Source organism: Mercenaria mercenaria, chromosome 15 (assembly GCF_021730395.1).
Source record: "Mercenaria mercenaria strain notata chromosome 15, MADL_Memer_1, whole genome shotgun sequence".
Taxonomy (NCBI): Eukaryota; Metazoa; Mollusca; class Bivalvia; order Venerida; family Veneridae; genus Mercenaria; species Mercenaria mercenaria.
Window position 1 is genome coordinate 11,286,122 of NC_069375.1, and position 60,948 is coordinate 11,347,069.

The window sequence follows — 60,948 nt, forward strand, 5'->3', positions numbered from 1 at the left end:
TATACGGGATATAGCACATTCGCTTTTGATAACAAATTAAAGAAGAAACTTTTTATTGATTTCTTTTCTCAGCAATTTTAAAGGTGGTTAATCAGATTTTGGTCAACTTTCAGATTTTTTAAAACTTTACCAACTGATAATTTACACTTATTTGTGTTTATCAGTTCTTAATACACATCAGATTTTCACTGGAAGAATTTTTAAACTATGATTTTCCTATCCTGGTTGCCCAACCAACATACATTGCCTAAGGAATGTTATTGAATATAAGCACTACTGTATTAGAGTTGTAAAGATTTGCATTGACAAGAAATATCTTGCAAAATTCATTAGAAATGCAAGTTTATAAAATTATTATTACCTCCCTTTGTCTATCTTGGTTGCGCAACCCAGATAGATTTAAAATAAATCAATTCCAAGCTCACTTTGTTTCAAAACTTGCCTTTTGTTTCAGATAGTTGTAATATTCCAATATATATCAAATGCAAATGTAAAACTAGAAATTATATTGAAATTAAAAGAAATAATCCACGTTTTAAACACTTTTGTATTAAAGGGAGATAAATACAAAATTTCTTAAGAAGTAATAAATCATACATTTCCAATAGGTATCTAACTTTTGTAATGGGTCTTTTCGTTCCTTAAATAAATCTCTAACAGAATATATAAATACTGAAAAATGTCAGAAAATGTTCCTCAAAATTAATGTGATTGACTACCTTTAAGAACCGATGCGGTACGATCAGACAGTGATTTGTCACATGGCGCGAAAAAACATGACGTAATGCCATGACAATCTCGAGCAAAAATACCGCTTTGATCTCCACTTCAGATGTCAAGATACTGACACACTTCTTTTAGCTCTTTGAGGGGTGTAAATTGATCATGAAACAAGGTCAATTACTTAGTTATCAACTGAATAATTACCGATAATCTTAAACGTTATTCTTCATCTCTTTCAACACGGGTGGATGGACGATGGTTAATGTGTCCAAATTTTTTAGACACTTTTCAAAATAAATATTTTTCGGAAAATAATACTATTGTACATAATACCCTTTCATAAAAGTGACAGTATTAAAAGTGTCATTATTAGGGCGAGTGGCTGTTCACCAAGGCGAGTAGATATTACTGGCTATTAGTCCTGCAGGCGAGTGGTGTGAAAATTTTTTTTACACCCCTGAATTTAGTCTAAATTCTTATATAAGTGCTCTCTCAAATGGGCTTTTTCTGTTAATTCTAGGAAAAAAACTCTTGTTTTAATTAAAAGTGCGGGAAACGACGGGGAGGTAAGATGGGAGGGGGTGGGGGAGGGAATACATGCTGTACACCGGGTGTGTCCTTCAGGTCCCGCTGCTCCTACGCCTATTTACACTTTTTGCTTATCATTTTGATCATTCTATCATATTTTCTTCGATCGCGCGCCTCGTCACGTGCCAAATGTTACACGTGTGAGCACCGACCGAAAAGAAAAGAATTATCAATCTGTCTCCGTGGACCTTATTAACAAGACTTTGTGCCAGAGTCAATATTTAATCTGTGCTCGTTAAATCAGAAAAAAAACTGAAGTTACGTAACACTTGAGACGATTGCGCTCATACCTTTGAGGACTTTAAAAGCATACTCCAGACTGCAAATTCAACAGGAATATAGGATATATAAAAATAATGATTAGAAACAAAAAGAAAATATCAAACCTTTGTAAAAAAAAAACCCTGACTGGAGTAATGTAAGACTAAAGCAAAACTTTAACGGAAAGAAAACAAGTTTCAGCTCGCATTAGCGTTAATTATTCATGAATGATTGAAAATAGTTTGTAAATGTTTAAATCTGTTTTGGACATCGTAGCTCTGATGGACATAAAAGCTGATAAATGATAGTTCGGGGATATTTTTTTATAACTGAAATCGGCGGTATGTATAACAATATTTACGTTCTATGACTGCTCTCTGGACTTTTTACCAGTTATTTAAGTCAAATGTAAATCTGGCATAATAAAGATAATAATAATAATTTAATAAAAACAGAGAATGGGTTCACGATCCGATTTCGCTTTTAAAAAAGGAGATGCTTCCATATAAACAGCAACATTATAAAAAAAAATAAAACAGATAGGTTGACGAAATGATAAAGAATTAATCATTGTTTAAACACACCCTGGTACCGGCGCTCCCAAGTACAGGTGGCACTCACATATACAGCGCTTGATAAGCGATTTTGGAGGAGCGGTGGTGTAAGCATTTCTTATTGTATCTCCGGTAATTCAAATTTTTTTGTAAAATGAAAGATATCTGCGCCCTGGTGAATAATTGATGAGTATGTTCTGTGAGTGTCACAACATTTCATCTTGAAATAAACAAACTATGGCGAGTTAAACGTGAACGTTTGACTTAAAAATGTCAAATGTCAAAAAAACACGTAAAATACTCAGTAAATACACCAAATGTATTCATTTTTGATACAGTATCGTATAGTCATATCTTCCTACAATAACCAGTTCCAATTCCAAGACTTAATTTGTTATATTTAAAGAATTACTCGTGTTTAAAGATGGTAAGGGGTTTCAAAACGGCACTCACATGGCACAGATGTGTATTATTTTGACGCTCACCAAGTACAGCTAGAGAAAGGTCTTCAGAAATGTGGAGAAATCGTCAGCTCTAAGGCAACTACAACGGAAAAGAGATGAATCGGACTGGTTAGTTATGTGTGGTAGAGAATAACACCACCAAGAACAGTCTTATGCTGGATTAAACAGTAGTTAATAGAACTAGTCATCACGTCTCATGTCTGCTATTAAATCGGAATGACTCACATCAATTCATGAGAGAGCAAACAAGAACTCATTAATAAATTTTTTGAATTCATAAGATATTAAAATATGAGCGTCTTTTGAACCTAACAGACATTTTAACAAAATTCTTTAATGGCTGATATATCGGCCATTCCATCTTTCGCTAATTTTGGGCGCCGATTTATAACGTAAATATCGACTTTTCGCTCAGCGCCTCACTAATTATCATCTTTTCAATCCACGCTCCCGCCCTTTCTTATTCCAGTATTTTCTCTATGGAGAATCGCAGACCAAAAGTTTAGATTTAATATGTAAATCGTTGTGGGTAGTCGAGCGAAAACTGGCTGATCAGCGGGCTCCGAGCAAGGAGTTGAGGTTTGAAGGCATAACATTGGTGGGCACCCGGGCACCCAGCCGCGCTTTACATCTTGAATCTCACTCAACGCCTGGAACCCCCCCCCCCCCCCCCACCCCCATCCCCATAATCGTGTTTTCGCTCCGCACATGTTATCGAATTTTGCTCGCTAAACACTCCGCGTTTAACTTTTTTTAATTCTCGAGTTTTCGCTCGACGGGGTCGCGTGGCGAATTGATGAAAGGGTATAAATCAGCCACCGTAAAAATCTTCACATTTCTCTGTTATGAGTGTTTACTGAATCTAAATGTAATAATACAAGTAAAATATTGTTCGTAAGAAGTTCAACATTTATTATACATTCAATGTAGGCGTATGGTAAGTTGTTAAAATAAAGAAAAGAATAAAAAACTTGTCAGTCCGTTATAAATGAGTTTTACTAACTCTGTAATCAAACATTTATTCCACACCCCAACAAAAAGTATCGATATTTATAATATATATATATATTTATATATTCATACAGATGCTCATAGCATTATACTGGTACTCAAAAACGTTGAGATTGACTGAAATATTGTTTAGTAACGGCGTTTAACCAAACGCATACGCATGCACAAACGCACGCAAGCACACACATATCTTCTTGCAAACCTTACCGTCCACTGATCCCACTGAGAATGTTTTGAAGCACGTTTTTCATTTTTCAACGAAATCCTAGGACATATCAAATTTCAGCATTTATCAGTTTTCAACAAGCTTTTTCATAAACAATAAGTTAAAATATTGTCGCGTAAGTTTTAACATAAAAAGGTCGACTTCTAGAGTCAGTTTTTTAACGGTATAAAGATTTATGATCATATATACAGACACAACATGAGAGTAAACAACAACAAGTCTACATTTCTGAAGACTTTCTCTAGCTGTACTGTTGAGCGCCAAAAAAAAAAATAACACCTGTGCCATGTGAGTGCGTTTTGAAACCCCATATCATCTTTAAACACGAGTCATTCTTTAGATATAACAAATTAAGTCTTGAAATTTGAACTGGTTATTGTAGGAAGACATGACTATACGATACTGTATCAAAAATGAATACATTTGCGTATTTACTGAGTATTTTACGTGTTTTTTTTGACATTTGACATTTTTGAGTCAAACGTTCACGTTTACCTCGCCGTATTTTATTTATTTCAAGATGGAATGTTGTGACACTCACAAAACATAGTCACCAGTTATTCATCAGGGCGCAGATATCTTTCATTTTAAGAAAAGTTTTGAGTTACCGGAGATACAATAAGAAATACTTAAACCACCGCTCCTCCAAAATCGCTTATCGAGCGCTGTATGTGTGAGTGCCATCTGTACTTGGGAGCGCCGGTACCAGGGTGTGTTAAATAGATCTATAAATTTCAAAAAGTAAAATATGATTATAGCATGACACACGTCAAGATTTCTATGTTATATCAGCTGATTGTACACCTATGTAAATTTTCCCTTGTGCGCCTCATATAAATCTGCATAGTGCCAGCAATACTACGTCATTTATCTCACACGTCATAAGTTTCCTTCAAAGAAAGAGAAGCATACACAACCGGGACTCGATAGGGTGAATATTGTGTTCATTGTGAAAGAAATTGGATATGTGGCGGACTGTAAATACTTCATTAAGGATGCTAAAATATAGGTTATCTTTGAACCATGCGTTTGGAAATGATGTTAAATTGAACAAGTCATCGTTTCAAGGGCATGGTGCGATTGATGCCTGAATTTCATCGATGTGTAAAAGAGCTTGTTTGCTTACAACTGATTCATTGAAGATTGGATAGAGCTATTGAAGACTTGGAAGAATTTTGGAGTGTTTACAACTTTGATAGGTTAAAAGTGAGTCAATTTACATTTTTTCTAGATCTAAATAACATGTTTTTCAAACACAAAATTTCATTTCACTCATGCATTCACTTGTAGGGAATTGTGAACGAAATGAGTTTTGAGTCGCTCCCGATAAAATTCACGAGAATTTTCCCGCAATACTTCAAATTTAGAGAGCAAACTCCAATGGCGACAAGAAATTACAATGGGAGACTGCCGTTGAAAATATAAATTTGTCATTTATTTGGATATTTGGCAAAGCAGAAAAAAATCGTTAAATTTCTCGAGGGTGACTTTTTTTTAGTTTATCAAACCATGTTTACTTTGCCGGTAAGTGTCGTAGTTTTGTCATATGACTCCAAAGTTGGGGTAAACCTTTGGAATGGAACAGACTTTAGAATTTGAGTTGCATGATCTGAACTGTCATTAACAGGCACTGGAAGTGATATTACTTTGTATAATGATAGTGGCTTAGGATATGGAGATATTGGAAATTTTACAGAAATGTACAGTTTGTTTTCTTGCCTAGCAAAGATAGTTCTAGCATGACTGTAAATATCAGCTGAGTTTGAGTAAACTAAATGAAAATAGGACTGATTGTAGTTATATTTCCTCGTCCTCTGGGATCAAGGAGTCCATTCAATGTCTATGTTAATAGAGTTCCACTTATTAGCCGGTGCTATGGGGCGTGAGAGATGTTGCACATTCCGTTACCTCCCATGAACAGACTCAGTCAAACCGGGTCTGCTATTATTTTACTTGGTTGCTTTCTATGCTTGCAAAAGATTTTCCTACAGATTTATGAACTATCACAACACCATTTTTTCAGTGCAATGTTGCATTAATGCGGCTGTAAAAAGTTTCCCCGTGCATGGACTCTGTTATATTTTCTAATCGTTTGGCATCATGGAGTCCATTCAATGTTTATGTTAGCAGACAGAATTCCCCGTGGACTGGTGGTAGTGGGGAGGTGGGGCGGGGTGGTGGTAGTGGGGAGGTGCGGGGGGGGGGGGGGGGCGTGAGGGGTGTTTCACATTGTATTACCTTTCATGAACAGACTCATTCAAGCCGAGTCTGCTAAATATCATTTTACTTGGTTGTGTTCTATACTTCCAAAGGATCATCTCTACAAAATTAATGTTATATATATTAACAGGGTTTGTCCGTTAAATGTGATATAAGAAACACTCTTCAGAAAGTGTAATATTTATGATTTATATATGGATTTTTAAAAAGGCTTGAACGTGTTTATATATCAAAGAAATGAACAAAATGCAATAATCTCATTTGTTGACGTGACGTATGTAACATCGGAAAGGCTCTTTGTTGATTATGATTTTTATTACAGATCTTTATGTTACAGACTATATATTCAAGCACTTCCTGTTTCTCTATGTTCAAAAATATTTACTTCGATCATTTGAAATTGTTTTTTAATAAATGAACAGCTTTTTATTTAATGAATAAAACATAAAAAAAACCCAAAGAAAATAACAACATTTTTCTTGTTTGCTTAAATATGTCTATGAGCTATACCCAGAATTTCCAGTTTGAATTTTTTCTCAAGGAAGCCCTTCAAATGCAAGGATTAGTTATCTTCCTCCCACACCTTGCCTCTACATGCATACACGAGTTTTCTCCGGCAGCGCTCCTAAAAGTGGCACTGAGGACTAACGTATGAAAACATAACCCTTAATCACCGGCTACAAGATACATAATCTGGGGCTTCAGCGGCCGAGTGGCTGAAGTCGCGGACTTCACTAACCAATGTGACTCTCAACCATCGCGTGGATGTAGTTATTAGTCCCCTACTGGTTGAAAACCAGTTTTGGGGACTATAGGAATGCTCTTTTCCGTCATTCCGTCATTCCGTCTTTCCGTCATTCCGTCTTTCCGTCATTCCGTCATTCTGTCATTCCGTCATTCCGTCAGTCCGCAATTTCGTGTCCGGTCCATAACTCTGTCATCCATGAAGGGATTTTAATATTACTTGGCACAAATGTTCCCCATGATGAGACGACGTGTCATGCGCAAAACCCGGACCGCTAGCTCAAAGGTCAAGGTCACAATAGGAGGTCAAAGGTCAACAGGGCTTTTTTCCTGTCTGGTCCACAGCTCTCCCATCCTTGAAGGAATTTTAGTATTACTTGGCACAAATGTTCCCCATGATGAGATGATGTGTCATGCACAAATCCCGGACCCCTAGCTCAAAGGTCAAGGTCACAATTGGAGGTCAAAGGTCAACAGGGCTTTTTTCCTGTCCGGTCCATAACTCTCCCATCCATGAAGAGATTTTAATATTACTTGGCACAAATGTTCCCCATGAGGAGACGACGTGTCATGCGCAAAACCTGGACCCCTAGCTTAAAGGTCAAGGTCACAATTGGAGGTCAAAGGTCAACAAGGCTTTTTTCCTGTCCGGTCCATAACTCTCCCATCTGTGAAGGGATTTTAATATTACTTGGCACAAATGTACCTCATAATAAGACGATGTGTCATGCACAACTTTCAGACCCCTAGCTCAAAGGTCAAGGTCACACTTAGCAGTCAAATGTTAACATAGCATGAACAGGGTCTGTTTCGTGTCCGGTCCATAACTCTGACATTCATTAAGGGATTTTAATATCACTTAGCACAAGTGTTCCCCATGATGAGACGACGTGTCGTGCGCAAATCCTGGACCCCTAGCTCAAAGGTCAAGGTCACAATTGGGGGTCAAAGGTCAACAGAGTTTTTTTCCTGTCCCGTCCATAACTCTGCTATCCATGAAGGGATTTTAATATTACTTGGCACAAATGTTTCCCATGATGAGACGACATGTCATGCGCAACACCCAGTACCCTAGCTTAAAGGTCAAGGTCACACTTTGAGATCAAAGGTCAAGAGGATTTTTTTCCTGTCCGGTCTATAACTTTGTCATGCAAAGCAGGATTTAGATATCAGTTGGCACAAATATTCCCCTGGATGAGACAACATGTCATGCGCAAGAACCAGGTCCCTAGCTCTAAGGTCAAGGTCATATTTAGAGGTCAAAGGTCAAATTCAAGAATGACATTTTTATGGAACATTTCTTCTTCATGCATGGAGGGATTTTGATGTAACTTGGACCAAATGTTCAACACCATGAGGCACCCTTGTTTTTAGAATTACATCCCTTTGTTTTACTATAAATAGATTTTATTGTAACTTTTTTATTACTGGCGGTAGAGAAAAATCGAGACCACTTTTCTGTGGTACAGCATGCATGTTACATCCAATTTTAAGGTGTATTTTGACCTATCTCTACCTTGTAAAGAGTTTCTTGTGGACTTATATTATTATTATTATTTTTTTTTTATTTTTTTTTTTTTTTTTAAAGATTAATTTCCCTTTGTTGTTACTATAAATAACTTACATGCTAACATTTTTATAATCAGCCCAAAAAATTCAATATGAAAACAACTGTGGGTTTTATATATGCACATTTTAATCCAAGTGTGTTGTTATAATGTTATAACATATTGTATATGTAGTACAATATTGTTTATACATCATTGACAGATATCAGTTCATTATGTTATACTGCAGTAGAAAAAATTAGGTGCCTTCCAGTAGGGGACTTTGTATTGCATGGCAATACTTCATTCACTTGTTTTTTCATGCGAAAAAGCTCTTTATCTCAGGCAAACGGTCGATCGGCGGTTTTATTCAGGTGCCCAATAATCACACTGGCCATAGCTTTCGCAAAAGCGGTTGTTCCAACGCCGCGGCGGTGGAGGATTCGTCGCAGAAGCGGTGGAGAAATATGGCCGACTGACTACATTTATGCTGTCATCGGTACGTTTTCTAATGACCTTTTCACGTTTGACTGAAAACAACCAGTGAGACAGGAGCCCACATGTGTACTCTTCCAACCAGAAACACTTGTTCAGTGCAATTCTTTGTCATAAATGTAAACACTTCTGTACAGTTTGACGAGGGACTGTCGTTTTTGTAGAATTCCCATTAAAAATGGAAAAAATCTTGTACAAAACGGCCCCTGAGCACGTATGCAGCAAATCGTAAGTACGGCCCTGTAAAGCAAAAACTATATCTTCGTAATAGGTGAAGTTTCATTACAGGAATATGAAAAAAATCGACCAAAATCATTCCAACGCAGTGTGCGGTGGGTACAGTTGCAACGCATTACGGTGGATCTTGTTTCTTTAATGTTCGTTATGGACTTTTAACTTAAGTAAACAGCATTTTCCTGGGATTTTGAATGGGGTAGGCACATGAAATCACTTTGACATCAGACAGCAACAGAAACTTAATGTTTAGTAATAATATACTATTGACTTGCACTTCCGTTCTGTTGAATGCACACACGAAAAGCTTTATTTTAAACCATAATTATTTTTTCTAAATCAACGCCATGTTCTTTCGTATTAAATACACCCCGATTATGATTATTGATATTAAAGCATGAAAGTTTTCTTCATTTTCCTTTTCCCTCATTATATACAAAATATCAACTGACAATATCGATTGTTTGATTAAATGCTTACCACATGCGACTTTTACACTAGAACAGTCCAACTTTATCTATATAAAACTGACAGGGTTTTTGCTTGGTCCCTTATTTTTGTTTTGGCCTTTAATTCGAAGGGTTCGCATTGGGGGGGGGGGGGGGGGGGGGGGGGGGGTATTCTCCAACACACTGCACATGCTGCAACCATTTGTCATTTTTATAGTTTTTTTTTTTTAAATCATGTTTTAGCATATTTAAGTATGTTCCCAGCTGTAATTTCTCTTCAGTTGTTATAATAACAATAACTGAAATGAGTTGATTCGTTGCCGTCCTCTTGGCACTAGAACAAGGAGTTAAAGGTCTCTTAATATGTTTGATTGGCGCTGTGACAGTTTTCAGAGGAGAATGAAGTTTTTGTCTTTCATTTATTGTAACATTTCTTTCTGCTTGTCTGTTGTTTGTACTCTGTTTCTTCGTTTATCCTTCAATGTTAAACTCAGCCTTAGAATCGTCAAGATAAACATTACTGAAGATAAGGCCGTGAATGTGGCGTATGGCGTTAACAGGCTTTTCCTTTGATTTGACCTGGTGACCTAGTTTTTGACCCCACATGACAAAGTTTCGAACTTGACCTAGAGATTATTAAGATAAAAATTGCATGCACAGTGTGCCTAATCCCATGACCGCGCTACGTCATTTTGAGTTCGAAAGTGAAAGTAGAAAGGTAAACAAAAATTGAAAAGCAGGGCGTAAGTTTTTTAATCTATATATTGTGTTTATATCATGCATATGATTCGAAACCCATTTGAAAGTGCTGTCCCCGGTACTACGATTTCCCCACTAAAAGCTTTTCGTTTTAATGCTATTGTTGTTCAATTGACTTGCACATTGACTGCATACTGTCGAAAGTGGCTGAACAGGAATAGCGTTAAAACGAGAAGGTTTTGGCGGGACAATTGTAGTACCGGGGGTAGCACTTTCAAATAGGTTTCGAATGATGTATATGATATTAACAAACTATATAAAACTTACGCCCTGATTTATAATTTTTGTTTACGTTTCCACTTTCACTTTCGAGAGCTCAAAATGACGTAGCGCGATCATGTGATTGGGCACACATATGCAAGTTTGTATCAAATCAAAGCATAAATGAAACCTTATATGGCTGAGACGGCCAGAATAGAAAGTTTGCCCCTTTCCTTTCATGGGTATTATCTTTTGAACATATAATGGAATCTAGCTTGTTTTCAATAGGAACCGAGATCTTATTGTGACTTAATTTGTTTCTGTGTATAAGTGTGGTTAAAGTCGAAAGTAAAATGTCACTGCTATCATGTTCATAAGGTGAGCATTTTGGCTCCTTCAGGGATTAAAATCTGTTGAAAAATGAGGTCTCTATCGTGCTCAAAAGAAATTGTGGATGGACGACAGACGGACAGACGACTGACGGACGGATGGCGGACGAAGGGCAATCAAATAATCTCACCTTGTCACTAAGAATTTTTTTTATACTTTTTCCTTGACACTTTGAGATTCTGTGGTAAACGTCTAAAAATAAAAAGGATATTGTTGAAGAAGAGGTAAATTAGCCTACTTGTAAAAAGTCTTAACTCCAGTAACACAGCTGCTCAGTGGCATTTTGTTAAGGTATGCTACATATTAGTAATTGTATTGCACTTTAGTCAAGTTGGTTTATCATATGATGCAGAGGTCGCATGTGGTCAAATCAGAAAATTAATATTGTCACTTGATATTATGTATTTACGGATGTGCAAATCAATGTCATATTTATTCTAAACTTTCAGTTTCTGTTGCTATCTAATGTCAAAGTGATTTCACGGTCCTGCCCAATCAAAATTCTGGGAAAATGCTGTTTACTCCAATTTAAAGTCAATAGCGAACATTAAAGAAACAAGATCCACCGTAATGCGTTGCAACTGTACCCACCGCACACTGCGTTGGAATGATTTTTGGTCGATCATTTTGTATGCTTGCAATGAAAAATCACCGATTATGGAGAAAAAGTTTTCGCTTGACAGTGTCAGACTTACATTTTGATGTAAACGTTTGTTTTGGGTTTAACGCCGTTTTTCAACAGTATTTCAGTCATGTAACGGCGGGCAGTTAACCTAACCAGTGTTCCTGGATTCTGTACCAGTACAAACCTGTTCTCCACAAGTAACTGCCAACTTCCCCACATGAATCAAAGGTGGAGGACTAATGATTTCAGACACAATGTCGTTTATCAAATAGTCACGGAGAACATATGCCTCGCCCAGGGATCGAACTCGCGAACCCGAGATCCATAGACCAACGCCCTTACCTACTGAGCTAAGCGGGCGGGCTGATGTAAACGTGCTCAGGGGTCGTTTTGTACAAGATTTTACCATTTCTGATAGAAATTCTACAAAAACGGCAGTCCCTCGTCAGCCTGAATACACTGGAAGAACACACATGTGGGCTCCTGTCTCACTGGTTGTTTTCAGTCAAACGTGAAACACTGGTTAGAAAAAGTACTGATGAGAGCGTAAATATGGTCAGTCGGCCATATTTCTCCACCGCTTCTGTGACGAATCCTCCACCGCCGCGGCGTTGAAACCACCGCTTTTGCGAAAGCTATGGCCTGTGTGATGTTGTCAATATCGAAATAAACAAACAAACTTGTTTCTCTGTGATGTGATTTATATTTCTGAATATAGATGAACATAAACATCAGGCATATAAATGAAAACATGTGCAGACAATTGATCAATGCATTTTACCATGGATAAGGATTTGATTTATTTTGTACAAACAGCTTAAATGCACAATATGTCAATAATGAAATAGCAATGCGTTGTTTTAAGGGAGTAAAAACGAACTAAGTTCTATACTGATTCAAAGAGTTCACCCGCTTTCGCTGTTCAGTATCATATGAAGTGGAGTTACATCCGTTAACTGGTTATTATTTTTTCTAACTAACATTTAGTTGATGATATTGTTCAGTATTCATTTTTGCTTTAAGATATTTTTTGACAATGTCCGCAAAAATATATGTTAAATGTTAAGCGAATATAAAACTGTAAAAGTGCAATATATTAAAAATGGCGGGATCAGTATAATGATAAAGAACATTCTAAAGATATACTGTGTGAGGTTCTATGACTTTTTATGACGGATAAGACTGCAAGTAAGACACAGAATGATATCCACTTGAATGCGTTGTGTAGCAACCCACTCAAAACTGCGTTGCATGAGGATTTTGGCCGATTTTTCTGAAACAAGCCCGAATAATTCTATGAAAAAACTCATGCTTTGTTTTAAGAGGTAGCCATTTAGATAAGAAGTGTTTTAATAATTATTTGTTCCCAATAAGCACTATGAATGATGTGATATTGTTAAAAACTGACAAAAATTTCATCCTACAGAAGTGTTTGAATACACGGCACATATCTCAGGTAAATGGACACATGTGCTAAGAAACTGAGACATTTGCGCTCCAGGTGCACTCATTGTTTTCATTGAGTTAGTTATCTAAAGGTTACAAGTCCGAAAATTTATACAATCAGCCATATTTCTCCATCTGTTCTGCGTAAACTCCACCACTCCAACAACGTTGGAACCACTAAGTGATCTGATAGAGCTATGACCAGTGTGACAATTGCCTAATTTAATAATATGCGTTTGTAGGAGTTTTGTCAGAGACTAGAGTTTTGGGTCTTCTCTTCACATGCACAGTGAACAAAAAGGAATAATGAATAAAATCTGCAGCACATGAATGTTAGAACAACTTACCATTTGGTAAGTAAAGCAGTTAAGTCTCAGAAGAAATGTAGTGTTCACTTGCAAATTTCACTTTAAAAATTGAATAAGTTGGTTAATCAAACTCGATAAGGTATTTTAGTAACTTTAGTTCTATGTTCAATAACTGATATGAATAATAAGGTAATTAACAAGAGGACCATGATGGTCCTGAATCGCTCACCTCTTCCCACATGACCCAGTTTTGAGTATGACGTCGTTTTTTCTATTATTTGACATAGTGACCTAGTTTTTGAGCTCATGTGACCCAATTTTGAACTTGACCTAGATATTATCAAGATAAAAATTCTGACCAATTTTCATGAAGATCCATTGAAAAATATGGTCTCTAGAGAGGTCACAAGGTTTTTCTATTATTTGACCTATTGACCTAGTTTTCGAAGGCATGTGACCCTGTTTTGAACTTTAACTAGATATCATCAAGGTGAACATTCTCACTAATTTTCATGAAGATCTCATGAAAAATATGGCCTCTAGAGAGGTCACAAGGTTTTTCTATTTTTATACCTACTGGCCTAGTTTTTGACCGCACGTGACCCAGTTTCGAAACTGACCTAGATATCATGAAGGTGAACATTCAGATCAATTTTCATGAAGATCCATTGAAAAATATGGCCTCTAGAGAGGTCAAAAGATTTTAATAATTTTAGACCTACTGACCTAGTTTTTGACTGCAGTTGACCCAGTTTCAAACTTGACCTAGATATCATCAAGATGAACATTCAGACCAACTTTCATACAGATCCCATGAAAAGTATGGCCTCTAGAGAGGTCACAAGGTTTTTATATTATTTGCCCTACTGACCTAGTTTTTTAGGGCACGTGACCCAGTTTCAAACCTGACCTAGATATCATCAAGGTGAACATTCTGACCATTTTTTTGGAGATCCATTCACAAGTATGGCCTCTAGAGAGGTCACAAGGTTTTTCTATTTTTAGACCTACTGACCTAGTTTTTGACCGCACATGACCCTGTTTCAAACCTGACCTAGATATCAGCAAGATGAACATTCAGACCAACTTTCATACAGATCCCATGAAAAATATGGCCTTTAGAGAGGTCACAAGGTTTTTCTATTATTTGAACTACTGACCTAGTTTTTGATGGCACGTGACCCACTTTCGAATCTGACCTAGATATCATCAAGATGAACATTCAGACCAACTTTCATACAGATCCCATGAAAACAAGAGGACCATGATGGTCCTGAATCGCTCACCTGTCCAAACACAACCCAGTTCATTGTGGCTAAGTTTCATTGAAAACCACCAAGTAGTTTCAGAGTAGATGCCATAACAAAAATTGTTAACAGACTAAGGACAGACCATGGACATAAGGAGATTTGACAAGTCCACCATCTGTAGATGGTTGGCTAATAAAGAGTAACCTCTCGGGTAATTTTGTTGAACTTAAATTCACACTACTAAGGGCTAGGCCTTTTTTCAACCGTGCATTGTAATTTCAACAATCTCTGTACAAGGTTCATGTAAATATGGCCTTTAGGGTGTCAGTACTACTTTTGCTTTGGTTGAGCAAGTGGCAATATCAGTCCTAGGAAATAACAAGAAGAGTAACTGTTACAGTTCATAAATATATTTTTATTTAATTAGCATCACATTGCTGACATAAATCTTGTGAATAATGATATCCACAGAAATTATACATTATAATATTGTATTTGTAATACAAGCTGGCATTTTTTTATCTAAATAATATACACTTGGCTGTGTTAAAATAAGAGATACGTCTGCCCACAGTATGTGATATTAAACATGCTAGATTGTTTGATAGACATTACAATATAAACCTTGTGTATCAAAGGCAAATTATAATTTTTCATGTGGACAGCATATGATATGTTTCTGATTTAAAAAGTAACCGATATCTTTTTAGTTGTAGAGAGCTATTAGTACTGGATATTTTGCATTGCGATCTTAGTATGGATCACAGGCATATCTCCACATCCCTGAAAGATCCATACTATAGACAGAGAAATTCCCACTGATATGCCCGCATGTTGTAGAGCTTCATTATAGAAGCATTTGTTTTTACAAATAAATTCAACTTTATACGGCATATAGTGCCCCCAGTACAGTAATAACTAAAAAGCATATACAAAACAATCTCACAACATCCAACTTACATTCAATTAAACAGTTCCTCTTTAAAAACAATTATATCATATGCTGTCATTGTCTTCAAAGACAGTACTTGTCAATGATACATGTACTGATAACAATCGAACATGTTTCATATTTGCTGATAAAGGGTTTTGACAGCTAGGTCAAAGATGAAGATTTTTATTTCTATCCATGTTATATTGTCCATAATTATTCAACACAATAAAAATGTTGTTGCAGTTTGAACCTTTACTTTTGCATACATTATTGCATCGTTGATATTTTTAATCACATGTAGCCAAAGTTAAAGTCAGGTAAAATGAGGTAATTTAGCATTATTTAACTTTTGACTGGCAAAAACACTGTGTTGTAGATGTTAAATGCGAAATACAATGACAATATGTTGATAAAACACAAAATTGAAAACAGTATCTAACAGAAACAGATATTAACACAAGCAATGAACAAACACACTTTAAAAACTTTAACATGAAAGAGCTACAATGTGATTTGTGTAGATAGTAAATATGTAGATATATATATATATACATTAATTACATAGTATAATTCTTTTAACAATCCTATTAAATTTAAATCGGTTACTTATGTATATAAGTTTGAAGACACTAGGTCGATTGTTTTTCATTCTATATGCTCTGTAATGTTTGTTTTAATTACAGCTATTGGTGACCTTAACCATTGACTGAGAGACAACAGTAACTGTAAAAAGTTTTTGTAAGACACAAGTAGCAATTGTTTCTTATACAATAAAATGAAAATACATTTACAATACACACTGCATGCTTACAATTATTCAAAAATGACTGGTCTATTTGATGATAGCAATTGTTAAGACCTTTGAAACATAGAAAGTGTAACAACCAAATATTTGTTGCATACCACAATTGACCAAGTTGATAAATGTAAAGCATAATGATACATCAAGCTTGTTCATGCAATAAACAACTTAAACTATAAAAAGTGAACTGACCAATAAAAACTTTGCACGTCTGTTGAAAAATTGATTTGTAAAATGGCAATTTTCCACCGACTGCTTAAATTGAGAAAAAATAAAAGAACAGTCAATGATGAATATGTGTGTATAGAACAAATTTAACAAGAGATCCAAGAGGGATTTGATGCCCACCATTGAATGATTTTTATGAAAAGGTTTCCATGTAATATTTCTGTCTACATGCATACATCTGGAGGTCAGGTCAGGTCAGGAATTTTGCTCTAGTCCCTATGACATTTACCTTACCACCCCAAAAGTAATGCAAATTATCTTCAAAAAGATCAATGAATCTCTTCCGTCTCGATGTACTCTATGAAAGAGACTTCAGTTACAGAGAGAATACCAATTCCAATATTTGGCTCCTATGAACTTGACCCCAAGCCCAAATACCTTTGTCATAAAAAGACCAATAAACCTACATTAAAACCACTGATACCTAGCATCAAATATGGGCTAAAAGTGCAACTGTATGTGTTGAAGTAAGAAACCTAAAGAAAAAAACATATTATGAAAAAATCTGTAGTTAGTGAGAAGTGCAATAAAGAAGATTTGAATTATCGATGTGAAGGTGACTGTGACCTTGACCTTTGACATAGTGACCTCATTCTCACTTAGAACCGACTCAGCGTATTAAGGATCATTGTGGAAATGTTACATTGAAATCTGCCAAGTAGTTTCTGACTAGACGCGATAATAGGAATTGTTAACAGACAGATTGACGGACCAAATAGGAAATGCAATTTGACAAACCCACCATTCAAAAAGATGGTGAGGTAATAAGTCACTTTAATGTTGGCTACAATCCCTTGTTATATTTTATGGTGCCCACCCACACTCAGCAAAAGCACCATACAGTACCAACTTCATATTTTTATGAAGCTGGCACTGTAAGACAATCAAACGGGTGATATTTTCAAGAAACACACTAAGGAAGCAACTCAAATCAATACTAATTTACTCTGTTAACTAATTCTTATACAAATAAATTGTTTTATGGTCAGACCATAGGTTTCCACTGTTCCAACTGTAGCATCCAGGTTTGAAAAATCAGATCTAAAGTTGTCAGATAATCAGTTGTTGGTTCATTTATTTAGTTGTTCACACCCAGACTTTCTGATAAGTACTTTTAGAACCGGTCTAGATTTAACTGCTACATCAATATTAAAATCACCTAAAATAACAATAGGGGTTGACAGACTTAATCTTTGTAACAGTTCATCTCTCAAGAATGTGCGAAAGATACTGTCAGACATATTTGGAGATTTATAACACAACAATCTGCACTTCTTGATTACCTGCACAATCTTCACAATTGTGAATTCAAAATTTTCTGAATTAAACGAGCAATATGAAGATATATTCAGTTCATTTCTGACATATACAGCTATTCCATGTGAAGGTCTTTGAGTCGGTGACTGTGATGACTGATCATTTCGTATCAGGTGAAACCCATCTATATCATACTCAGCATCAGTATCAGAAAAGCACAACCGTGTTTCAGCAAGACCAAATATATGTGATGACATTAGACTGTGATCATATTTGACATCCTTAAAATGTTTATGTAGAGACCTGCAATTATTGAAAGCTACTTTTAATACTGAATCCACTGATTCTAAAGGAACATAGCACAACTCCAGTCTAGCACTATTTTGTAACCTGTCCATTTCTGTCTTTACTTTTTGATCAACTTGTAAAGCTTGTTCCTTGAAATTCAGAATTTGTAGCTTATCTAATGATTTAACTCTACTCAATGCAACATAATGTAGGTGGGGAACTTTCCGTGTTTTCCGCTGAGACAGGTCAATTACAGCACTTTCTAAAGTAGTACCTTGTGCTCTATGAACAGAACGCCCAGCAGACGGTTGCAAAGGAAACTGAATCCTTTCAAATGTCTTTTTGTTGTATGTAAAAGACCTTTCAATGTCAAATATCGGTGTCCAATTATGATTTATTTCTGTATGATAAAATCCTCTGTTTTTATATTTTATCCTCATTTTATTTCCAGCATTTGCGTCATCAAACTGCACCCATATTACACTTGGTCGATTTGTCTCTACTTGCTTGTATTCTAGATGTTTTACAATACAAGAAGCTCCATTACCTAATCCATCTTCAGTGTCTACATTAACTGTTAGATCATAAATCATTCCAACTACAACAAGTAATTGACAATGTAAATTTGCTGTTTTGTTTGGATCTGTTGGCAATCTCTGTATGGCTTCTTTCTGTTTTTCATTTGATAGTTTTGGAAAAGCAACAGAATCATGGCATGGTATTAAACTTTCTCTGTGTTTAAACTATCAATAATTTTTTCATTGAATATATGCATGTAATAATTTTCTGCAAACAAATGTGGTGAGTCCTTCTGGTAATTTTGTGCATCTGTGTTTATTTCACACTGTTTTAGAACAGTTTTGTCATCATCTGTCAAACAATTGCTTCTTAGTCTGTTTAAAAGTTCTGCAAATTTCAAATCATCCTTTTGTCTCATAATTACTGTCAATTCATACAATGAAAAGTGTTCTTTCCACAGGTTTATTGAGAGGGGCTGCTGCATCATGAGTTAAATCATTAATTATCCAATCACCACTCACAGGTTTCAACTGGAACAGTCTCCAACAACAATTATACTTACACCACCAAAGGGTTTGTTCTTGTTCCTTTCAATTCTTGCAGTCTCTGATTAATGAGTTTAGCATTCCATTGCTTACCATTGATATTTCTCAATGATCACAACTGACAGGTTCTTATACTTTGATTAAAAGTATTCAAAGCATCACATGTTAATGTTTGATTTGCTTGTTTATACTTTTGTTTGAAGGCTGATGAAATGGTTGAACCATTGATGTTAAATGCAGCTTTTCCAGTGTATGCACATAAAAGAACTCTTATGTCATCAGGATTCTCACCTTCTTTAAGATTAAGTATTCTATATAAGGTCTGATATAATGCTTTAATAACAACACTTTTGCCAACCCTGCACCACCTGAGAGGAAGGTATATAAAGGTGCATCTTTAGTTTTCACCCAATGGATCACATGATTGTAAAATTGTTTCTGCTTTATGTTTAATGATTGCAATAAAGATCTATAGTCTTCGTCAGAAAGAACATTTTCATTTGTAACTATCTGTGGAGCACTGACAGAACATCCAATTTCAATGCCAATATCATATTCCTGTGCTCAACTGCTCTATCAGGATTGAAATATATAAATGTTTCTGATCCACAGTTTCTTCTTCAGCAGTTTCAGCTTCTACTTGCTGAGTTCCAGGAGCAATTCATCAAATGCATCATACTCTGCTTCTGCTAAATCTCTAGCAATTTAATTCTTCTGCATGGTGTTCATAATAAGAGCATTTCTGGTCAATGTTTCTTTCAATGACTCATAGTGTTCTTTGTATGTATTGAAATTTGCTGGCAGCAAATCAGTTAATTCATTTCTCCACGGATGAAATAACAGAAGTTTTTCTCTGTAATGGTTTTCTTCATCTGTTTTGCGATTGAATCTTACATATCTGATTACTTTTGAGTTTTGACGACGTCTGATTTTGATTCCACTTTTTAAAGTTATAACTGTTTCAATTTCCTCTAATTCCTCATCATCTGTTATTTCCATATCATCTTCATCATCATTTCTTTCATCAGAGTCTCCATTTCCATCTGGATAAATCACTTCAAACTGTGACACATAATCCGCTAAACAATAATGCTGCAACACTTTCGGCCTTTTTGTGTATCTTTTAATAACATTGTCTGACATTATATCTGTTGATTCAGCTGGCAAATTTTCAAGTACGGACACAGGTTTCAATAACTGCACCCTTTCATTTGGAGTAGATGTATTAATAAACACGACATCTCTTGTGCTTTTGGTTAAGGGCATTTGAAGGACCAAATAAACTGCCTCTTGAGCACTAACTTCAACGCTATTTGAAAACACATTTCCAATATGTCTCACTTGCCTTTTGATATCCAAGTTCCATTCCTTGCTTCTTTGGCAGCTGCATGTAACAAATTACTCATACCTCTTTGAGACTTACTAAATATGGACACTATATACATTGCACAGGCATAAGGATCTAGCACAAACTGTATGTCTACATTTGCCTCCAACCTTTCAACACATGTTCATTATATAAATTCACACGTATTTCACTTGGATTACGTTTCAAAAATACCTTTGGTGAATTCAATGAACTTCTGATACATTTGATGTAATCTTCCTCACTCATTTGTACAACATTTGTCAAAAAGTTGTCATATGACATACTGTATCCATCTTTCTCATCATTCATTTTTTTCTGTAATTGTTGATATAATTTATGGTACTTGTCTCTATCAGTTTCAAGGGGGTTCAAAATCATAGTCCTGGGAAGAGGTGGTAGTGGAAAAACCAAAGCGACAAATTCTATCTATTCTTTTTCTACAAGTTCTAGAATGTTTGTGAGTTTGAATTTCTAAAAGAGAACCAACAGCTGGACTATTGATAGAACATGTCAAAAACTGATCCACATATGCGACCAAATCATTAATGGAATCCACATTGTATTTTGGTGCATTCTTTACCCATACAATCATGTGAATGTGTGGAGACCCACGCTGCTAAAATTCAACTCTATAAAAATAATCAGTAATTTCTCCAAGTGGTTTGTGCTCACTCTTAAGAACTGTATTAATAAATTCTTGTACTCTGTGGTCAAAATATCTAGAACAAGTGACTGGATCTGACTGAATAAGTTTAATCTTTTGTTCCCATGAAATTCCTTCAATTTGCTCATCAGAATAGTTGACCTTATCTTTTAAAATGTAGCTAACATTTTCAAAGATCAATCCATCTAGTGTCAGCAGAAGACAATGACATAAACCATGTTGGCATACCTAGTTGTCTTAGCATTGCATATACATCTTTCTTTCGAGATTCCAAATAAGCAGGTGAGTTTCTAAGTTGTTAATAAATAGTAACCTTCATCATTTCTGACAATATTATAACGTACTCAGAGTTTATACTTGAGCTGCTGTCATTTTACTTGTACCTGTTTGACATCTTCTAACAGCAAGATTGGCTTTATCATTCAGCTGCTTCATTTGTATCTTTTTTAGTTTAAAGAAAATATTTGGCACACAATTAGCAGCCCTTCTGTCTTGGCTTCTTAATTCCCATTTTGCAATGTCACTATAATTTACTGGCACAATTCTTGCTTCGTTTTCAAGACGCCTTTTACCACAAAATATGCTAGGGAAACAAAGATATTCTGAATCTGTGTCTTGAAATATGCTAAGTGGTTGTTGACCTTCCCCTGGTGCAAATGTAAATGTCATGTTTCGATTTTCCAGGTTGGCATCGTCTAGTAAAGTGTCAATATTTCCAACATTTTCCTGTGTGACTTCTTCTGCATCTGAATCATACAGCTCTTCACTATTACCTGTACTGTCTGAAGTTTGATATTTTGACTTTTCTTCACATGTATAATGGTCAAGAATTTCACCAGAAACATTTTCAAAGTCCTCCATGTCAAAATTTGACGCATGATTTATTAATGTTTGAAAACAGGATCGCAATAAAGTGCTGTAATTTTGCTCATTTTTATACTCCTCCAGAAGGTCAGCCATACAAGAGTCAAAGTCTTCATAACTGGTATTCTTTAAACTTTTCACTTGAGACTCCAAGAATTCATTCAAAATTTCATTAGTGTTTGCTGTTACACTTTCGATCCAATGCTCATCAATTTCAACATTAGCATTTTTTTTAAAGATCACTGTTTTTTCATTAACCAATGTAAAGCAACAAGTACTTTGTGGGGTCTAACATTTTCAGAGAAAGCACATGACTTTAAAAGACATTTTTTTTCTTCAATTTTACTGGTACCGTAAAAATTTTCATCAAAGGTCTTGGTAATGCATTTACAACAGGTTGAATATCAACAGGTACATTTACAACATTTCCTTTAATTGACAACTGGCGCCCTCTTGGGAGTTCTCTTAATTGCATAAATGGTATACGTAAAGCAATTAAACGTTCTTCTAATTTAGAAAAGTTCCAACTCCTTTGGCTTAATTTGGCCACTTCATCCCATTTAAAACAGACAATTTCGGTACTTTACATTGTTTATGCTAGATTTACATGTTCTACAAAACCCCTTCCTTGTTTATTGACTGATATCACCCCTGATACATATTTTTCTTTCTCCTTGCAAATCAAATATTTTACTTCTGTTACACTGTGTTTGAACCATGTTTGATGACAGCAACTGCATATATATACAGGCCCAAGTGATATTCTTTCTTTAAAACGATCAATACAAGTGTCAATATCTTGTCCGCACCGTCTTCTCTTTTTTTGCAAGCATTCAGCTTCAGAGAATGAAGGATCTTTTCTCTTTGAAACTTTCCTTTTACTATCCATAACCTTTTCAGCATCTTTACACCTTGCATCTAATCTCCATTGCTGTTTTGCAATTCTCTCTCTTTCCAAATTATATGGATTTGATCTTGATTTTCTCTTTGACTTATTTTGTATTTCAAGTTCTCTTTGTTTAATGTCATCACTTGTTCGTTTCTCTCTTCTTTGTTTTGCTTCCCAAAGCTTAAATTCTTTTACCAATCTTGCCCTTCTTTTCGACATCTTCTCATTTTCTTTCTCTTTCTCTCTAAATTCTTCAGACTGTCTGCTATTGTGCATTGATTTGAGCGTGTGCTGTCTATCTTTCTTCTGATATTCTTCAGACTGTCTGGCATTGCGCTTTGATTGAAGCGAGCGCTGTCTATCTTTCTTCTGATATTCTTCAGACTGTCTGCTATTGTGCATTGATTTGAGCGTGTGCTGTCTATCTTTCTTCTGATATTCTTCAGACTGTCTGGCATTGCGCTTTGATTGAAGCGAGCGCTGTCTATCTTTCTTCTGATATTCTTCAGACTGTCTGCTATTGTGCATTGATTTGAGCGTGTGCTGTCTATCTTTCTTCTGATATTCTTCAGACTGTCTGGCATTGCGCTTTGATTGAAGCGAGCGCTGTCTATCTTTCTTCTGATATTCTTCAGACTGTCTGGCATTGCGCTTTGATTGAATCGAGCGCTGTCTATCTTTCTTCTGATATTCTTCAGACTGTCTGGCATTGCGCATTGATTTAAGAGTGTACTCTTTATCCTTATTTTTAAATTCATCACTTTGTCTTTTCTCCTGCATGTAAGTTCTCATGTAAATTGTTCTCGAAGGCGTCTTTTGCTTTTTTGTTTGCTTTAATTTACTTCTTTGCATTTGATCTTTGAAGTACTTGCCTATGAGTGTTACATGAGTATCACAGTTCGAATCTTGTGGAGCTGTTTCTTTTTCACAAGCAGTACTATGATAACTAGGAGACTTCTTTTTCCTCTTATTTGTCACAGTTTCCCATTCATTTAAGCCAAGAGTGCCAGTAACATCATTGACTGATTCAACATTCTGTTCACTTAAAAACATTGTTGGTTCACAATAAACATTGGCAAAACGTACAGGCAGTAAGTCAAATTGCTGTGTAATGTCGATCAACATACTGTCATACAAAGCATACATGTATGTAACAAGATCTTGTAACTGGTGAAACGAAATAAGAATTGATGCTCCATTTACTGAGGACAACCCAGTTAGACCATGTGAATGTGAATCAAAAAAGAAATATTGGTCTTCCTTCTTAAACACAGCTGAACAAATTGATCCCATCATAAGTAGCAAGTAAGAGGACTTGGTAAATGCAGTATCCAATGACTGATAAAGAGAAGGCAAACTCATTGTAGCAAACTGCTGGGTGCAAACACCAGAGATGACCTCAGACTTGGTAACAGAAATCTGTTTATTCATGATAATAATATTGACTGGAAGTTCATCAAAATTTAACAGGAAATTCCTAAATCTATTTGTTCTTTGGAGCTCTTGGACAGTTTTCTTATATAATGAATCCCCATCTAAAAGAACATTATCCAAGTCTTTGCTGCAATTCAACCTTGAATAATTAGCATGAATCAAGGAAAACATAGCATTTTTAAAGTGCATTGCCTGCCACGTGACTCTACACTGAAAATATTTTCACTTGATGAAATGAGCCAGGATAAATACATCAGAACCTGCTGGTCTTGAGAGTGTATTGAAAACTGGTGAAGCAACATACGAAGGTTCACAAACAGACAAAAACAGATGATTCTACTTCAGATGTAAACATAGTTCAATCAAATGGAGAGTTTTATCAGTTTCCTTTCTGGTTTCACAATGCAAGTCACTTGGTATGCCACTAGAAACATTTTGCATACAGCTTGTTAAATCATCAAGTATATCAGTTGGCAAATCACAAGGCAAATCATTCAGTAAATCATCTAGCAAGTCATCAAGCAAATCATCAATCAAATCATCAAGTTCATAATCAGTATCAATCAATATACGATTCAGCGCAGATGGCCCAGAGGGCTCAGAGAGGCGGGCATCGACCCCCATCTGCTTTCCAGTGCCCTGCTCAAAATCAATATCAATCAATGCAAGTTCCAGCGCAGATGGCCCAGAGGGCTCAGAGAGGTGGGCATCGACCCCCCTCTGCTTTCCAGTGCCTGCACAGATAGACCAAAGAGCCTATCTGTACCTATACCAGATGGCCTAGACGCAGACGCGACATTAGGCACAGGCCACAGTGGACCTGTAGGATCATCCTGACCCTCATCTGGTGTAGCTGCATCAGGACTGACACCTTTCAACTCAACCATAGACCTGAAAATGTAAATCATAAATTAACAACATTAACATCTTGGCATTCCAACAAAATTACAGAACACTTGTACATTCAAACAAAATTACACAACACTTGTAACTCTCAAAGTCAGTAATTAAGTTCAGACTAAATTGTTGAAGAAATTCTGTTGTAAGTGAAATAAAGCTAACATACAACTGCAAGGACTCAATAGTTTGCAAAACATGTTGGTGTTCATTTACCTACCACCCATGTCAATCCCTCTATCTGCTTGTCTTTTCTCTTTCATGTGAGCAGTTTTAGCCTTCCTGGCTTGGCTACAGGACTTCTTTCTTAATTTTGGCATCCTAAGTACAAATGTAATAGTAAATATAGTAGAGACATTTCTTCAATTATACAAGTATTTACGAAAGTTTATGTAAGCTGGCAGAGAAATGTTTTCAACTTTATACAATAATTATTTATAAGCTTGGACTCCAGTTGCCTCACACAAGAAAGGTTGGAACCTATATGACAAATACATGTAAGCTAAGTACCGAACCTTTACAGGAAAAGATGAAATATCATCTAGTCTATAAACTATAAAAACTTGGTGTTCAGTAACAGTGACCTTGATCTTACCAACACTTGAGGTCTCAAGCTGTGCGTCTAAAGCAGATATCAACTATCAGAAGACTAAATACAAGCTTGTACATGTTAAAATGACAAACATACCAACTTAACTTTACCATCCATTTTCTTCTCAGCACTGACCCTTTTATTAACATATATATCAGAGAATTGGAAGTCATGGAATAAATTTTTTTATTTCTGTTTGCATTTAAATTATATTACCTCACTCCTGGAAGTCCCCTGTCTTATGCTCTTTCAATCAAACACCTGAAGTCCTCTAATATGTCACCTCCTCCAACACTAGAATTAGTCTCACCACTTATCTCTCACTATCAGTATGTTCAATCACTATTTTCACTATATTCTGTCACTATCAGTTTTTTCAGTCACAATAACACAATAAATATAAAATACAAAAGTAAATTGTCACAAAGAATTCTTCAGAATATTTTCAGAAGGCTCAAGTTGATACTAAAAGAAAAAGAAAAGTTTGTTAGTCAACATAAGATTGATGACATGTTCATACATTAGCAAAAGAAGATATAATTTTCAAAATCTTAATAAAGACAATATTTCATTCCAAATTAATTAGGGGAAGAGCTCAATGACTGAGTAGTCTGTGACTGCAAATCACTCGTCTCTCTCAGCTTTGGGGTCTACACATGATTAAGTTTTGAACTGAGCTCACAGATCAAGACAAACATTTTGAGCAACTTTCATGAAGATGCATTCAACAATATGACTTCTAGAGGGGTCAAAAAGTCCATTTACAAGCTATGATTATACTGGAACTTACTTTGACAATCACAGGAAAATATTTTTTAATATATAATATGTCTCACTTAAAGTATATCAGTAGACTACTTTCAAAGAAATTTACGGATATGTAAGAAATAAAGCAAAACATAAAGTGATAACCATGTTCAACCAGGAAGTGTTCTCCCTGGAAGAGGTCCTTTCCAACATTGGTAATTTTCAACAAAAATGTGTGTTTATTGTATAAGGATCATGATCCGAATTTTTTCTTTTTATTTGAAAATTGTTAATAGAAGAGGACTACTGATAGCAACAAAATTATTCAATCCACAGAATTAAGCAAATCTTTTTTTACCAATGGCACTTACCCGGTACGGCTGAAGCCTGCGATACCCAATAATAAAGCATTGTATTGTTAATAATTGCAAGTCAATAATTTGAGAAATGGGTACAAATTCTGTTTTTGCAGAATTTTAGCGCATTTAAAATAAGATTTTTCTGCCATCAATGCAGAAATTCTAATAAATAATTATTTCTTTCTTCCTCGGACACAGATCGGGTAAGATCCACTCCAACTGAAGAATCCTGAAAAGATAAAAACATCATCAAGGTTAACATTCTGACCAATTTTCAGGAAGATCCATTGAAAAAGATTGGCTCCTGGAGAGGTCAAAAGGATTTTCTATTTTTAGACCTAGTGATGCAGTTTTTGAACGCAGCTGACCCAATTTCGAACCTGATCTAGATATCATCAAGGTGAACATTCTGACCAATATTCGTGAAGATCCATTGAAAAATATGGCCTCTAGGGAGGTCATAAGGGTTTTCTATTTTTAGACCTACTGACCTAGTTTTTGACCACAGTTGACCAAGTTGCGAACTTGACCTAGATATCATCCAGATGAATATACAGACCAACTTTCATACAGATCCCATGATAAATATCGCCTCTAGAGAGGTCACAAGGTTTTTCTATTATGTGACCTAATGACCTAAGTTTTGATGGCACATGACCCAGTTTCGAACTTGAACTAGACATCAACAAGGTGAACATTCTGACATATTTTCATGAAGATCCATCGAAAAGTTTGGCTTCTAGAGAGGTCACAAGGTTTTTCTATTTTTAAACCTACTGACCTAGTTTTTAACGGCACGTGACCCAGTTTCAAACTTGAACGAGATATCATCTAAGTGAACATCCTGACTAATTTTCATGAAGATCCATTGAAAAGTATGGACTCTAAAGAGGTCACAAGGTTTTTTCTATTATTTGACCTACTGACCTAGTTTTTGAGGGCACGTGATCCAGTTTCAAAATTGAACTAGATATCATCTAAGTGAACATCCTGACCAATTTTCATGAAGATCCATTGAAAAGTATGGACTCTAAAGAGGTCACAAGGTTTTTCTATTTTAAGAGCTACTGACCTAATTTTTGACCGCAGTTGACCCAGTTTCGAACTTGACCTAGATATTACCAAGGTGAACATGATGACCAATTTTCATGAAGATCCATTGAAAAATATGGCCTCTAGGGAGATCACAAGGTTTTTCTATTTTTAGACCTACTGACCTAGTTTTTGACCGCAGTTGACCCAGTTTCAAACTTGACCTAGATATCATAAAGATGAACATTCAGACCAACTTTCATACAGATCCCATGAAAAATATGACCTCTAAAGAGGTCACAAAGTTTTTCTATTATTTGACCTACTGACCTAGTTTTTAACAGCAGTTGACCCAGTTTCAAACCTGACCCAGATATCATCAAGATGAACATTCAGACCAACTTTCATGCAGATCCCATGAAAAATATCGCCTCTAGAGAGGTCACAAGGTTTTTCTATTTTTAGACCTAATGACCTAGTTTTTAACCGCAGCTGACCCAGTTTCGAACTTGACCTAGATATCATCAAGATGAACATTCAGACCAACTTTCATACAGATCCAATGAAAAATATGGCCTCTAGAGAGGTCACAAGGTTTTTCTATTATTTGACCTACTGACCTAGTTTTTGACGGCACGTAACCCAGTTTCGAACTTGACCTAGATATTATCAAGGTGAACATTCTGACCAATTTTCATTTAGATCTTTTGAAAAATATGGCCTCTAGAGAGGTCATAAGGTTTTTCTATTTTTAGACCTACTGACCTAGTTTTTAACCGCAGGTGACCCAGTTTCGAACTTGACCTAGATATCATCAAGATGAACATTCTGACCAACTTTCATAAAGATCCCATGAAAAATGTGACCTCTAGAGAGGTCACAAGCAAAAGTTTACGCACGGACGGACGCACGGACGCTGCGTGATCACAAAAGCTCACACTGTCACTTTGTGACATGTAAGCTAAAAATGGCCTCTAGAGAGGTCACAAGGTTTTTCTATTATTTGACCTACTGACCTAGTTTTTGAAGGCATGTGACCCACTTTCGAACTTGACCTAGATATCATCAAGGTGAACTTTCTGACCAATTTTCATGAAGATCTCATGAAATATATGGCCTCTAGAGAGGTCACAAGGTTTTTCTATTTTTAGACCTACTGACCTAGTTTTTGAAGGCACGTGACCCAGTTTCGAACTTGACCTAGATATCATCAAGATGAATATTCTGACCAATTTTCATGAAGATCTTGTGAAATATATGGCCTCTAGAGAGGTCACAAGGCTTTTCTATTTTTAGACCTACTGACCTAGTTTTTGATGGCACCTGACCCATTTTCGAACTTGACCTAGATATCATCAAGATGAGCATTCTGACTAACTTTCATAAAGATCCCATGAAAAATGTGACCTCTAGAGTGGTCACAAGCAAAAGTTTATGGACGCATGGACGGACGGACGCACGTCGGACACCGCGTGATCACAAAAGCTCACCTTGTCACTTTGTGACAGGTGGGCTAAAAATGGTCTAACTGAATCATGAATAACATATTGCAGATTTTACATACATGCCATATCTCCCGCCGGGAGACTTTTTCTCCCGTATTTTCAGTATATCTCCTGGTCTCCCGCCGGGACATGAAAACCTCCCGTAAAAAAATAAATTCAGAAAAAAAAGTCCTCTGTCGAAAAATCGTATCTGGGATCCAGTGTAGACCTTTAGAAAATACTTGAAATTCAATATCGAGTAGCCCGGAAATACTCTTCAAACAAAATTTCATAAAAACTCTAAAACTGCAAGTTAAATCTTTAACAAGAGGGCCATGAATCGCTCACCTGACCTATTGAGCTAAAGATCATCAAGATAGTTTCATTAAGATATGGTCATAAATGTGGCCTCTAAAGTGTTAACTAACTTTTTCTTTGATTTGACCCGGTGACCTAGTTTTTGATCCCACATGACCAAGATTCGAACTTGACCTAAAGATCATCAAGATTAACATTCTGACTAACTTTCATGAAGATACAGTCATAAATGTGGCCTCTAGAGTGTTAACAAGCTTTTCGTTTGATTTGACCTGGAGACCTAACCCAGATTTCATGAAGATACAGTCATAAATGTGGCCTCTAGAGTGTTAACACGCTTTTTGTTTGATTTGACCTGGTGACCTGACCCAGACTGGAACTTGACCTATAGATCATCAAGATTAACATTCTGACCAAGTTTCATGAAGATACAGTCATAAATGTGGCCTCTAGAGTGTTAACAAGCTTTTCGTTTGATTTGACCTGGAGACCTAACCCAGATTTCATGAAGATACAGTCATAAATGTGGCCTCTAGAGTGTTAACACGCTTTTTGTTTGATTTGACCTGGTGACCTGACCCAGACTGGAACTTGACCTATAGATCATCAAGATTAACATTCTGACCAAGTTTCATGAAGATACAGTCATAAATGTGGCCTCTACAGTGTTAACAAGCTTTTCCTTTGATTTAACCTGGTGACCTAGTTTTTGACCCCAGATGACCCAATATCAAACTCATCCAAGATTTTATTCAGGGTAACATTCTGACCAAGTTTCATTAAGATTGGGCCAAAATTGTGACCTCTAGAGTGTTAACAAGCTTTTCCTTTGATTTGACCTGGTGACCTAGTTTTTAACCCCAGATGACCCAATATCGAACTTGTCCAAGATTTTATTGAGGGTAACATTTTGACCAAGTTTCATTAAGATTGGGTCAAAATTGTGACCTCTAGAGTATTAACAAGCTTTTCCTTTGATTTGACCCGGTGACCTAGTTTTTGACCCCAGATGACCCAATATCAAATTTGTCCAAGATTTTATTGAGGGCAACATTCTGGCCAAGTTTCATTAAGATTGGGCCAAAATTGTGACCTCTAGTGTTAACAAGGTTTTCCTTTGATCTGACCTGGTGACCTAGTTTTTGACCCCAGATGACCCAATATCAAACTCGTCCAAGTTTTACTGTGGGTAACATTCTGACCAAGTTTCATTAAGATTGGGTCAAAATTGTGACCTCTAGGGTGTTAACAGTCAAATTGTTGACGACGGACGACGACGGACACAGGGCAATCACAAAAGGTGCTTATTTGAAACACTTGACTCTAAGACATTTTGCCTAGTTTATGATTATGATTACTTATACCATTTGCAAATCAGATGTACATGGTGACAGTTATAAATGATGTGAAGTGAGTGCGTCAAGGAGATACATTTATTCCTGTTTGTCATTTTAAAATTGCTTAGCTTGTTATCTTAAGCCGGTACCAGAACTTATAACTTTAAACTCTAAATATTTTCTTTTACTTTCATCTCTTTTATTTATTTTCTCTCTTCTAATCTTTCTTCTGTCATACTGGCGGAAAATTCTTACGTCTGGGTGCGACTAGGGCATGCCATACTGAGTTGTTAACTGTCAATTACTAAATCTTTTTGCATACTCATGGGTCCCTGACCAGCCGCCGCCATTTACCGGGGTTGGTGACACTCGTGGGTTCAAAATTCAATTTTTTCTGGTTCATTTTTTCGAGCTTATAAGAATTGGCCAGAGAGCGAAAAAGGCTAGGCGTTCTTATAGTTGCTCAACCATTTACATAGGTTACATTTGTTGTTATTAGGTTTATGTTGCGCCAATGGTATCTGGTTCGTATATGGTACATGGTGTACCTGGTTATTGTATGGTACCAAAGGGGTACCTGGTTTGTATAAGGTACATGGAAGTACCTGGTTCGTATATGGTACAAAATGGGTACCGGGTTCGTATATGGTACATGGAAGTACCTGGTCCGTGTATGGTACAAAATGGGTACCGGGTTCGTATATGGTACATGGTAGTACCATATGGTACATGGAAGTACCTGGTTCGTATATGGTACAAAATGGGTACCTGGTTTGTAAATGGTACATGGAAGTACCTGGTTTTTATATGGTACCAAAGGTGGTGCCTGGTTCTACCTGGCTTTGGCGCAACGAGGTTCAAATTATCTAAGGCATGCCCGGGTCGCACCCTTTGTGAGGATTTTCAACTTCAATCGCCATTTAACGTTTGAAGTTGTAAGCCACTATGACCGTCTTTCAATCCACACTTACCCTAAACGAAAAATAAACTTGTGTTTATAATCGGAAGTGTTTTTATTTTCTTTTAAACATGAAAGCTTAGGTTATATGATGGTACGTCAACCTACGAATTCTATCCTAGAATAATGGCAAAAAGTAATTTTAAAATTTCAAAGCCAAAGCTTTAAGTCTGAAACATTTAAGGAATATGGACTCAGGGTCATGTTTTGTATAAAGTTTTTATCAATTCCACTAGAAAGATGCTTCCAGTCATTATCTGGATTCCAACCTGAAGTGATCGAGTAGCAGTCTTTTGAACACAATGTCGACACATGGAGAAAAGAAAAATGATGAGCTAAAATAATTCATATTCCGTACAAAAGTAAAAAGATGAAGACTTTTGTAACAATGCATTTTTTTTTATTAAATTCTGGTACAAACAAATAAATAGTCATAAGTAGATTAAGATCATACATTGAGGTATTTGTTGGGCCGAAACTTTTTAACAGCCTTAACTGCCTCTTTGCACCTAAATTTTGCTTTTACATTCTAAAATTTTTTTTCTCTGTACAATTTGTCAGTTGTTTTAAATGTATTTAAGATTTTCTTTATTGCAGTAATTGTTCTGTACCTTTTATAAGTTGCTAGTTGTTTCCATGCATTCTAAAGATATTTTCTGGTTGATGCAAGGTTCTATTAGTTCCTCTGTATATTATATATTTGTTCTGTAGTTCCAGTTTTAATTTCAGGTTGATGCATTTTCTATAAATTGTAGTCTGTAATTGACTATTTCTTTTATAAATCTGGTATAATATATACCGGTAGTGGAAAATTTCTGCCAACAACATTAATGTGCCACAGAGCAGGAAGTTGCTGATGTAGGTGAGACAAAAAGGTTCTAACAGAAAAATTAAAATGAACATTAAAAGATGTTATTATTTATAAGACAGGTCAAACTCACAGCACATGTTGCAAAATGTACAAGTCATAACTTGCTAGGTCACGCAAAATAATCTGCAGAATAGTTTTAATATTTGTAATAACTAACATATGATTTGGCTTTCTGTATTTTCACAAAAAAAATACATCAACATAGTGGCATGCATAAATACCTGGTGACTCAAAGCTACAGCATCAACAACTTGTGAAATGTAAAAATTTAATGCAAGCAAACATCAGTCTTGTACAATGCACATATCAACTTGCAAAATAAATACACAGAACATCCTACCAAATGCAGCAACTTGTATAATGCATGGAAAAACCTTAAAAGGTACAAAAACAACTTTCATACCACATTTCTATAGCAATCTTTACAGGCACACATTTTTCAAAAAAGCTTTTACAATATTAACTATTATCATGCTAAACACGACTGATTCTGCCTTTGCAACAAGTGTAGACCAGTGCAGTCTGATTATGAGCTGCACTGTTCGCCATTCTGTCAGTTTTTCTTTTGTAAGCACCCCTTTTAACAGTTAATGGTACTGTCCAAATTGAAAGATGGACAGTTTATTATAGAAATTAATTTAGCAGGGTAAGGTTTAATACAAACAGATACAAATCTACAGATATAAAACTAAAGAAGACAAACAAATTTAGACACAGAAGACAAGAATAGATAGTTTGTGAAGTATTGTAACTAGTGGGTTTAATACAGATATTTAGTAGCAATCAATGTTCACATCAGCATCTCAAATACAAAGTGAGAGCTCTGAAGTCTTTTAGCAGTGTACACAAAGCTCTATTTGCCATATATTGTACTCTCAAGAACACTTTCTCTTTTGACTGTAGATTCCTATGCGTCTATTACGCCCATTATAGAAAATATACTATCTGACCTGTCAAGTATGCACAACAACTTACAAAATGTACCTTCTAACTAACAAAATGCCCAGAACTGCATGTAAAATGCACTTGTCAAATTTAAAGCTTACCATCCACAGTAAAAAAACCTGATAAATGTATATAATAATTTTCTAAATGTATATGATAATTCTCAAAACAGTACAGAACAATGTATAAACTGTACTAAGTAAGTCATAAAATGTACAGGGAAACTCAAAAATACTGTCAAACTAGAAGCTGTTTTTGTCACAATAACATATGTCTCCACTCTATGTATACCTTAAGCTTTGGAGGCCATTTTGTGCAGCGAAGTGGAACATGTCGGCGATATGCACAACTAGGCTTGGTACTGATCACTCCTGTAAAGTTTTGTCGAAATCTGTCCTGCAGTTTGACCTGTGAATGCCGGACAAGATTAATCTATTCTTTAGCTCTGGTGGCCTTTTTGTGCAGCAAAGCAGAACATGTCAGCGATATGCATAACTAGGCTTGATACTGATCACTCCTGTGAAGTTTCGTCGAAATCCAGCCAGCAGTTTGACCTGTGAAAACTGGACAAGATTTAGAAGTTTTGTGGAAATCCAGCCAGCAGTCTGACCTTAAAAGCCGAACAAGCTTAATGTGGACGGACAGACAGACGGATGGCAAAGGCAAAACCAATATGTTTCCCCCATTTTATAGGGGAGAGACATAATTATTTACTTTTATTGGCACAAAATTACAAGATACTGACCAAGAGGATATGAAATTGTTGATTTCAAACTCTGGAGATAAAACTGAACAAGAATTGTATATGTTGATTGGGATAAGATTTCATGTATTAACCCTTATCATGCTGAACACAACTAAGCCTTTGCCTGCACATCTGTGCAGTCTGATCAAGATCTCCATTGTTCGCCATTCAGTCAGTAACTTTTTGGAAAGCATCCCTTTTAACAGTTAATGGTACTTCCCAAATTGAAAGATGGACAAGTTCATTATAGAAATTTAACTGGGTAAAAGTTAAAGCAGCCAGAAAGTCCACAAAAATTAGCCACCTACAAATATTAATGCTTTTACAATATGTCTGGGGGACAGACATACTCAACTATCGGTTTAAAATTGCATAGTCGAAGAAGGGGCATAATTTTGTACACAGACACAGTTATGGAACCTGTGCACTGCACTGTAAGTCAGTTCATTAAAGTAATCATAAGCATTAAGTTTAAATCCAATCCCACATATTGTTACTGAGATACCAGTTTATATACACAATTTACCAAATTTGGGATGCAGACACAAACCACTGGGTGAGTGCAATAGCTTTACCTATTCTTCAGTGTCAAACTAAAATCAAGAAATGATCGTTAATGTGTATAACATTTAATTATGAATGTATATAAATACTTAACTAATTTATATATCCAGTAAAGTTAAATAAATTTGATTAGTATTTTCTGCATATAAAGTAAATATTTTATGAAAAAAAGATTGGCATTGGATATCTCTGAAAAAATCACTAACAATATATATAGAGATAAAAGGGCCTATTTTCTAGAAATCTAGGTAGACAGATATCTTTAGAAAACAAATAAATGAGTTGCTGTGTTTTGTAAACATCACTGCAAAAGTTAGAACTAGCAGCTATGTATTATGTTATTTAAAATCCATGATGTAAGACCACTTGAAATTTGAGTGGTTGGTAACATTCATGCTGAATTTGGGTGGTTTATCACATGTTATTTCATATCAACAACGGAAGTCCGCTCGAAATTTTGAAGGTTTATCACATGTTAATCATATCCATGCTGAAAGTCCTCTTGGATTTGAGTAGTTTATCACATGTTATTTAATATCCACACTGGAAGTCTTGAATTTGAGTGATTTATCACATGTTATCTAATACCTATGTGAAAAGTCCTCTTGAATTTGAGTAGTTTATCAGATGTTATTTAATATCCAGGCTGAAAGTCCACTTGAATTTGAGGGGTTTATCACATGTTATTCAACATCCAGGCTGAAAGTCCACTTGCAATTTGAGTGATTTATCACATGCTATTTAACATCCAGGCCAAAAGTTAACTTGAAATTTGAGTGGTTATCACATGTTATTTAATATAAGCATTACCAGTCCTCTTGAAATTTGAGCGATTTATGACATGTTTTTTAATATCCACGCTGAAAGTCCACTTGAAATTTGAGTGGTTTATTTTCGCAGTAAAGTTTATAATTTTCTACAAAATTTTCTGCAACCTGAAATAGAAAATAAATACAAAATTCAACTGAAAATTTGAGTTCAAGAATTTATAATAATAACACTTTACTAGCAAAATCAATCTAGAAATGCCTTCTGTACTGATTTACTGATATACAACAAAATGTTAATGAAAAGTTTGTTGAGTTTAGAGTCAGACCAACACAATTTTATGTCATATGGCAACTTTTCAAGCTTTTGAAGGCAGAGAAAGACTCCAGGTGGCCTTTGGGCATTATTTCATCATGGGCAGGTACCTGGGTAGAGCCACTAACCTTCCACAAGCCAGCTGGACAGCTTCCACACATTCAAGAAGAATTCTTTACAGTTAATAAATAGAGATGATATATAAAAATAACAAGAGGGTCATGATGACCCTGGATCACTCACCTGAGTAATTTGAGCTACATGTTTCAAATGTCAAACTGATGATAAAATATTAAGAAAGTCAGTGGGTCACATTCATGGTCAATGAAATTCAGTTTTACGATTGGTGTGCAAAACTGTGTATATCATCAAAATTTCAAGGCTGTATCTTTAAAAACAAGAAAGCAGGTCAGTAGATCAAGGTCACAGTCAAGTGACATCATATTACTTTGGGTCATCAGGTAATTATAATCAAACAGTCTTGGAAATAGGTTCAAGTGATTTTTTAAGTATTTTTCCTATATAACTCACATAATAACTAAGTGACCCCAGGGCGGGGCCTCTTTAACCCCAGGGGCATAATTTGAACAATTTTGGTTGAGGACTACTAGACAATGCATCATACCAAATATCAAAAGCCTAGGTCTTACAGTTTCAGACAAGAAGATTTTTAAAGTTTTTTCCTATGTAAGTCTATATAAAACTTGGGACACCCAGGGCAGGGCCTCTTTTCACCCCAGGGGTACAATTTGAACAATTTTGGTTGAGGACCATAAGACAATGCTACAAACCAAATATCAAAGGTCTAAGTGTTGTGGTTTCAGACAAGAAGATTTTTAAACGTTTTTTCCTATATATGTCTATGTAAAACTTGGGACCCCCGGGGTGGGGCCATATTTGACCCTAGGGGGATAATTTGAACAATCTTGGTAGAGGACCACTAGATGATGCTACATACCAAATATCAAAGCCCTAGGCAGTGTGGTTTTGTACAAGAAGATTTTCAAAGTTTTTCCTATATAAGTCTATATAAACCATGTGACCCCCAGGGCGGGGCCATATTTGACCCTAGGGGGATAATTTGAATAATTTTGGTAGAGGACCACTAGATGATGCTACACACCAGATATGAAAGCCCTAGGCCCTGTGGTTTTGGACAAGAAGATTTTTAAAGTTTTTCCTTTCGGTTGCCATGGCAACCAGAGTTCTACATGGAATTCAATTTTTTTAATAATTTTGAATGGGGGCCACCCAAGGATCATTCCTGTGAAGTTTGGTGTAATTCTGCCAAGTGGTTTTCAAGAAGAATATTTTTTTAGAAAATGTTGACGGACACATGACACATGACGGACGACTGACGATGGACGACTGACGGCGGACATTGAGCGGTCACAAAAACTCACCATGAGCCTTTGGCTCAGGTGAGCTAACAAAGATAAATGCAACTTTAGATCTTCCAACAATATTTCATTATTTTGGCTCTCAGTATCTATCGATCCATAAAAACATGAGGGCCATGATGGCTCTAGATTGCTCACCAGAGTTTCACAGCTTAAACATGTAACAATTTTGGGAAAGTGTCATCTAAAAAGCATTTCTGCCAAAACACTGAAAACTGGCATGCATTTTCAGTGGCAGCCTTGCTTTTCTGACAAATCAAATTGGTTTAAATGAGTTATGAAGAAGGCCAGAAAAGGAACATTTGTGTGAAATTATTTTGAAATCAGTCTTAAAGTGTTTCAAGAGATTTTATTAAGTTTTGAAGATTTTTTTAAATTTTAGCTGCGATGGTTATGTTCTAAAACACATATGAGAAAAATCTGAATAACTTAAGTATAGAGTCACCCGAGATACATTTGTGTGAAATTACTTCAAAATAAGGCTAGCAGTTTCTGACAAGAAGATGTTTAAAGTTTCTGCTGTAACAAGAAAAGGAAATGAGACAATTCCTGATGGCCATCTTTTTTTACAAATCTGATTTATTTGAACAGTCTTGGTAGTGGGTCACCTAAAAGATAAAAAGTTCTCATCTACATCCACAAAACAGTTTCAGAGAAGATGTTGTTCCAAGAAAACAGACAGACAGTGACTGATCACAATAGCTTGAAGTGCTCAGAGAAAGCCCAAAACCAGGAATAAGTAAGAAACTAGAGATTGCTTTTGAAAAAGTACATGTCTCCCTCGACTCCCCATATCACTTCATCTAAAAGGAACTGTTAACTGATATTTAACATGTTTGAAGCACAAACAGATGTATTGGCATTGTTGTGACATGAGTGGAAGCTAAGTTCTGTATGTCTTGTCACTAAGGTTGACATTGGTATAAAAAGAGTGAAAGATCCGAAGCTGACTTCTGATCCCACCCTATAACTTTGACCTTAAACTATGACTGACAGCTGCATTCATCTGGTCTGATCATTGTTTAAACATTTATGCCAGGTATTTGAAAATCCTTTTATTTACAGAGCAAACCTAAAAAACTCTACACCCAAACCATTCAAGGCTGATTACTGGAGCTTTATGTGGGGGGGGGGATTACTTTTCATGGTTGCATCAGGCTACAAAATGAAATAATGACAAACAATTAACAAGAGGGTCATGATGACCCTGGATCGCTCACCTGAGTAATATGAGCTACATGTTTCAAATGTCAAAATGATGATAAAATATAAAGAAAGTCAGTAGGTCACATTCATGGTCAATGAAATTCAGTTTTACGATTTGTGTGCAAAACTGTGTATGTAAATTTCAAGGCTGTATCTTAAAAAACAAGAAAGTAGCTCAGTAGGTCAAGGTCACAGTCAAGTGACATCAAATTACTTGGGGTCATCAGGTAATTATAATTAAACAGTCTTGGAAATAGGATCAGATGATTTTTTAAGTATTTTTCCTATATAACTCACATAATAACTAAGTGACCCCAGGGCGGGGCCTCTTTTCACCCCAAGGACATAATTTGAACAATTTTGGTAGAGGACTACTAGACAATGCATCATACCAAATATCAAAAGCCTAGGTCGTATGGTTTCAGACAAGAAGATTTTTAAAGTTTTTTCCTATATAAGTCTATATAAAACTTGGGACACCCAGGGCAGGGCCTCTTTTCACCCAAGTGGTACAATTTGAACAATTTTGGTAGAGGACCATAAGACAATGCTACAAACCAAATATCGAAGGTCTAAGTGTTCTGGTTTCAGACGAGAAGATTTTTAAACTTTTTTTCCTACATAAGTCTATGTAAAACTTGGGACCCCCGGGGCAGGGCCATATTTGACCCTAGGGGGATAATTTGAACAATCTTGGTAGAGGACCACTAGATGATGTAACATACCAAATATCAAAGCCCTAGGCCATGTGGTTTTGTACAAGAAGATTTTCAAAGTTTTCCCTATATACATGTCAGTCTATATAAACCATGTGACCCCCGGGGAGGGGCCATATTTGACCCTAAGAAAATAATTTGAACAATCTTGGTAGAGGACCACTAGATGATGCTACATACCAAATATCAAAGCCCTAGGCAGTGTGGTTTTGTACAAGAAGATTTTCAAAGTTTTCCATATATAAGTCTATATAAACCATGTGACCCCCGGGGCGAGGCCATATTTGACCCTAGGAGAATAACTTGAATATCCTTGGTAGAGGACCACTAGATGATGCTACATACCAAATATCAAAGCCCTAGGCCCTGTGGTTTTGTACAAGAAGATTTTCAAAGTTTTCCCTATATAAGTCTATATAAACCATGTGACCCCCGGGGCAGGGCCATATTTGACCCTAGGAGGATAATTTGAACAATTTTGGTAGAGGACCACTAGATGATGCTACACACCAGATATCACAGCCCTAGGCCCTGTGGTTTTGGATAACAAGATTTTTAAAGTTTTTCCTATCGGTTGCCATGGCAACCAGAGTTCTGCATGGAATTCAATTCTTTGAACAATTTTGAAAGGGGGCCACCCAAGGATCATTCCTATGAAGTTTGGTGTAATTCTGCCCAGTGGTTTTCAAGAAGAAGATCTTTTTAGAAATTGTTGACGGACGACACGACGACCACGACGGACATCGAGCGGTCACAAAAGCTCACCATGAGCCTTTGGCTCAGGTGAGCTAAAAATAATTCATTTCAGCAACAAATTTCATTCCTGATTAATTAAATGATGCTAAAGAACTGGACATTTGACATAACCTTGAACAATATGAATGAATCCGACCTTTAACCTACTGGCCCCCTAAACAATAGGGATAATGTACTGACCACAGGCAATCATGCATTTAGATTTGACCACTGTAAGTCTGTGACTTCTCCAAGAATTGCAAGAGAACAGTTTTCAGTCTAAAAGGTCACTGTGACTTTGACATATTAAATAACAACAAGCAAAATCATTGGCAAGATGTACAGATCACCAGCAATCAACCATCCTTAATTTGCAATATCATCCTTGTAACTTCAAGACTACTCCAGTTCTTGAGCAGAAATTTATTTCAGTCTGAAGGTCGATGGGACCTTGAACTTTCACCTGCTAACTCCCTACACCCACCCGCTCCCCTCCCCCATCCACACATACGAAACAAGAGTGCCGCCAAGCGGGGCAATATACGCCCGAAGGGTTACATCAGAGGATGGGAGCAAAATTTAAAGCACTTGACTGTTGAAGCCCAAAGGACAGGAACAACAAAAAAGAAGAAATTCCAAAAAAAAAAAAAAAATTCTAAGTCCATAAAAAAATTCTTACCGGGTAAAGTTATGTCAAAATACATCTAAAAATTGGATGTACCATCCATGTTGTACCACAGAAAAGTGGTCTCGGTTTTTCCCTACGGCCAATAATAAAAAAGTTTCAAAATAAGCTATTTATAGTAACAAAAAAGGGAAGTAATTCAAAAACAAAAATTATTGTAAGAGAACAAAAAAGGATCTGCAAAATAAAAACAAGAGCACTGCAATGCAGAGCAATATACACAAAGCAAAGTCACATATGACCTTTGACCCCTAAGTGTGACCTTGACCTTGAAGCAAGTCATCCAAAACATGCGCTCTGCACGTGGCCTCAGTGTGGTGAACATTTGTGCCAAGTTTCTTTGAAATCATTCAAGCAGTTCAAGAGTTACAGAGCGGACACGAAACACACTCATATGACCTTTGACCCCTAAGTGTGACCTTGACCTTGAAATGACACATCTAAAACATGTGCTCTGCATGTCGTCTTGGTGTAGTGAACATTTGTGTCAAGTTTCTTTGAAATCCTTCAAGGGGTTCAAGAGTTACAGAGCGGACTCGAAATTGCACAGACGGACACCGGGACCATAACATAATACGTCCCTTCGGGCGTATAATAAAAGGATCGTCTGCTTCTGACCACAAGCAATCATCCTATAGTTCGACACTGTACGCCCACATTTTCCCAAGTTTGTGAGTGAAAACTTTCTTCAGTCTGAAGGTCAATCAGTCTGTGAAGTTTGAGTATTAAAGGTCCAGTGTTGCTAAAGTTATAAGAGTAGAAATAATTTTCAGTCTAAAGGACGCTGTGATCTTGACCTTTGGTCTACTAACACCAAAACAAAAGGTGCATCGTTCTATAAAATTTGACTCAAGAAGGCCAAACCATTCTCCAGCCTAAGCATCTACAAATGACATGATGGACAGGCAAACAGACTGACATGAGTAAAAATATATACACACTCTGAAGGAGGGCATAATCAGTTTTCTTCTAGGTCTCAGGAAATCTTAAAAGGAAACTTAACAGGCACCTTTACTATGCACTGATTAATAAGTAAAAACTTACCTGATTGGTTAAGCACACCCCAGCTATATGTGGTGTTATAATTACACCTGGAAGATTCCATAAAGGACTTTCCTCAGGTAAAGGTTCTGTTTGAAACACATCTAACACTGCACCACATATCCATCCCTCCCTGAAATACAAAAAAACCTGGTTTAAGTCATTCTTCCTTGCTTGTAATTGTACCATACAGAAAATGGCTTTGACCGCCATGATCGTCCTAGATTGATCAACCTTGTTTCACAGCAGGCTTGAACAAAGTTGGTAGAGGGTCAACTAAGGAGCATTTGCATGAAATGATTTTAACATCAGGTTAGCGCTTTCAATGGAGAAGATTGTCAATCTTTTCCATATAGACATATTAGAGAAAACTACCTCTGCCTTAAAGGAGTCATGTTTTTAGACAAATCAAAATAGGAAGGAATCTGGCAGTCAGCCAAGAAACATTGTTGTAAAATTATTCTGGAATCATGCAGCAGTTTCTGAGAAGATTTTTAAAACTTCCATATGTATACTGAAACAACAGTGGCAAACTGTCGCAACATACGCCATAACTGCAAATTACTTTTTACCTTTTAAAAACTCTATTTATTGCGCAGAGCAGTCTAGTTCTCAGTCTTCTCAATTTCGACTAATTCAAGGGCCTCAACTCTAGAGCAACAAAGACTGTTCACCTAGTTATCAAACCTGGCAAACATAATAGGTCCATAAACATTCTGACTAACTTTGGCAGATAAGAACTGCTTTAGTTATCAGTGGACGCTGTAAATCAGTGGTCATATCTCTATAGAGACTTGGGAGGATCCAGCTGGTTATTGAATTTGACTGAGACATTATACCCATTGTGATCAAATTTTGTGGACAATAGATAACAAGAGGGCCATGATGGCCCTATATCGCTCACCTGTTATCATTGCACTTGAGGACAAGAAGGTCCTCAGAAATATATCTAAGTCCAAAGGACAGGAACAACAAAGGAAAGAAATTTAACCAAAAAGAAAAAAAATTCTTACAAGGTACAGATATGTCAAAATACACCTAAAATTGGAGGTACCATCCATGTTGTACCACAGAAAAGTGGTCTCGGTTTTTCCCTACGGCCAATAATAAAAAAGTTACTAAAAATAAGCTATTTATAGTAACGTAAAAGGGAAGTAATTAAAAAGAAAATTATTGCAAGTGAACAAAAGAAGGATCTGCCAAATAAATCTGTTGATATAAATGAAATTTCAGATCAGTATCTTCATTAGTTATGGAGATATACCCATTTTAATTTGAAATAAAGGGAGGTAATCTGACATAAAATCAGTCCATAGTTATCTACCCTGATTGGCTCAGTGCAACTAATGACAATAATGAAATTTCAAAAAAGTGCTATAAGTACTTACTGATATAAATCCATTTTGATTACAATCAGGGGAGGTAATCAGATACAAAATAACTCTGGAACCTACGATTGGATCTGATTTGCCATGGAATCCAAGATTTATTGTTGTTGAAGATATTTTGGAAGTTTGTATCAAATAAAACCATAAATGAAGTCTCTATATGGCTGCGAAAGCCAAAATAGCCAATTTTGGACCTTTAAGGGGCCATAACTCTAGAACCCATAAAGGAATCTGGCCAGTTCAAAAAAGGAACCAAGAGCTTGTGGTGATACAAGTTGTGTGCAAGTCTGGTTAAAATCAAATCATAAATGAAGCTGCTATTGTGCAGACAAGGTCAAAATAGCTAATTTTGGCCCTTTCAGGGGCCATCACTCTGGAACCCATTATGGCATCTGGCCGGTTCAATAAAGGAACTGAGATCTTATGGCAACAAAAGTTTTGTGCAAGTTTGATTAAATTCAAATCATAAATGAAGCTGCTATTATGCAGACAAGGTCAAAATAGTTAATTCTGGCCCTTTCAGGGGCCATAACTCTGGAACCCATAAAGGAATCTAGCCAGTTCAAAAAAGGAACCAAGATCTTATAGTGATACAAGTTGTGTGCAAGTTTCGTTAAAATAAAATCATAAATGAAGCTGCTATTTTGCAGACAAGGTCAAAATAGCTAATTCTGGCCCTTTCAGGGGCCATAACGCTGGAACCCATAATGGAATCTGGCAAGTTCAAGAAAGTAACCAAGATCTTATGGTGATACAAGTTGTGTGCCTGTTTGGAAAAAATCAAATTAAAAATAAAGCTGCTATTGTGCAGACAAGGTCAAAATAGCTGATTTTGGCCCTTTCAGGGGCCATAACTCTGGAACCCATAATGGGATCTGACCAGTTCAAGAAAGGAACCGAGATGTTATGGTGATACAAGTTGTGTGCAAGTTTGGTTAAAATAAAATCATAAATGAAACCACTATCGTGCAGACAAGAAATTGTTGACGGAAGGACGCACGCACGGACGGACAGACTGACGACGGACGAAGGTGATCACAAAAGCTCACCTTATCACTATGTGACAGGTGAGCTAAAAACTGCTGAAGTTAGAGAGCGGACAACTTTACTTGATGCCACCACATAATACATCCTGTTTCACAATCATATAAAAACTAGCCCCACCACCTGGTTGCCACATTTCTTTAACAAAGCAATGTTCACAGTTTAAAGGAATTTGGTTGAGGATCACCCAAAAAACTATTGTGTGAAATTGTTTTTTAAATTAGGACATCAGTTTCAGACTAGACAATGTTTGAAGGTTTCATGTAGTGATATAGAGGAAACTAACCCCGCCTCTTAGCAGCCATGCTTTTTCAACAATTCAGAACAACTTGAAGAAATTTGGCAGAGGATCATCCACAGTACACTGATGTGAAATTGTTTTGGACCCGAGTTAAAGGTTTCTGAGGGGATCTTTAAGTTTTCTTACTTTTGGCTGTATGGCAACCAGAATTTAGGTTTTAAGGAATTTGAATGTGAACCATCCAAGAACATGTATGAGAAAGACAGTTGAAAATGGCCATGTAGCTTTAAACAAACCTTGTTCATTGACTGTGATCATTACCACACCTTCTTGTATGACCCAAGGACTTTTTTTCTGGGAGCATACTTGAAAATGATTGAAATGAGTTTTAATCTATAAGCAAAATCAAACTTAACTGAATTATTTTAAACTCAAAATAACAGATCAAGTCATTACAACAATGATGAATGGTTATTCTCCTGTAAAATTCTAACATCACACTAACAATCAATATATCAGTATTATATATAACAGTTGTGATCAAAATGTTTACCTAATTGCCTTGACTAGTGACTGTTCATCTATAACATCACCTCTTCCCATGTTGATGAAAACACTTTTCTGAGAGAAAAAAACACTACATTAAGCTATGAAATAGTTCTAAGGTAATACTTATTTGTCAATTTTGCAGACAAGTCATCAACACAGTAGACATGTTTAAACCATAGAATGATATATCGTTAGAAACATGCTAGGATACTACAGAAAACAAGAGGCCCAAGTGGACCTAAGTTGCTCACCTGAGGAATGAGGACGACTTTGACCTAATTAGATCTTGCTTGTGACAAAGTATTAAATCTAAAAAAGAATTTAAAAAACAAGAGGGTCATTGACCCTAAAGTGCTCACCTGTGTACAAGGCTTCAAGTGTGTTTGTATAAGTACAGAGTAAGGTTTCTTCTAGGTTTGCCTATAGCCTATATTATAAACATGTCACACACACTTTTGAACCTAGGGCAATAATTTGAACAATTATGGTTGACATTACAAATCTGATATCACATGACAAATATCAAGGCTCTAGCTATTATTGATTCAGAGAAGAAGTGACAACGCCCCCAGGCAGCCATGTTTTTTGTCGAATCAAAATAATTTGAACAATCTTGGTAGAGGGTCACACAAAAACCATTTGTGTAAAATTATTTTAAACTCAGGCTTGCAGTTTCAAACAAGAAGATTTTTAAAGTTTCCACTATATACAAATAGGGAAAAGTGCATCACACCCTCTGGCAGCAATGTTTATTGATGAATCAAAATAATTTGAAAAATGTTGATAGAGGGCCACACAAGGACCATTTGTGTAAAATTATTCTAAAATCGGGCAAGCAGTTTCATACAAGAAGATTTTTAAAGTTTCCACTATATACATATAGGGAAAAGTGACCACGCCTGCATGTTTTTTGACGAATCAGTATAATTTAAACAATCTTGGCAGAGGTTGACATTAGGACCATTAGTGTGAACTTATTTAAAAATCGGACCACTGGTTTAGGAGATGTCATTTTAAATCTTTTCTATTTTTAGCTCTGGCAGCCCCTATGTGCAACCAAGTGGAACCGTTTGAACAACTTTGGTAGAGGACAGCCCAAGGAACATCATGGCCAAGTTTCATCAAAATCCATTCATTGGTTTTGGAGGAGATGTTGTTTAAACACAAATGTTGACGACGGACGATATGACGGACGGACACACGCACGCACGATGGACGACAGACACAGCGTGATCACAATAATTCTCCATGAGCACTTTATGCTCCGGTGAGCTTAAAATTAACTAGAGCTATCACTAAAGGTGATGAATGTACCCCCAGCATGCACTGACACAGTACATTGCAATTTGACACACACAAGATTGCATAATTATGTGGACTGTATGTATATAGACTGTATGTATACAGTATAGTAACAAAATACAAAGTCCCATAACTATGCAGAATATTTATCTAAAAGAACATATCATGCACCATGCACAACTAGGGTTGGTACTGATCACTTGTGTGAAGTTCCATTAAATTGTGTGCAAGGGTTCGGAAGATTAGGCGCGCACAAGATTGCATATGCAGACTGTATGTACATAGTATGTTAACAAGAAACAAAGTCCCATAACTCTGCAATTTTTGTCGTTGAAAGAACCTAACATGCCCCATGCACAACTACTGTTGTTACTGATCACCTGTGTGAAGTTTCATTAAATTGTTTCACGGGGATGAGGAGAGATGGTGCGCACAATATTGTGTCTATGTATATAGTATAGTTACAAAAAACAAAGTCCCGTAACTCTGCAATTTTTTTTTCTGAAAGAACCTAACATGCCCCATGCACAACTACTGTTGCTACTGATCACTTGTGTGAAGTTTCATTAAATTGTGTCACGGGGATGAGGAGAGATGGTGCGCACAAGATTGTGTCTATGTATATAGTATAGTAACAAAAAACAAAGTCTGTAACTCTGCAATTTTTTTTCTGAAAGAACCTAACATGCTCCATGCACAACTACTGTTGTTACTGATCACTTGTGTGAAGTTTCATTAAATTGTGTTAAGGGAATGAGGAGAGATGGTGCGCATAAGACTGTGTCTATGGACAGACAGACAACCTGAAACCAGTATACCCCCCCTTACAACTCTGTTGTCGGGGGGGTACAAAAAATTGAAATCAAAAACGACTTTTGAAAGGTATTTCTATTTTTAGCTCTAGCGGCCCCTAAGGGGGGCGAAGTGCCCCTATTTGAACAAATTTGGGAGAGGGCCATATAATGATGCCACAGACCAAGTTTAATGAAGATCCATCAAGCGGTGCATGGGATTTTTAGCTCTAGTGGCACCTTAAAGGGGCCAAGTGCCCCCATTTGAACAAATTTGGGAGAGGACTATATAATGATGCTTCAGACCAAGTTTGATGAAGATCCATCAAGCAGTTCATGAGAAGAAGTCATTTCAAGGTATTTCTATTTTTAGCCCTAACAGTCCCTAAAAGCAGCCAAGTGCCCCCCCATTTGAACAAATTTATGAGAGGACCTTATAATAATGCTACAGACCAAGTTCGCTGAAGATCCGTAGATGAAATTGTTTAAAGGTTTTTCTATTTTTAGCTCTAGCGTCCCTGCCCCCATTTGAACAAATTTTGAAAAAGACCATATGCTACAGATCAAGTTTGATGAAGATCCATTAAGCGGTTCATGTTAAGAAGTCGTTTAAACGTATTTCTATTTTAAGCTCTAGCGGCCCCTCAAAGGGGCCAAGTGCCCCCATTTGAACCAACTTGAAAGAGGACCTTATAATGATGCTACAGACCAAGTTTGATGAAGATCCATCAAGCGGTTCATGAGAAGAAGTTGTTTAAAGGTTTTTCTATTTTTAGGTCTTGCTGACCCTAAATGGGGCCAAATGCCCCCATTTGAACAAACCAGGATGCTACAGACCAAATTTGGTGTTATTCTGACCAGTAGTTTCAGAGGAGGAGATGTTTAATTAAAATTGTGGACAATGGACACCGGACGACAGACGCCGGACCATCCACCCTATACTAATAGCTCACCCTGAAATTTCAGTTCAGGTGAGCTAAAAATGCTGAAGATTCATCAAGTAGTTCATGAAATCATGTCACTTAAATGTTTTTTTTTCTATTTAAAGCTCTGGTGGACCCTAAAAGGGACCAAGCAGAACCATTGAAAAAATGTGAGAGAGGACCATACAAAGAAAGCTACAGATCAGGTTTGAGGAAGATCTTTCAACAATTCATGAGAAGAAGTTGTTTTCAGGTTTTTTTATCTTTAGATCTGGCGTCCTCTTAATGGTGCCAAGGAGAATCATATGAACAAATTTGTAAGAGGTCCATGATCAAGTTTGGTGTAGATGTATCAACTGGTTCAAAAACAGATTTTTTTAAAGTATTATTTTCTATCTTTAGAAGATTTTTAAAAATTTCAACTTCAAAGGCAAAGTGACCACACCCAATGGCGCCATGATTTTTGATAAACGGAATTAATTTGTAAAATTTTTGATAACTGTCACTCGAAAAACATTTTGGTAAATTATTCTAAAATCAGGCCAGCAGCTTTTGACAAGGAGATTTTTAGGTTTTCAACAATTATATACATATATTGAAAAGTGACAATGCCCCTCCTGGCAAGTCGTTTCAATAGGTCATCCCAAGCACTTGATGCTCAGATTAGCTAACACAGGCAAAAATATTTCGAAAACATGAGTGGTGATCACTTACCTTGGGTCTACAATGGGAGAACATGTCCCCTGATAATAGCCCGCGTGTTTCTGGAGTGCTAGGTAAAATATTGCAAACATAGTCACTGTCACGCAGAACTTCTGCTAACTCTGATGTTGTTCTGCAAGAAAACTAACATTTTATTACCTTTAAAAATGATATATTCATATAGTCTTTCAGAAGACTAGTAAATTCTTTTTCAAATAAATGTACTAGATAGTATCAGAATTATATTTTATTACATCATTCTAAAACGTCCATGGCCACAAATAACTGGCAAGAGATAATGCATAAAATTTGTAAAGATAAAATGTATTACTTTTTCTATTACTGATATTTCTAGGTTGTTAGCTTTGTATCGGGAAGTATGCACAAGTTCTGCAGCGGAAATATTGCGCGACTTTAGGAGCGACTTCTTCCGCTAAAGAATAAATGCATATTTCCCGATGCAAAGATACTAACCTGTTTGTTACATACGTATCTATATAGCATCAATTTGTGAAAAAGCATGAATAAGACTGACAATAACTAAATAAAAGAATTAATGCAACGACACACATTAAATTACGTCACGCACCTGATATGAAATTCAGGCGTCAGAGTATGGAAAAATATTGACGCTTCCGGTTCCATTGTAACTTAACAGTGAATAGTAACACGTATGTAATAATATCTTTATTCAAAGTGCCTATTAATTAATTATTGATATCTAAAGTACCGAAACATTCAAAACCTTTGAATAAGTTATTCCTGCGGCATGAAATGAACTCAACAATGTTAATGATGTACAGTGTATGTTTAGCAAGTCAAATAAAGTGTTACTGAAGACCAGTGTACTCAGTAGGGATTACTAAATTATTTAGTATATAATGGTTAAAGCTGGGGTCACTGCCATTGAGGATACTGGTATGAAATATGTAAGAAAGTGCTGCAACCATTGCAGGCTTAGAATTCATGTCAGATCCAGCCTGTTGTCACCTTCACAAAGTATCAATTACAAACCTGTTATACTATACAAACATTGGTGCACACAACTAGAGTTATCACTAAATGCGATAAATACCTCTAGACACCATTTTGATACTGGGAAAGTAAAATGTTGTGATCATGACCTTCGACCTTTAAGTGTAACCTTTCCATTAGACCTAGTGATCCAAGTTGTGCAATCTGCATGTCAACTGATGCTAGTTTAATGCGGACACAAGTTTAAGCCATTTGGTCTGTGGCCTCTAAGCATGACCTTGACCTTGGACCTAATGGCAGAATTTTTGGACTCTACAAATCATCTTGTTGTTCTAATTTTATGAAAATCATTCCAGTGGTTTAGAAGATATTGAGCTGATATGAATTTATGCTATTTGGTCTTTGACATCTTAAGTGAAACCCTGACCTTGTATCTAGTGTCCTGGGCCATGAACCCTCAAGTCAAGTCAAGTCAAGTGATATCTACTCACACAATTCGGTCTGAAGAGCTTTCGAAACTGACATGAAATTAAGCTTTTTTGACATTTGATCTCAAAGAGTGAACTTGGATCTATTGACCTAAGTTGCTTGCTCTGTCAGTCAATCTGATGAGGTTAACAACTGATTCTAGTTCTATGAAAATATGAAGTGGACCCAAAGTTAAGCTATTCTACTTTTGACCCCCAACAAAGACCTTGACCTTGGACCTTGTGACTTCTGCTGTACACTCTAAATCTCTCCTTGGTGAGATAAACAACAGATGTCAGTTTTATGAAAATATTCCAATCTGTTCAGACAACTCGGGAAGGACACAAAATTAAGTTATTTGACATCTGACCTTGAAGTGTGAGCTGGACCTTGGTCCTAGTTACCTGGGTATGTTGTCTTGATGAGTACAACCACTGATGCTAGTTTTTATGAAAATCATCCTAACAGTTTAGAAGACAGGACAAACAAGAGCTCCGCCAAGCGGGGCAATATACGCCCGAAGGGTTACATCATAGGATGGGAGCAAAATTTAAAGAACTTGACTGTTGTAGCCCAAAGGACTGGAACAACAAAAGGAAAACTTCAAAAAACAAATCTAAGTCCACAAAAAAAATATTCAAAGTCCACAAAAAAAATCCTTATCAGGTACAGGTATGTAAAAATACACCTAAAAATTGGAGGTACCATCTATGTTGTACCACAGAAAAGTGGTCTCGGTTTTTCCCTATGGCCAATAATAAAAAAGTTTCAAAATAAGCTATTTAAAGTAACATGAAAGGGAAGTAATTAAAAAAAATATTGTAAGTGAACAAAAAAGAGATCTGCCAAATAAAAACAAGAGCACTGTAATGCAGAGCAATATACACAAAGCAAAGTCATATATGACCTTTGACCCTTAAGTGTGACCTTGACCTTGAAGCGAGTCATCCGGAACATACACTCTGCACGTCGTCTCAGTGTGGTGAATATTTCTGCCAAGTTTCTTTGAAATCCTTCCAGCAGTTCAAGAGTTACAGAGCGGACACGAAACAAACTGATATGACTTTTGACCCCTAAGTGTGACCTTGACCTTGAAGCGAGTCATCCGGAACATGCACTCTGCATGTCGTCTTGGTGTGGTGAACATTTGTGTCAAGTTTCTTTGAAGTCATTCAAGGGGTTCAAGAGTTACAGAGCGGACACGAAACAAACTGATATGACCTTTGACTCCTAAATGTGACCTTGACCTTGAAGCGAAATATCTAAAACATGCGCTCTGCACGTCGTCTCGATGTGGTGAACATTTGTGTCAAGTTTCCTTGAAATCCTTCATGGGGTTCAAAAGTTACAGAGCGGACACAAAATTGCTAACGGACAGACGGACCGACAAACGGACACCAGCGTCATAACATAATACGTCCCTTCGAGCGTATAAAAATTAACTTATCTGACCTGTGACGTCAAGTGATTTTGTTGGGTTTTACATCAATTATAGGCCATATGTTGACTTTCCAGCTTTTTATGATGGAGGAAGATCCCAGTGTCCCTACAGACATTATTTCAGGCACAAGCAGGCACCTGGGTAGAACCACCCACCTTCCATATGCCAGCTGGAAGACTTCTTCACATGAAAGAATTTTACACCCACAATGAGGTATTGAAACTACAGCACTGAGGGGCTAGTGATTCAAAGTCCTCAGCCACAGAGGCCTCAAAGTGTGCCATTGACCTTGGACCTAGTGAAATAGGTTGTGCACTCTGCTTATCAATTATACAATTTATGTTAGTTTTATTAAAATCATCCCAGTGTAGATAAGAAGATGAGGAGTGGACACAATGGACAAAAGGGAGGGATGGACATATGCTGCATGACTTCAATATACATCCCCCTCCCCCCCAACCCCGAATATATTTTGTATCTGAGGGTATCAAAACTCCATCAACACACTGCTACAAATGTTTGAGTGAATTAGAAGTACCTGTTCAGTAGAACACATACCTATATTGTGATACAGCCGGACATCTTTTTTCCTCTGATGGCTGGCTTCGAGTTACACCAATAACTGTCATACCTGAGGCATTACACAACCTTGCCACTGAAACATATTCAAACATAAACATGAAATTTTCAGCATGTTTGTCATCTAATTCTTTAACATAATGCTAGGAATGAGGCAAGGTCTGATATTCTTGTGCAGTTTTTATAAGTATTGCCACTGAGAATTTTCACTCTGAAGTACACTGTATTTGTTTTGTTTTTGTTGGGTTTAATGTCCCACCAACACAATTATAGGTCATATAGCGACTTAAAGTACACTGTAACCTTGACCTTTGACAAAATGAGGTTAAAACATTATACAGATTGCAAGTTATTATCTACAGTTAACTGAAGTTTGACTAATGTATATGCAAGTGTTCTTCAGTTACTGACAGAAAATGGTTTTCAGGCTAAAGGCTAAAAGACAATGACCTTTGACCTAATAACACTTAGTATCATACAATGATATTTATGGTCATAATTTAGTTTCAAGTGCTCTCCAGTTATTGTAATTTTGTATATATCAAACACAGATATAGACCAAATATAAATAAATTTGCCTAAATACATTGTATTTAAATCATAAAATGCACAATTCTTTATATATTTCTATTATACTTTTATGCAGTCTATAGAAAAACCTAAGAATGAAAAAGAAAATAAGTAAATCTGTTATGTTTTTACAATACTGTTGTATTGCAACTACCCCATGGTACTTTTACTTTTTATTTCACTATTGGCTCAATTTCACTATTGGCCAAGATGGCCCTATATCGCTCATCTGAGTTTAATTGCTTACTTAAACAAATTTCTTTGCTTAAGCTTCATTAACAAAAACTAGGCGAGTAGGTCATGGTAAAGATTATTCAAGATAACTACTGAAATCTGTTTAGAAATTTAAATTGGTGGTCCAAATTTCTTTGCTGTAGCTTAAAAAACAAGAACGTAGGTCAGTAATTCATGGCTGAAAGAACTGAAGATGAATATTGAAATCAGTATTAGAAGTATAAACATGGTCCAAATTTCTATGCTGTACCTTCAAAAACAAGAAAGTAGGTCAGTAGGTCATGATTACCGGTAAGACAATTCAAGATGAATATTGAAATCTGTATCAAACATTATGCTGGTGGTCCAAATTTCTTTGCCACTGCTTCAAAAACAAATAAGTCTATGTAAAACAAGGGACCACCCAGGCTAGGCCTATACTGACCCCAGGGTCATGATTTGAACAATCTTTAGAGCATAACACATACCAAATATCTAAGCTCTGGGCCTTATGGTTTAAGACATTTAAGAATTTTTAAAAGGTTTTTCCCTATACAAGTCTATTTAAACCATGTTCCCCCAGGGCGGGCCATATTTGACCCTAGGGGGGTAATTTGAATAATCTTGGTAGAGGACCACTAGATGATGCTACATACCAAATATCAAAGCCCTAGGACCTGCAGTTTTGGACAAGAAGATTTTCAAAGTTTTCGCTATATAAGTCTATGTAATCCATGTGACCCCCGGGGCGGGACCATATTTGACCCTAGAGGGATAATTTGAATAATCTTGGTAGAGGACTATTAGATGATGCTACATACCAAATATAAAAGCCCCATGACATGTGGTTTTGGACAAGAACGTTTTTAAAGTTTTTCCTTTCGGTTGCCATAGCAACCAGAGTTCTGTAGGGAATTAAATTCTTTGAACAAATTTTAAAGACGACCATCCAAGGACATCCTTGTGAAGTTTCATCTAAATCGGCCTAGTGGTTTAGGAGGAGATGTTGTTTAAAGGAAAATGTGGCCGGACGCCAGACGGTGAGCGATCACAATAGCTCACTCTGAACTTTGTGCTCAGGTGAGCTAAACACAGTCATCAACTTTTGCCTTCACCATTAATGATGGGAAAATGATCTGCAATTTTCAGAGATCCAAGTGAAATTATGCTGTTGCTTACAAGCACCTATCTTATTTGGCAGCAACAATGGATCAAAGGGGAGGTCCTGATCATTTGAGGAGCATAGTACAAACTGACACATATATTCACCTTCTTGACCTATTTCTCCTACTCCAAGTATTCCAATAGTTAGGTCTGTCAAACTTCTGTAATGACTGTACTTCTTTCTGCAAGAACAAAAAGCATACTTAGATAATAGCTGAGACTAGCAACATTCCAACAATCATTTGTCACCTGGCGCCTAAATGTATCATGATTATTTTTTATGAACTTTCTTGTTGAACAACCAGACTTTTCTTTTAACAGTTCTGATAAATTTTGTTAGGCAGGACAGATAAGAATACTTTAGTTGCTCATATTTCAGGTTTGGAAAGTACTTGTCAAGTGTTCTTAGTTTTAATTTTAAATTTCCTTAGGACTCCACCTATATCTTTGTTTGATGGGATAAGTACTTGTAAGGTAATTACTTGACATGGGACTTGTTGAATGTTTCCTCTTTCACTTTCAGATAACTCCTACTAACTCTATAAGGTTGAACACAAATCACAAAGAATTAATCTGTACAAGGTCTTATTTGGGCATATAGTTTCTATGTTCTAGGGTTAATTTTGAATGAAATTATGAGGCTTTCAAATGTTCAAGATTTTGCAGATTTTTGTCATGATAAGAGATTAAACTGTGTAAGTAAGTAAGTAAGTAAGTTTTATTTGGCACAAGTGTACATGACATGGCAATATAGCGATAAAACAAATGACAAATCAATGCATAATAAATATTAAATAGTGACAAACCAACAAATCATTAGACAATTATATCATATTACTCAGCAAAGCCATGTAATGCTCACCAATACCAGGGATAACACAAAAAAGATGAAATGATTCTTCTTATTTCCATTGTGGTCCCTGTTATTGGCGACATGACACAGAAAGTCATGTTTACCTATTATATTTTTGAGTAATAAAGCAAGATACATAATCTTAAATACTAAATAATTTATGAAAGCTAACTGAGATCACATATATGTATCACAGTAAAGATTCATCACATAATATTTCATGAGGAATGATCAATGAATGGTGTGATAGCAAATGGTGTTGTCATAAAACTTTTTGAAATTATATAGCATTTGGAACATCAAGTATAATTAGTAATGCACTACGAATATCAAATATCATAAGTACTGCACTAGTTATAATCAGTTATGAACAAGGGATACAAAATATTGTTAGTACTGCACTAGTAATATAATTAGTTATGCATTCATAATATCAAATATCATTAGAAATAGTACTGCATTCGTTACTGGTACTGATTATAATCTTGAACAGATGATAAAGTCGACCACCTTCAAGTTATTCAATTGCAATTGTTTTTTTTATATAACTGAACATGCCGTCTAAAAGCAACCACTTAAAACACCAACAGGTGTAAACAAAAAAATTTTTTGTGGGTAAATATTCAGTATAAATAAATGACATATTTATCTGTTTAAAAAATATTTATCCAAAATTACTGGGGAAGAGGCGGTTCTTTGCGCATGCTCATTGTCAACACATCTGACATCGGGTCACTTTTCATTACTTGATCAGGAATGACTGTTGCAACATTTTTGGGAAAGTTACTATAGAGAATTTCTTTTAAATGACAAAGTGGTCGAATTTATCATCAGTTAACGTTTGTACAGTCCCCATCTTACATACCGCTTTCAGGGCCTCACTTCTTGTGAGTTTACTTAGTAAATATAAATTTAAGCTATGTCAATTATTCAGTAAGAGCTAACCTTTATTTTGATACCAACCATTAATAACAATTTGTAGAAATAAAAAAGTTACAGGTAAAAAACCTCATTTTCAGTCCAAGTTTATCATCAGTACCAGTATATAATAAGTAATGCACTAGGAATATCAAATATCATAAGTAATATAATTAGTAATACAGTCGGGATATCAAATATCATTAGAACTGCACTAGTTATAAAATAAGTAATGCACTACGAATATCAAATATCATTAGTACTGCACTAGTTATCATTAGGTTATTTAACATTGTTCTGTACAATACGGAGATATATTTGGATGAGCCTAGCGGCTCGTCCAATATGGTTTTCTCAGCTGGGTACGAGTCCAAATATATCTCGTATTGTACAGTACAATGTTAAATAACCTTTTTATTCTATATCTATTTTATCTTACTATAATAATAGTTTAAATTAAAAATGTTTCACTGATTATTGTATTCCTGCCTTTTCAAGTTCTTCCCAGCTTGGTATGAGTGCAAATACATATTATACAGAACAATGTTAGGCCTTAAATAACCTTTTTATTCTATATTTATTTCACTTCATACGTAATATATGTATTTCATTGACTGTTGTTTTTTCATCATTAAAAAAAGTATATGGTGCAACCTCCCTACAACAGCCATTTGGCGATTTGGGTGGTAACAATACTTGGCTGAGATATTATGCCCACAAACATTGTCAGCAAGTTTGGTGAAGATCGGATGAAAACTGTTCCACTTAAAAGAGCGGACAAGGCTAAATTCCCCGTTTTTCGAGTAATTCAAGGACTATAATCAAAGAGCTTGGTACAATTTGGCTGGTTATCGAAATTGGCCGAGATGTAATGCCCACAAACATTGTCAGCAAGTTTGGTGAAGATCCGACGAAAACTGAATTATAGAGCAGACATGTTTTGGATGCTGACTGCCCGTCTGTTGCCATTCATAATCTTCTCCATTTTGTTTCTTAACTGTTAAATAAAAACTGCTGAGGTAGCTATTCAGACAGTCAGGGCTGATACCAATTTCTAGGTTTCGTCTGGAACGGCTTCTTTAAGCGACTTTTCAAATATTCCAACATCTGATGATCCTTTATACTGTATTTTTAAATTTTTGATTATTAACGAACGTTTTAATATCTAAATCAGATAGCATTGTTATCCCTTGAATCGTTTTTGTGTGTTGTAAACAAAAAACTCAAATTAAATCCAGATTTCGAGATGCATAATCAAACTCTGTACACAGAGCGCCTACTTCATCCGATTTACATTTGGAACATTTTCACGCGTTTCGGGCTTTATCGCATGTAACATGGGACTGTTGAACCGTCCAAATACACAAAATACAGATTTTTTGTACGCGCGTGCATCCAAATACAGAAAATACAGGATTTTTGTACGCACGTGCATCCAAATATCGTAATATATTGTACAGTCACGTGTTGCAAATGAACGTTCGCGATTGGATAGATAAAATAGGTATAGAATAAATCATAAGTAATGCACTACGAAAATCAAATATCATTAGCGCTGCACTAAGAATATAACCAGCAACAGAATTTTCAATGACAACAATACAACTGAAGCATTACAAATTAGCTACATCTGGTTACAGTGGAATTTACCTTACTTGTTCCACATCCTTTGCTCCTGGTCTTTAGCTACTTCAATGATAGATCTCTCTTTTGTCAGAACGTAACCAAGCACATATTCTGCCATGAATCTGTTAAAAGCACCACCCATCCTTGTAATTGTAAATGACGGTGGCTAAAAGTTGAAAAAGTAAAAAGAATATTATCATTTTACAATCATATTATAACTATTAATTATGCTTTCTTCCGTACCAAAAACAAATTTACATGTATAACCAATTATGTCAAATCTGCATATATTCTAAGTAACATAGTATAGATAAGTCATAATACACAATACTTCAAACAACAAAAAGCTGCATTTATTTTGTCTATCATAAAGAACTTCTGTTTACCCAAAAGTAATTATTGCAATAACATTATGGCTCTAGAAGGGTGGATAGTCTGGTTGGTGTGTTACTGGAAACTGCATCTTGAGTCTTTTGATTTAATTGAAATGCTATTACCTTAAACCTTACACCTTTCTGGCAAAACAATCAATGCAAAAGCAATGCTGTAACAGGCAATTTCTTTGATGAAATGCCATTATCTAGTTATATTACCACAAAAGTTTACCATACTATCATATTCATTGTATATCATAAATGAAATCCTCAATGAAAGAACATAAACTCATGAAGAGTCAGGGACAGATTAAATTTTAGAATATCAAATGAAAGCTGTTTACCTTTTCTTTTCCAATTTCTTTGATTAAAGTTTCTACACCTGGAATGGATTTAAAAATGACATGACACTTTAAAGTATGCTTTAAACTTTTATGTAAGTAAGAATGAATTATAGCTACCAGGCAGTGCTAGAAGCCTTTGTATAAACATATTTAATAAGAATCTTTAATATTTAATTAGAATTTTCATGAAAGACTGTTAAAAACTGTTTGTTAAACATGTGTGCCCTCCATGACGGCCTGTCCGAGTCAAGTTTGTGTCATGTCTTCTCACTGAACAGCACAGGTAAAAGTGTTCTTTGGTTATTGAAACCATTTCCAGTCTCTACATTACTGTGACCTTAACAAAGATCATCTACTGACTGCTGGCAATTATCATTAGAAGACTGACCGCCACTGATTACTGAGAGGAAACTGTTTTCTGACTCAATATCACTGTGACCTTTGACCTACTAGAATTCATCTATTGACCACATGCAATTATTCTTTGAAGTTTGGCGACTGTATGCCAAAGTGCTCTTAGCTATTCAATGTGAACCATGTCCAGTCTTGAGATAACTGTGACCTTGGCCTTTTACCTACCGACCCCTGAAAAAATAGGAGTCATATACTTACCTAAGAAAATCAGCCTATAAAGTTTGATCAATGTGCGATGAAGCATTCTCTACTTATTGATCAGAAACCAAATGGGCTACTGACTGACAGATAGGCAGACCAGATATTAGCAAAAAATGAGGCAATCCAGAGGTCACTAGTTCAAGCCAAACTAGAGTAACTATCACACCTCTATCAGTCAATGCAGTTATCCACTACTGAGAGGAAACTGTTTTAACCTACTAGGATTCATCTATTGACCACATGCAATTATTCTTTGAAGTTTGGCGACTGTATGCCAAAGTGTTCTTAGCTATTGAGTATGAACCATGTCCAGTCTTGAGATAACTGTGGCCTTGGCCTTTTACCTACCGACCCCTTAAAAATAGGGGTCATCTACTTACCTAAGAAATTCAGCCTATAAAGTTTGATCAATGTGAAATGAAACATTCTCTACTTATTGATCAGAAACCAAATGGTCTACTGACTGATAGATAGGCAGACCAGATATTAGCAAAAATTGAGGTAACCCAGAGGTCCCTAGTTCAAGCCAAACTAGAGTAACTAGTATCAGTCAATGTAGTTATCCACTTTTTATGCTACGCTGATAATATGAAAACAATACTAACCTTTTCTGAAACTGGGATAAAAACATTGAGGCAGGTTGGCAAAGAAGCTGAAAAAATCCTTGACATTTAACATTTGTACAGATTTATGCTAATCAAGAGTCTTATCTTTAAGAGAAAATGAGAATGAATAAACATGCAATCATGACATGACCTGGATTTTAATTTTGTCTTTTTAATAAGTATATTATTAAAGCATCACAATCAATAACAAAAACAAGCTAAACCTACCTGCCCAAGTACTGGCTGCCCACTTTAATTTCTTTGCAGTGTAAGCTACATCCATGATAACTGGAGTATCAGCCAACAATATCTCAGCATTTTCTTCTATACTTTTCTTGTCACTGGGTGTCAAAGCGCCTGAATTGATCATAATGCAGTCTTTAAATAAACACAGTAGAAAAGTTAATTCTGTCCTGCAAGTTTTGTTTAGATTGCCTGAGTAAGACAAGAGTTATGGCCCTTTGAATATTCATTATATTGTGTTTTATTCCATTTTTTGTCCCTCAGGAGTCATATCTCAGACATTGATGAAGGGATGTCTGTAAAACGTAACGGTAGTAGAAATGTTAACTGCTACAGAGCAATGGGGCCTTGCAAGTTTTATTCAGATTGGTTGAGGAAGACAAGAATTATGGCCCTTTGTACTTAATATATAGTGCATAAATAGTCCATTAGTCAATCTGGAGTCATATTTCAGACACGGTGCAATGGATTTCAATAAAACATGGTAGAAATATTAACTGCTATGGGGCAATGTGGCCCTGCAAGTTTCATTTAGATTGGTGAAGGAAGATAAAATTGTTTATTTTCCCTGTCAATGAAATAGCGTTCTTTAGATAACCTAGCTTAAACATCATTACTATGAAATTTGTAAAAAAGAAATATTCAAAATTTGGGTGATTTTGGAGCATATATCTAAATGTGTACTTAAAGGCAGTTGACATTTTAAACCAAAACTTATATATAGTACTTTTATTCCATTTATTGTCTGTCTGGAGTCATATCTCCGAATTGGTTTGAAGGATTACAATAAAACATGGCAGAAATGTTAACGGCTGTAAGGAAATATGGCTCTGCAAGTTTTAGTTTGATTGCTTGGGGAGGACAAGTTTTACGACCCTTTGTACTTATATTTTGTAGTACATAAATAGTCTATTAAATGTCCGTCCCAAGTCATATATCAGACATGTATGCTTCAATGGATTTCAATAACACATAGTAGAAACATTAAATGCTGTAGAGAAATGCAAACCTGCAAGT

General features: G+C 36.1%; 1 protein-coding gene across 1 annotated transcript; it reads right to left on the reverse strand.

Annotated features, from left to right (window-relative positions):
• Window positions 1–32,411: 32,411 nt before the first annotated feature.
• Window positions 32,412–60,058, reverse strand: LOC123546587 (glyoxylate/hydroxypyruvate reductase A-like). The gene is made up of 9 exons (XM_053524054.1): window positions 59,917–60,058; window positions 58,469–58,506; window positions 57,780–57,916; window positions 54,459–54,535; window positions 52,386–52,482; window positions 48,956–49,076; window positions 45,230–45,297; window positions 42,007–42,136; window positions 32,412–36,072 (listed from the first exon to the last, which is right to left on the reverse strand). Exons 1-9 carry the CDS (start codon window positions 60,056–60,058, stop codon window positions 35,986–35,988), a joined length of 897 nt encoding a protein of 298 aa, XP_053380029.1. The 3' UTR covers window positions 32,412–35,985.
• Between the last annotated feature and the right edge of the window lie 890 nt (window positions 60,059–60,948).

Bases quoted from the DNA above. Each gene is read 5' to 3' on its own strand.
- LOC123546587 (XM_053524054.1), bottom strand. From the start codon at position 60,058: ATGATCAATTCAGGCGCTTTGACACCCAGTGACAAGAAAAGTATAGAA. The intron at 52,483-54,458 runs GTGAATATATGT...AATATGTTTCAG, and splicing joins AGGAGAAATAGGTCAAGAAG to TGGCAAGGTTGTGTAATGCC. The intron at 45,298-48,955 runs GTAAGTGATCAC...TTTTTCTCTCAG, and splicing joins TCTCCCATTGTAGACCCAAG to AAAAGTGTTTTCATCAACAT.